The following is a 72,089-nucleotide window of genomic DNA, read 5'->3' as shown; positions in this document are numbered from 1 at the left end:
TCATATTTATATAAACTCTTTATTTATTTGTTTTTTTTTTTAAGGTTTATATCCTTTTGAGTTATATCTTAATTGTTCCCAATCTAAAATTACTTCCAGAAATTAATGATTGATTGACTAGTTGTATATTGTTTTACGTCCCATTCGAGAACTTTTCACTCATATGGAGACGTCACCATATACCGGTGAAGGGCTGCAAATTTAGACCTATACTCAGCACTCAGGGTCATTGAGCAAGGGGGGTTCTTTATGTTGCCAACGCCTACCGTGACACGGGACCTCGGATTTTAAGGACCCGTGGCTTTCACGTCTAGTGCTGGGCGCAAGGAGAAAGAACGGTCCGCAATACCTAAATACATCTTAGTCGCGGCGAACGAGAATCGAACCCAGAAATTTAAGATGAATATATGTAGACATCCTTTATGTGTCATTTGAAATATCTTGCTATCAGTCCAAAGTCAACCAACTCATTAAATACCCAGTCTGATTAAAACTAGATTCTTGTGATCCGCTTCTTCTTTTAGTGTTTTGTGCAACGTTAAAACTAAAAAAGAAGGAGCGGATCTACTTGTAGGATTGATTCTAATCAGATGATTTATGCCTTCCATGATATACAGGTACATGTAAATATAATTTAAATGCTTTATTCATTTTAAACCGAATTTATGAACTATAGCTCTGCAATAAATTATTATCATTTTATTTTGAATGTATGCACAATATTAAATATTTTCAGAGATAATCACGAGCTACTGACAAGTCCATAATTTATATTCTTAATATGCATGCACAAATGGTGTTGGGGCACTTCTCTCTAGCATCGTAAATATTCGTTCTTTATGAAAGCCAGAACCACAGAAAGCGGTTACAAGAAACAAACGAAGAGAACACAATTAATTTCATAAAATCTGCAATAAATTAACTGATTAATTAAAAAATAAATAAAATAGAATTTAAAAAAATTGATAATAATTTGAATCAAAATAGCATTTAAAAAGAAATAGAGGAATTGTTTTGTAGTTGGATATGGAATCAATATTTAATTCACGAATGAGAAAGAATGTCCAAACATATTTGATATTTTCACGAGTGCGAGTTAAAATGAATTAAAATATATATTATTTTTAAAAATCCTGCATATATGTCTCACGAGTGATTTTGACATACACGTGTTCAGGTTGTAAGCAAATTATTTTCACGGTGCGAAAATGTAAATTTTATTCAATGGATAAACTACAGTATCTCATTGTTGAAAACGTACTGAACTGTTTTATTTATACACAGCATAGTCGTAAAAAAAAAGGATGGAAACAATGAGGCCAATTTGATAATCTGTCAAAATAATACGAGGTTTTCTTCTATGTATGGTTTATTTTACACTGTAAAAATATTTTACACACATAACATTGATATTATGGCATAGGAGAGAAGATATTGTGAGCATTTGCGGAAATGACAAAAGTGGAAAAAGCTCTGCCTTCGGAAGAGAATGACCTGCAATTGCATTTCCGCATTTGCATAAACTAATAATCTGTATGAAAATTCTAAATCTCTGGTACTTCTTTATATTATCATAACAGAATGTAACAATGTGGTGTAACATGTAACAACTATCATAATTAGAAATGGATATTCCCAGCACAGCCCAATACTTTTTAGAATGTGATATTCAAGAATGTGAAAGAAACTGCGAGTTCTATTGCAACCCTTGTCATCAAAGATTGTGCAAACAATACAGAGATGAACATCTGAAAAGTCTAGAAACCCAAATTCATGAGGTTGTCCTTTACCAGCGACGTAGACGACAACTTCCTGTGGAGAAATGCAAGATCCACCCCACTAAAGATGTGGACATGTTCTGTGAAGAATGCCTAGTTCCATTATGTTCTAGATGTGCTACAAAGGGAAACCACCAATTTGTTGATCTTGAAACGGTCTAAACAGAAAAATATTTGCTCTACCTAGAAGAAACCTCGAAAATTGATGAGTATTATCTCCCCACCTCTCAATGATTTACAGGGAGGAATAAAAGAAGATCTCTTAAATATTAAAATCATTATGGAAAACATCAGAACATCCATGAAGACTGAAGGTGAGTCGAAAAGTCTGGTGTCGAATCTGAGAACTTGAATCGGCTAGACCAGACAGAGCATTCACTGTTAGAAGAACTAAACATCCAAAACAAGACAATGGATGATTCCATCACTTATCTTAATAACCTTGTCAAAGAGCTTCACAGATGCCTGTCCTCTACAGAACCTCAAAAATTATTGTCTGAGGAGAAGCCGAATATACAATGTATAACAGAGACAACAAAACCAGTCACACCAGGATTTACTGCTGGTCAATGCAGCAAAAGTGATATCACTCAGTTACTTTGTAAAATACATGTCCCCAACTCTAAGGCAGAGAAGAGAGAAATAAGGCCCATTGAAAATATCTACAATACAGTTAAGAAACCTGATATGAAACAAACAATGTCTTTATCTGTCTCTGTCACTAAGGTCAGGGAGTTCAATGTACCAGAAGTTGATTGTTTATTCCATGTATCATTACATCAACCAAACAAACTCTGGATAAGTTACAGTGATGGCAATCTTGTTCAAACAGATCTACAGGGGAATGAGGTACAGAAGATAAAAACCAATGGTGGATCTGAAGGTTACCACACAGTGACACAGGACTGGGATCTGATCTTTACAGACAGAAAGAAAAATGTCATCAATATGATAACACAGGATGACAATATCACTGAATTCATTAAAACCGGAGAATGGGAACCACTCAGCATACACTCATCCCACATCAACGGGGACTTACTGGTTGGGATGAATCGGAAGTTTGAAGAGGCTAAAGTCACCAGGTACAACAAGACAGGAAAAGAACTACAGTTCATACAGAGGAATAACAAGGGGCAGAAATTGTATGATATGCCACACCACATTACAGAAAACATCAATGGAGATATCTGTACATCAGACTTTAATAATACAGTAGTGGTGATGTATAAATCTGGACAATACAGGTTCGCATACACAGGCCAGAAATCAGGGTTCCGTCCCTCTGGAATCTGTACTGATGTCCTCGGTCACATCCTGGTGTGTGATAGTGACAGTGTTCATCTCCATGATCAGGACGGCCAGTTCTTGTCTCTATTACTCACACGACAACAAGGTGTAGACATTCCCTGTAGTGTGTGTGTGGATGATCAAAGTAATCTCTACGTACGTGGGAGAACTATTCATGAACACATTGAGAGTGTACAAGTATCTCCAGTGAAAATAGTGATTTTATGAAATTGCAGTGATCATGTACAGGAACTACAGATTTCAAACAACCACACTTATGAAATTATAAGCACTTCCTTGTTTTTACTTTACATCAAATCAATGTTATTATATCAGGAAATGAATTGTTAAGATTTTAGTGATTTCTGGAAAAGACGGTAATTTGAAATAAATTATTGTTAAATAAATTCATTAACAAATAATGATAACACATATTGAGAAGTTACTTTTTACACTTATGGAACATGTTTAGAAATTTCATCAAATGCATACAGGACTATTGGATTTACCTGCACTGTAAACGTATATAACTCAGCGCATTCAAAATTTATCGCCATTTCTCACTTCAACTGATTAGCATAATCATGAATAAGCGCATCGAAATATATTAGTTTAAATAATGAATTAGCTTGTACACGAATGGACAAGAAGTAGCGCAAAGGTGCCATATTAGGTACGTTTACAGTGTCAACATGTGTAGTTTAACCATATATCATAAGAGCAGAATTAATAAGTTTTAGAGGCAATTGGAAACACTTGAGTTCAGTACCTGTTATTTTCAAACTTTTAAATTATACATTAAAGGTCACTGATTACAAAATTGTTAACTGAAGTGTACCTATTAAATACATGTACATAACATATTGATTTATATTTATTATGATATAGGCATTTGCATCCATGTTGAGTTTCCTTTCTTCCTTTGTCAGAGCAGAGCAGCTGTGTAAAATAAATCATTAATTTCACCTTAAGCATATTTGAGATGAATATCATAAATTGATTCCATATATTATATTATTATTATATTTTTGTTTGATTAAATGCATTAAAAAGAGTTTCATTGACCGCAACGCTCACCTGAGTCACCATGGCCCCGCAGTTCTTCTGAAGAAAATATATAAATATAACTTGCACGACCTTGCTGTTCTGAAGATTTAACAAAATTCAAGCAAAAGTTAAAATCAAAGACCTTGGGAATGTTTGCATATCAATATGATTCAGTGTAGGCCTTCTATTTTTGAAAAGATTTGTTTAAATTTTCGCACAAATTATTGCTCATGTTAAATTTGAATACCTATTTTATTACCATCTAGTCCAATGGGTCAATGTTTGAATTTATGAACAAATTATGATTCCACCTACACTGCTGGAGCATACTTTATATATATATAGTAATATTAATATTACTAATCATGGCTCAGTGATTCTTGAGAAGAATTTTTTTAAAGGTTTTTTTAATTTATTCCCAAGCAAAAAATTTGGTTTCTACCAATGACCCCAACCTAGCTCACGGGACCATGATTCAAAGTAACTTAATTTTGCACTATCTGAGAATGCTAGCATATTTATATAAATTCATGGCCCCGTTTTTCTTAAAAAATTCCTATGTGAAACTTTGATCCCCTATTGTTGACTACCCTATCACTGGTGGCCATGATTAGAACAATTAAGAATGTATACTATGTCAGAAAGCGTTCTTATAAGTAACTTTTTTCTGACCCAGTGGTTTCTGAGAAGAAAAGATTTTCTTGCGCACTCCCATGTAAAAATTTGATTCACTGTTATGGTACTATCCTATCACTGAAGACTGTAATTTGAACGATCTGGAATATACACTAAGTCAGAAAACGCTCTTTTATGTTTTATTTCTTCTTACCTAGTGATTGGTTCTTAAGAAGATTTTTTTATTTATCCCCATGATTTGAACAACATTAAATCTACACCACAAATTATAATTTGACTAGTGAATGCCCTGATGATGTTCTTGAAAAGATTTTAAAAGTTTAAAAACCTCTTATGGTAAACTTTGATCCCTTGTTGTGGCCCCTGGGGGCATTTATTTTCACAAATTTGAATTTTCACTATCTGAGGACTTATCAGCAGTTTGTTTATACAGCTGAATTAATTGCAAAATAACATAATCTAGCTACATGAACGTGAATCATTTAGGATTTCATTATTTATTGTAGAAATCAATTTGAAAGAATATGACGAGATAAATAGAATAGCTCTGTTTCTGATTTCGTCAGTCTAATTTGCGCATATTACACGTTTTAAATAAGTACTTCCACATTAAAAAATGTTTCTAGAAGAAACCTTCCCATCTTTCAATATGCTTAATAGTATATATTCTATGAATATGAATTAAATGATAGATATAACATGTATAAAATGAATTATTATTAATGGTTCTTTGAATAAGCAAGTTATGAAGTAAATATGGGTTACCTTTATATTTCATGTTATATTAGAGTATATAAATATAATGACTATCAGATTATATTGCAGGTTTGTTGTTATACAGTATTTAAAAGCATGAGTGATTGTATTTTTTTTTAAAAAAAGATGCTTTTTCTAAAATACTGTGACGTTGTGCTTTTTGGGAACCCAAACCACTGATCACTAATGTATATTTATAAATTTTTTAAATGTTTAGCACGAGCATATAAATGTATGACCTACATGTACTTGAAATACCAAAGTTCAACTGTATGTTGGTCATCTGACAATGAAAGTAAATAAGACTCTCAAATATAATTACATTCTCAAAGCATTAAAGATACTACAGACTGTTTTAGTAAAAATCGTAAAGAGGGAGAATGAAAACACTGAATTCATGATTAAACATTGCATAATTTCAGATTTGATGCAGAGGAAATCAGTTTGACGGCCAGGAGGGGAAATCGTTATCAGGATAAAGAGGGAACTTTCCAATGATGTCACACAAACCTAAGTAAAGCATAGACAGTGGAGCTATGTCATGTGATATTTGAAATCCAGTGTTGTGTGAAACTATGTGAATGTATGTGTAGGATACATATGGAAACTCTTGTGTAGAAGAAGGTGTGAGAATAGATATTCTCAGGACCAAAAATATTAAACGAAACTTAGTTCACAACATGCAGATTCATTTACAGAAATTATTAAGAACTAGTAAATAAGTAATGATTTATATTAAAGAAAAGATTTTTGAATCTTGGGGATCATGTTATAAATTAATTTTTTTTTCCTGTGAGAAATATATGCCAATCTTGCAACGTGATTGATATCCATAAGTTAATTAACATGTAACAAGTAATTGTAGTTAAAATTCATTATGAAATTATTATCAATATGCTTGATTAATGGCTTTCAATTTGCAAGTTCTGTATGAAGTGAAAGAGGGTTGATATTTCATGTAATATGAGAAACTTTGACGGCCTATACACATGTATGTATAAATATTCTGATTGTCAGATCATAATGTGTTGATCAGAGATAACTCTTGTTAGAAATTAGGAACTCTCTAGTAGAGAGAAGATTATATTAAGTCACTAGCCAATGAAAATCAAGGATACTATTAAGGAAAGGTATAAAAGCGCTGTCTTCTCAGTGCAGAGACACACAGCCAGACAACAGGTTGTCGAGTAGAAAAGTTGAGCTGCTGAAGTAGACTTAAGAAAAGGTGAGACAGGGATTAGACGTAACTGAACAAGTCATTCTTTCCCTATCTTGCATTAAGTTAAACTTTTAATGATTAAAGTAAAACTTAGTATAAAAAAGTAAGCCAGCAGTGAGACATAATTGAGACAACTAAATAGGGCTAAATTGAGACTTTAATTTTAACCCCGTCTCAAAAGTCTTTGTACATAATTTCTCTTTGTTAGGTTCTCAGAAGTTATCTGCGCTTTCCACGAATCACTTTTTGAGCAAGTAGCTCAGTTTAAATTGAGGATAATATTTTTGTAAATATTTTTTATTATTTTTGTAACATCCGCACGGTTACACGTCACAATATTGCAGGTTTGTTGTATTTAAAGTCATGATTGATTGTATACTTTAAACAAAGATGTGTTAGCTAGTTACTGTGATATTGTAGTACATATGGGAAGACTAAAAAAGTTAGATGATATACTTGTCACTAATGTTTAGGGGTTTTAATCTATGTTTTAATCCTTGGGTCTCTTTATGAACTCTTTTTGTTCAGGGGTATATGAACTACCTAATTTTTGTCAGTGAATTCTCGTTCATTGTAAATTGTTTGTCTGAGATTTGGATGAAGGGTATTCCATGGAGTAAATATACTTATTTTCAAAATATCAAGACTGTGATGTGAAAAAAATTATATTTATCAATATGTAATGTACCTTTTCTGAAACAGTCTTGACATTGAGAAGAATACAGTCGTTTGACCAGTTGCGAATAGAACTGATTAGCCGGTACTACATGACGGCATTATTTCAAAATTTAATTTGTTTGTCAAAGTAGTTCAATGACTTGCGGAATCAAATGTTGTTTCATAAAAGTTCAGCCTTTCAAAAAGTTTTTTTTATTTTAGCAAGTTAACATGGGTACTCATTTTACTAGTTAAGAATAAGCCGACGAGTTCCGAATACCTTAGCGGTTCCCATGCAATCCGACCCTAAATTAAAAATATCCGTCCCGCACCTATCAATTGACATGCCTTGGAAAAGTTAAAATAAATGCTTACCAGTAAGTAAGTGGTATTTCAAAAGGATAAAGATAAATAACAGAGAAACGTATTATATAGTGTTTATAATGCGTATTCGGAACTAGTAAAATGACAACATGAAAATATTCCGATATCTTTACTTTTGATAGTTGAAATGTTGTTTATGTGAAAAATTGACGTCTTTACAGACGTTTTCCTGCAGACAATCGCGTCGCGGTGATTCAGATTTGTTGTACTGTAAAAGTATGTCGCCTGTTTCAAGTAAGATAGCGAACACAAACTGACGGCAAAAATCAAAACTTCACATAATTCTAACACTCATAGATAAGCCTTCATAATATATTTATGAATTCATGTTTACACTTTTGAATTATTAATAATCAGCTCTTAAATTATTAATATTCAGAACTGACCAAAATTCGGAACTGGTCAAACGACTGTACTGTTAACATGGAAATGATTAACACTAAATATGTGATAAGAAAAGTTTTGTGTAAATATTCCTCCACTTTAGTTTAAAAGTACATTGTATATAATCCATGTATCAACCGAAGGAATTATCCCCATGCATAATTTTTTCTGGTTTGGTTTGAACATATTTTATTGTCTATCAACTCGGATTGGGCAAAAGTTCTTAAAACTTAATACGCCCTCTCCCTACATACGAATTATACCAAACATATTTACATATATGGGTTTCAGCTTAAAATGAATAAAACACAGAAAAGCATAATAATAATTTTCTCTATACTTCTAATCCGTGTAATTAACAACACATATAGATTTCCAAATTTAATTAGTATAATTAACAACACACATAGATTTCCACATTCAATTAGTATAATTGACAGCGAACATAAATCTCCACATTTAATTTGCGTAATAAACAACACATATAAATATCCACATTTAATTCGCGTAATTAACAACACACATAAATATCCACAATTAATCCGTGTAATTAAAAGCACAGATAGATATCCATATTTAATTTGCGTAATCAACAACACACATAAATACACAAATTTAATTTGCATGATAAACAACACACATAAATATCCACATTTAATTCGCGTAATTAACAACATACATAATTATCCACATTTAATTAGTGTAATTAACAACACACATAAATCTTCACATTTACAGTTTACAGACTCTATCAATATATTTCACATATTTTTATACTGCCATTGACAATTTTTTTTAAGTTCAGTGCGGATGTGATGAATAAAAAATCTACAAAGTATTGATCTTTAAAAAGAGACCGCATGACAGATTTTTGAAATCCAGGAATTATTTGATAATTTTATACCTAAGAATGGTATGGTGACATAGTGCTGTGGATTAAAATATATTTATCATCAAGACTACTCTTGAATCTTATAAAGACTAAGTGTGTCATGTTTGATATGTGATATAATTTATTTTATAATCGAATTTTATTTCTTATTAAATATAATATTTATTTCATAAATAAATAGCCAAATTATAATATCTAATGATATATACTTATTTTCATTGACATAATTATTTTCTTGATAGAGACTGAAAGAGTTTATATCATTTTAGTTGTATTGGCAACATTTAACGAGGCCGAGTCTAATTATTTCTATCCTGGAGGTTTTGATAAATTTTCTTGAATTAATTTTTACTATTATATTATTGTTTTAAGATTGAAAAATCGAATGTTTATCGTCCCGATTTCTTAGGGGGCCATCTCAAATGTTGTCAAATTTTACTCTTGGACCCTATGGGAATTTGTTGGAAAACGCCAAATTATCACATTTTTTCCATATTTTTTGTATTTCTGCCCTAGAGATTTCTTTTTCAACAAGTACATGAAAGTTATTGTAAAAAGTAACCAAATTGTGAAATTTCAAAAAAGTTGACCATCTAGATTGGTGTTGGAATTTTACGAAGTTTATTTTTTCAATGCCCAAACCTCTAAAATTGCCAGATTGCGGTATATGTATATATCGGTGCAGATGAATTAATGACGCAGATGGATTATTTTGGTAAAAATAGCAATGTTTAGATTGTTAGTATATTTCTTTGATGTTCTGATCAACAGTTTTTAGTAAAGTATCCATGGACGTCTTGAATATACAAGCGAGTCATGCGACATTTTTCAGCGTCATGCATTGCTCACAAAATCGGAAAACAGTGAAGTTGTTAGAGCCATTTCAGCTGTTTTTTTTTCTAATTATTGTCGTAAATGCACAATATCAGACCCATAGGCGTTACAGATAATGTAAATTTTGTATTAAAATCACAATATTTGGGAAAGGTGTAATGGCGCACATATGACTGAATGAAATTAAAAAGCTGTGCAAAGTCATGCGCACTCGAATTAGGCTCGGCCTCGTTAAAGTTCTTCCAGTGTATTCCTATACAATGTTTGTCATAATTGTTCATTATAATTGTATCGATCGATCATCAAAATAGACATAGATGTAATCTTTCATGAGATACAAAGAACATTTATATACAAGACCCTGCAAGTTTCCACTTATGACAAAGCTGATCATCCTCCAAATTTCTTATTTCATTTCATTTTTTTTTTGACATTTGAAATTTGGAGCTTGTTTTCTTTTTTATTCAGAAAAAAAATATTATTTTTAACATTTTGTTGTAATGTTGCTATTGAGATTTGTTTGTGTTTTGTGGGTATTATTTTGTTCTTCTATTTTGATTGATATTGATACCAAGGAACACAAACTGTTATCAATATGTACATTGCATTAACTAGTATTTAAAAATAAATTATTTTTAAGAATTATCCTCTTGCTTGTTATAACTGAGTGCAAACTTGAATCAACATGTATGTATTTGTTGAAAGCAGATATAAAGCTTAAATGTAAAAGGTGTATGGCTTACATACAGAATGTACCATGGGGATAAATTAGGTGGGGTTAGCTAATTAATACCATCAAAACAACACTGGCATGGAAAGTTACATGTACAAACATTGAAAGCGACAATGTAACACAATCATATTAAAATTAGATCTTTGATCCGCTGGTAAATGTTTTAATGTTATTATACAGCTGTATAAATGCATTAAATCTAGTTTTGTCTCAAATGGTCTATATTCTGATCCTTTTTCCTGTACCATAGGTGTCAGGCAAGGGGAAAATCTATCTCAATGATCTTGATGACTTCATGTACTCAAATAATGTAAAAGGTTTATCATTTATATCTACTAAATTTGATAAAGAGTTTCATTTGTTTGTTTTGTTTTATGCTGATGACACAATTCTTTGGTTAGAAACACCAGAAGAACTACAACACCAATTGAATATTTTCAACAATTATTGTAAACGATGACATCTGAAAGTTAACACTAATAAAACTAAGGTTAAAATCTTTGGAAAAGGCAAAAAAAGAATTGGAAAACCATCTACATTAAATGGTAAAATATTAGAAATTATAGATAATTTTAAATATTTAGGTGTAAGTTTTTGTAAAAATGGTTTATTTAATACAAATATTAAAGAATTACTTCAAAAAGCAACAAAAGCTATGTATGATTTTATAGGAAAATGTAGAAAACACAACCTTACTGTAGAATGTACATTAGACATGTTTGACAGAATTGTAAAGCCTGTATTTTTATATGAATGTGAAGTATTGGGTTATAATCGGTCACCATCAGTTGAAAAATTGCATTTAAAATTTTGTAAATATATTTTACATGTAAAATGGAAAACATTTAATTTTATGGTATATGTGAATTAGGTAGATACCCTATTTCAATTAATATTAAGGTAAGAATGATAAGTTTTCTGTGTAAATTATCTTTTTTTTTCAAGGTGATAAATTATCATCAATCTTTTAAGTGTTTTAAAGAACTCCATGGTGTAACTTTATCAAATCTATACTGAATGAATGTAGGCTTTCTTATATCTGGCAAACTTGCCAACCAGCTAACTCTCTTGGCTGAAGAAAGTAGTTTTTAACACTCTGTATGATCAGTTTAAACAGTCATGGTACAGTAAAATGTTTAATTCATCTAAAGGCCTTAATTACAGAATATAAAAACTTCATTTTGTTTAGAAAAGTATTTAGTATCTTTGCCTTGTACGTACTGGAAATTATTATGTAGGTTTAAAACTTGTAATAATAAATTACCGATTGAAGAAGGGAGATAGCAAAATGTACCAAGAGAAAATAGAATTTATAAGTTATGTTCCAAAAACGAAATTGGTGATGAATATCATTACTTATTCAACTGTAATGATCCATTTATTTTGAAATCAAAATTATCATTAATATCAAAGTATTACTATTTATATCAATACGTGTATAAGTTTGATCAACTTTTGAATACAAAAAATACAGTTAAATTGTTAAAACTGTAAATTTATAAAAATTATCTTTGAGAGAGTTGGCTCTCCTGCTTAGTTCATTTTTAGTTTTTTGACTTTGTACTTTTTCTGTTTCACGCACGCATATATGTTTAACTATATTTGTAATCTATCTCTATACTGTACTTAATGTCAATTTATGAGAATAAATTCGTCGTCATTGTCATTGCTCCAAGTAGATCGCTACACAAAGTAGCAATCTAGTTGGAGCGGATCCAAGATCTAATTTTAATATTAATTAGATTGCAATGTAACACAGAAATCTTTCTCTAAACATTAGTTATTCTTGTTGTGAAAGAGCAAGTAAATTAGTTTATGTACTAAAATTTGTTTTACATTTCATTTTGTATAGAAAAATTTGAAATAATGTAAAAATGAAGGACCATGTTGATTTCATCATGGACTTGTTTTGTTCGGGATTCGTTCTTCATGCTGGAACTGAAGTATCGGACGGGTGTAGTCTTGCTCAGTGGTATTTCTTTTTGTATCAATTTGTTAATATTCTGTTCACATTTTGAAATATGAGAACATGCGCACAGCTAATCAAGGGTGAAGACAGTAGGCAATGCATCAACCCCCTCCCCCTGGATTTGCAGAATTGTGAAATGTATACATGTATACTGAAGCAAATAAAAATGCCAATGCGGATATAAAGATTCGATTGCTTATTCTTTAATATGTGTATAGAAGATTCTTTAATATAGAATATTTATTACACTGTAACAATGATTTTATGAGAAGTTTGTGCACGTCAGACATCATAACTTTTTCATTTCATATGTTGAATACTATCATTTAGTAAATTAAAAAAAAAAACAAAAAATAAAACGGGATCGTCCGGGATTTGAACCCGCGACCTCTCATTTGCTTAGCAAGAATCATACCCCTAGACCAAAGAGGCACTTCATTATACATTAAATTAAATGCAAACATTAGGTCACATATAATGTTTATATTCACGTTCGATATTGTCAAAATTTTAAACAATACATGGTGTCTAATTTAGCCTTACTAAACAGTTCTAATAGATGTAATTAGAATATAAAGTCCGCCGACAACCTGTATTATATGTAATAACTCTCCACATGCCCCTGTGCGAAAAATAGTACCAAGCGACTTTTAATTCAATACAAAAAACAAGAAACAAAAAACGGGCGGGGCACTTTGGGAGCACTTTGAGGGCACTAGGGAGTAACTGTTATGGTATAAAATTTCATTGCAAAAGCTCAAAAGCCTCTTGAGATATCGCCCGGAAACGAAAGTGTTACACACAGACATAATGTATGAATATAAGATTTTGAACTTTGACCTTTTGACCTAAATATCAATAGGCCTGCCTTAGGCCACAGGGAGTTGTATGTAAAATTTCATTGCAAAAGCTCAAAGGCTTCTCGAGATATCACCCGGAAACGAAAGTGTTAAAACAGACAGAATTTATGATTTTATGGCCTTAGCCTTTGACCTTTGAACCTCAAAATCAATAGGGTTCTTCTTTAGGCCATAGGGAGTTGCTATGTAAAATTTCATCGCAAAAACTCAAAGGGTTCTCGAGATATCGCGCGGAAACGAAAGTGTTACAGACAGACAGAAATACAGAGGTTATATGACTCACAGAATCCCTACCAAACTTCGCCTTTAAGGAGGTTCGATCCAGAGCCTTTGAGCAGATTTTGATCTGGACCTTTATTTCTAAAATTCTGCATCATTTTTAAGTTCTAACACTAAATCTGGATTCTACAATGCAAATTAAACTATATCCAATGAAAAAACCGCGATTAAATTCCATTCAAATAGGATTAAGCTAGGAACTATATTTTGTGGCGGAAGTTTTTTTTTTAGAAGAAAATGATCAAATTTTCCCTTTTGAAGTATATACAGTACTGTAAAGTTTAAATTCCTATTTTTCCATGCTGGTTGCACACAGAGCTGTTTTTTGCAGTGAAATGTTTTATTCTGGTTCTGAAATATCTATTAAGTTATTTCTCATGAATTCTTTCATTATATTGTGACAAATATAGTAAATATATTCTGAAAGTCCAGGAAAAAATTGAGCCAATTTTAACACAAAATTAACACTTTTTTAGTAATATCTAAAAATTTACATCATAGACCACCACTTTTGTTTTTCTTTTCTGAATATATAAAATAACTTTGATCAATCTGCTTAAATTCAGCAAAAGTTTAAGACTTTAAAATAATTTTTTTGCTTGTTAAATTTTTAATGCCAGAAAAATCACATTTTGTGAGTGCAGAAAGGTCAAATAATTGTTTATGCGAAGCAATTTGCAATTTTTTCTTAGTCACAATTTCAATGTGTCTTTTTTTTAAATAAACTAATAGTTTATTTTGTCCCATGCTTTATTTGGATAAAAACATTGGAGGGGAAAACGTCGAAGAGGTGATTTTTGATTAAGACACAAATTTCAGTGCAAAAAGGTAATATTAAATGTACTGTAGTGCCAAAAGAAGCATACTGACCCCCATTTTTTGTTTTGATTTTTAATTAAGCTATGTGTGTAGAAACTAAAAATATACTTGACAAAAAAAGTTTAAGACTTTAAATATCAGGATCCAACCTCGTTAACCGAGGCAAGACTCGTTTATTTAGGGGATTCTGTTACGTCATACCACTTCCGGGATCATATGAGACGTCAAAGAGATGCTTGAACACTGACTATGTGAATTCTAAAAATTCACAAGAAAATGAAAACAAGTATACTGAAACATTGACCATTTATTATGCATAAAACCTCAAGACATCATCACTAACTGTACACTAAATTTACTCTTTTTCTCATCAATTCAAATGTATATATGTACAACACTGTCTCTGATACTGAACATCAACAATGTCAAAACATACAAATAGCATCAATTATTCAATACAGCTTGTTGATATAATTCTACATCTTTCTTAATAGTTTTTTTTTCATAAAACTTAGCAAAAGTCTGTGCATTTGACCAACCTGCAACCTTTAAAATATTATCAACTGGTATACAACCTTCAGATGCCCTCCAAACTGAGGCTGATCTTACACTGTGTGATGCAAATTAAGTAATATCAATTCCTGATTTGAACATCACTAATTTAATTCACCTACTTATAGTGTCCCTAGTTACTGCTTTGTGGGGTTTTACATAGCTTATGAATAAATCTGTACACAAGCCTCTTAAATTTTTTGTGCGTTCTAAATATTCTTTCAACACCAAAACAACACAATACCTTCTTTCCGGCGGATAAGCAAAAAAAGTTCTACTTGTCCACACAAATAATCCGGTCTGTTTTGTTTTAATAAAGATTTAAAACACAATGATTTACTGCCCTTGCACATATCATTTATAGTTAACAGATGCAACGACTGTGTTCTAGTTGCATTTGTTAAAGCAATTAGCATATCTAATTTGAAAGCAAGTTCTTTAAGTAAAATAAATTTCACAGGAGACAATTTTCGCAAAAAAGTAAGCACTTTAGACACATTCCAAGTTTCACAGTATCTTGTTTTTCCCAGTCTTAAATTAAATACGCCTTTTAAAAATCGAATAAGTAGAGGGTTCCATCCAAGTGGCACTCCAGAATGCTGAATCCCATACGATAACGAAGATCTTGCAGTGTTAATTGAACTGTAAACAATACCACTTTCAAATAATTCTGTAAGAAAATTTAATATCTTTTTTATAGTTGGTTAAATCGAATTAATTTCCCTTTGACTACAGAAATATATCCATCTTCCGATGAATGTACCATATTGTTTCTTTGTTTAATATCTCCAGGAAGAAAGTAAAATTTTACTGCACTAAATGATGACACAAGTGATCCAATTAGACTTGTTTAACATCTAACTGATACAAACTCTCGCTCCATATTTTTTGACAATTCTCTTTTATTAAAATCTTTTTCTCTGATAGTAATGTCACTGTCATATCAGTAGTATCATTAATATTTCCAAGAAACACAATCACATGACTAGGTTCAAGAATTGATTTTTTTGTAATTAATGATAAACCCCGATTTCTCCATTAATGATACTGTCTCATTCACATTTGCTTTCTTTCTCTCTAATTCTAACAGAATAATATGCGAGTCTCAAATCAACTGATGCCATTAAAGAATTAGGATTAATCAATTTCAATGCTGCCTCAAAAGTTTCAATTTTAAAATGATGGTATGTAATAACTTTATTCAACTCTTTCAAATTTAGAATCATCCTTTGTTCAAGAGAATATTTTTGGGGACAGTAAAATTGTTGAAATAAATACACCATCATCATGTTCAACATTCAATTTAAATAAATTTTCTACTTCATTTACATACCTCTCTTGAACTGTATCAATTTTTTGTTGATAAGGTATTTTTGATTGAATAGGCATTTCACTAAACTCAATTGCACAATCTTTTATAATTTGCAAAATTCTCCTATCAGAAGTAATATTATTTTTTTGCCATTCAAAAACAAATTCACTCAATCTACCAACAAGAAATTCTTGAGCACCGGAATCATTCACCTGTTTCTGTATTGTAAGACATTCAGAAAAACTCACCTCAGATTCATTTAAGTGTTCTTTTTCTGACTGCTGAGGTTTTTCGTGGAGTTTTTTGAAGAACCATAATTTTGGTATGATGAGGTACTTGTTCCTCTAGGAATGAAACCACGTCCTCTACCCCTTTAAACAATATTTCCCCGTGACCTACCTCTAACTCTCATATAATGACCCCTATAATTTCCAGCAGAAGGAAATTGATGTCTTGAATTTCTTTGACACATTTTGGCACATCATCTCCATACAAAAAATTCTGTGAGGTATAGATGAAGAGCTCAAATGATGATATTCAAACTCAAGGCACTTCGATGATTTTCCTTTCGCTTCACATTTGTTAATTTGTTGTATTGAGCCAAAAGTCCGACTGAATCTAGACCCAGATCAATACATTTCTGAATATAATCTTTGTTCTCTTCAGTTCTTTTCAGTTCCTTTTTTTGTCTAAGGTGTCTAACATTTTTACAACACAACATGCTGTCTTGATCACAGCATTCTGATGTTGCTGTAAGCAACTGTCATAGGGCCTAGTTGTAGGGCTGAGTAGATCCCAGATAAGTTGCTTTCCTCAAGTTTTTGTTAATGCATCACAGTTTTCATGTCTATTAATGTTCTCCAGTATTTCCTGAAATTTTTCATCAGATATCCCCTCTCGAAATAGAGAATTCACCATTGTAGCCAACTCATCACCAACCTAATCATCTACTGTTTCATTCACTTTGAAATTCTTTGCTGCAGTAGCAAATACACTATCACATTGTGCTTTCTTATTTGGCGATTCCTCAGTGTCATTCAAATTTATAGCATCGGTATTATTGTTTTCATCTGTATCTTAAGCTTGAGTTTCCTCTACATCGTAAAGGTAATCATCGGAATAATCTTCCGTGTAATTGTACAACACATCTACAGAGTTACAAAGTGTTTTTACGTCTTCTCTCTGATTCTTTTGTTCCTGTTGAATACTAACAAGAATGTTTATAATATCGTCTATGCCTGGACGATTACCGGTCACATCGGTACCAACATTAGGCGACGATGAATATTCAACACTAGAACTTGTAGTGTGATTTCTTATGGCCAATAGCAATGTTATCACATTCTGTGGATGATCTAGATCTCTTACTGTTCCCACTAGATTTCTTACCCGCTGTTTTGCGCCCATCATCTTTGTCAGTCGCCTTACCTCGTTTGACCATTGAGTCTGCCATTGTTGCACGGGAAGTTACCGCTTATATCAATTGGCAGGGATTCCCAATTAGCAAACACTTTGTCGCTTATATCATGTGAAATACATATTCTTCAAATCTTCTTGTTGATACCTCGTAGCAATTACATGTACTTATCAGTATAATGTAGCGAATGGGACCACATCCACACACTGCCTTGGACAACAACACACTGATTTGGACATGCGCAACACGCATCTCATATAATCCCGGAAGTGGTATGACGAAACAGAATAAAAAAACATTAGGGTTCTCCAAGGTTCTTTAGAGTTCCCTAGGTTCTCTGTTTAGTAGGACCCATGTAAAACTTTGACGAAATTTAATAACTCACTCTGTGTTATGTATTTTGTACTTAAAAATGTATGGCGTCCATTACTCTAAAAATATGTTATTCCTCAGTTGGTAATATTCCTCATCGATATAAAATGCCGATGTTATCGTAAAACAAAAAGTAAAACAATCCAGATATAGAGAAGCATGTTTAAAAAAATGACACAATATAAAATTAAATTTAGTATATACCTGTATTTTTTTTTTAAAATTTCCTGTTGATATATAGGTAAAGACTCTATAGTAAAATCATCATTTGTTCATATGATGTATGTATGATGTATGAGTCCTGCAATTTCCGGGGAGAAAGAAGGGGTGTGTGTATATTTCTTGAGAAAAAAAATACTGTCAATTTAGCATGGACATTTTTATTCAAAGACACCGCCAATTTTTAGTTGCAGTTTGATAGATGCAGCAGACGTTATTTTACCTATTCGTGTGTTTGTGTGGAAACGAGAGTACATGTAAGAAGTTGCTAGGTGTTTTTTTTTTTTTTTTTTTTTTTTTTTTTTTTTTTTTTGATTTGTTTGTTTTTTGGAATAAATAAAAATTCAATTCGCAACTTTTCATGTGCTAATTTTTCACTCCCCATACAGCTGAGAAACGTTTCAAATATGATTAACATATTAAAGTTATCATATATATTACTGTTTTCGCAATTGTACACATGAACAAACTAAAGTGGGGCTAGTTTTAATTCAGGTCTTAACTTCTTGGGCTTTCAACAGAGCTCTGAAAAATTACATCATCGGATGTTAACACTTCATACAAACTGGAGTCGCTTCCTATTTATTATAATATTATACAGGCAGAGTTGATCATCTCTTCTGTAGTTAATGTCACGGTAGCTCAGTCAATGGAGCGCTCGCTCCGTGATCGGGAGGTCGTGAGATCGAATCTTGGCTGCGACTGACCTAAGTCGATAAAAAATGGGTGGCAACTGTTCCTTCGCCATGCGCTCGGCACTTTGAAGTGAAAGTTGCGGGTCCTTAGGATGAGACCTTAGAAACCGAGGCCCTGTGTCACGGCAGGCGTTGGCACTGCTCAATGGCCCAAAGTGCCGAGTAAAGGTCAAAATTTAAAGCCCTTCAACGGTATATGGTGACGTCTCTATATGAGTGAAAAATTCTCGAACGGGACGTTACACAACATACAATCAATCAATCAACCAATCTTCTGTAGTTTATTTTAGGTTATACCGTTTTATTATACCTCGTTATAATTTTCTTTATAACACTTCGATTGGTTCTAGACAATCACGCGACAGGGAAATAAAACTTCATATCTCCCTGTCTTTCTTTCTTTATTTTATTTGAATCATTATACATGATACCTATTACTCATGGCTATCATTTTAGTCATTATTCATCTGTTATGATAAAAAAAAAATTGTGTTAAAAAATTAAATATGAATTTTACTTGTTTATAATTCTTGTTCTATGTTGTAGAAAAAAAAACATTTTGATATTTTAGCCTGGTATTATTTAGTATAATAAACAATTATTGCATAAATGTTTGGGAGATATGAAGAATTCAAGAGGGCGTTGCCCTAAGGAATATGGTTTTTATTGTGTGAATAGATCTTCATATCTCCCTCACTATCATGCAATGAATGTATAACATCCAATGACGTTTAGTTTCAAACTCTACTAATAAGAAATATCTTTATATTTATTTCAATGATGTTGAAAAGGGGGGGGGGGGTGTTTTGGACACCACTTAACACATTCGAAGTTGTTTTCGTTTGTTGAAAACGTCCAAGAAATTGCGATTATTAGTTTTTCCGGACAAGGGGTCATTTGATTTTTATTTACATGTACTAAGTAAGCAGTAACAACCGATACGGCTTTTTACTTTCTTCTCCTGAAGTCGTCAAAAAAAAGTAAAATACTGCCGACTCAACGAACTTAAACGAGCAACAGTTCTTTTCTCTCACTGTGTTTGTCTTTTCTGAAACATGGGAGGCATGTTGAATCAAAAGGGAATCTTAATTATTTTAAAATAAGAAAGAGTATGCCGCCTTTTTATACCCACTGGAAATTACCTTTTTTTCTCATTTTCTGTATCTGAAGCCTATCTTGGCACATGTACTGGTGCAAGATATATGTAAGGAATGCTATACTGCAAATTAGTATAAATGACAATAAAATCAACTGATCAAAATATATTCATGACCACCAAAATAAAAAAGACTACGCATGTACATGTACCACTTTATATCAGTTTTTGAAACATTTTAACCATTAAATAGTTTATACATTTTGTCATGAATTTGATTTTATGCTCAAGATGAATTAAAATGCAATTAATGACACATAACTGGATAAGATAGACAACCCCTTGTTTACATTGTCATTATTTTGTGTGTGAAACGTGTTTCTGTATATTTTGAGTTATTTTACAAATTTTTCATCTTCGTTGTGACGATGTAGAATTATTATAAATTCTAGACTTTGGGTACTCTACAGTTCTATAATAATGGGTATGAACTTGAAGATGTTACAAATACTTTTAACATCATACAAAATATAAAGCAGAAGGAAGGCCTATTTGGGTGCAGATCATGAAATGTACTAACCTCCACGGATATTTGTAGTCATATGCGCATTAATTCAGACTTCGAAATTGTTTCTTGACTGGTTTAGATAACTTTTGTCTCTAGGTGAAAGTTTACTCGGCAAAATGTGCCATCATATTGTTTAAGTTTTATAAGGTAATTACACCGCCTATACCCGATTTCGCGGATTCAGCGATATCCGAATTTGAGGACTGTACGCCATTTCATGGATAATACCCAATTGCGATTGATTGATTGATTGTATTTGTTTTACATCCCGTTCGAGAATTTTTCACTCATATAGAGACGTCACCATATACCGGTGAAGGGCTTCCAATTTAGACCTTTACATGGCACTCAGGGCCATTAAGCAGTGAGGGTTCTTTATCGTGCCAACGCCTAACGTGACACGGGGCCTTGGCTTTTAAGGTCTCGTCCGAAAGACCCGCAACTTTCACTCCAAAGTGCCAAGCGCTTGGCGAAGGAACAGTTGCTTTCTATTTTTTAATGACTTAGGTCAGTCGCGGCAGTGATTCAAACATACGACCTTCCGATCACGGAGCGAGCGCTCTACCAACTGAGCTACCGTGACGGTTCCAATTTCAAGCATTCTTTCTATCCTGTTTAAGCCAAAATTAAATGGACAAAATATTACACATATAATGTAACAAAACTGAATACAAGAATATTGCGAACAAGGACAACTTAAACTTTATCGATATACTACAAAAGCCATTCGAACATTCTCGCCAACCGTCACACCTGAATGAGCAACAGGTAAATGGTGAGAGTTGGCCAAGTTCAGAAATAAAAATGAATATGTATTCGAAAATAAAACTGTCTTTAAACTATACACATTACAAATTATTAATAATGTCATAAGTAGATACTTACCACGGACCTGTCTCCGTGTCAAAGTCAAAATATCGCTTGCATGACCGCTATTTACATGTACTAGTGTTTCAAATACAGAAACGTGTCTGCAGCTACGCTTCTCTGCGGGAATGACCAGGTTGTTCTGGTCGACTAGGCTTTGTTGCAAGGGCTTATTGGTAGATAGGGAGAGGGGAAAACGCGGGAAATACAAATTAGAGATACAAGTATAATGGTGATTGTTACAACAGAGCTTAAACAGCCAACAGGACTTGAACCTGGAGCCATTGGGGCCCAAGCTGTCCACACTCTTTTGATAAATTTTATCCCTACAATTTTTGGTTTTTACATATTATGTACGTCTCACAGTGTCAAATTAAACATCATATAATGAATAGCATTTAGTAATAAAAATTAAAATACTTTCCTTCATATTTTCAAAACGGAAGCTCAACAAAATTTGAGGTCCAATGTTAACCTTCAAGAACAAAATAATCCAAGCAATAAATCTAACATTTTGACTACAATTTTTTTAGTATGCGGTTTAAGTTGAAAATATTTTATCTATTATAAAAAACCTAATTACAATAAAAATCAAATAAATTTTATGAATTTCAATTTGTTCCAAAACAATATTACCAAAAAAAAAAAAAAACACTAAAATTCATTTAAATTGATAATCATGTCATATAAGCTTGAATAACCTAATATCAGGACGAGGGCCAAAGTGTGGTATTCAGTACGTCAATATTTTGTTTGTAAATATTGACACACGTGATAGCTACATGAAGTTTATCTCCATCCGGGAAATAAATTACAGATCTAGTTTATGTGTCATCTGAGGTCTCATTCCCAAATTCCAAAGTCTGTTGGATAGAGACACAGGCCATTAACACATACAGTAAGTATCACTTTACACATACGACAATGAATTTATGTTATATAATACATGAAAGTGTACATACGGGTATGTGGAAACTTTTTTTAATTACTTACGGAGTGAACATTTATAAGCTATTAAATCAAATTGATCAAATTGTGCAAAATCTTATCAGTATTTGGGTAGGCAAAAACTCTCTCCAAAGCCCACACCCGATCAATTTTGTCACCACCCTTCACCACAATTTGCATATTTTTGGAAATAGATAGCACAAAGTTATGTAAAAACATCCGTTTGTAATTATAATATAAATTTGTACATGTACCATTTGTACACCTTTTTGAAAATTTCTAGACCCGCGCCTCACATTGGACTTACGTCATCCTACGAGTACTAGTTTTACCATTATCATTATTGGACTGATGGTATACACATCATTATATCAGTAGGAATTAATTCATTGTGTGTTTTAATTGGAATGTTTTTAATGAAGTTGACAGTACCTATGACAGGCGGTAATTACAAGTTTAGGTATAGAATGGCGTAAAATAATCTGAAATGCAATTGGTTAGGTTATAGTTTAAAAAAGGGTTAAAAATCATCGGATTCCACATGCAAATTATACATTGAAGCAAGTCCCTGTGGGTCATTTCCATTTCCTGGATATGGAAACAATTAAATAGCTTTAAATGAAATCGGAAACTCCAAAGTCGTCTTTGTATTATGAGAGATTAAATGGTATAAGGGGTCCTGACCCCAAGAGGTCTCCCTGGCCACCCCCTGTCCCTACATATTGTCGTCGGCGACAATATGTACCTACCCTCACGGCACATATTGTCGTCCATCGGTACACATTGTCGCCGGCTGAAAAGTTACACAAGTACATAGTGTCGCTGCCGACATTATGTGCCTCACCCTCACTGTACATATTGTCGCCCCACAGATATTGTTGCTTAAGATTTCTTTTGTTGTTTTTTGGTAGTTTTGTGAATGTAATTGGTGTGTGAATCAGACTGAGTGTCTCGTATGCTATTTCATGCAGCGTGATTGTGACGGTACATTTTGTCGTCCTGTTCATATTGTCGCCGGCGACAATGTGTACCTACCCTCATTGCGCATATTGTCGTCCATCAGAACATGTCACAAGACAATGCTCGGCAATACTCCATATAAATATGACTAATCATTGCTTTGCTGTTTTTGAGAAGATAATTTTTCAAGAATTTTCCCATATATTCCTATGTAAAACTTTGATCGCCCCTTGTGGCCCCACCCTATGCCTGGTTTGATTTGAAGATACTTGAATCTGCGCTACCTGAGGATCCTTCCATATAAACATCATTAATCACGGGCCTACTGCTGTTTCTCAGTGTTGGATCAGGAAATTTCAGAACGGAGGGGAAGGGGGAGGAAATGCGTTTCAGAATTTTTTTTGACAAGCAGAAAAAAAGGAATTGTCCGTAAAGGTGTGTTATATGTACTGTATATGTTAAGAAAATTATTTAATTCTGAAATTTTATCTGTGGACTAAATTGAGAGCATATACAAGTTAAACAAACAGAATTTACCAAAAGGCAAAAAAAGAACTCAAACCACTTGGCAGGACGGGGGGTTGAGGTTGCGCGGGGGGGGGGGGGGGGTTTCGAGAAGATTTTTAAAGATTTTCTGTATATATTCCTATGTAAAACTTTGAACACCCATTGTGGTCCCACCCTACCCCTGGGGTCATGATTTGAACAAAATTGATTTTGTTTTGTTTGTTTGTTTGTTGTTATAATGTCCATTTCGAGAATATTTCATTCGTATGTAGACGTCAACACTTGCCGGTAGAAGGCTGCAAATTTAGACCTATACTTGGCACTCAGGGTCATTGAGCAGTGAGGGATCTAATTCGTGCCAGCTAGCACATCAAAATTTAACATACGCTATGTAATGAAGCTTTCACATAAGTATCAACTCTTCTAACCCAGTAGTTCTTGAAAATAAAAATTGAAAGAATTTTTTCTAAATATTCTATGAAAAACTTTGATCACCTTTTGTAGCCACATCCTTCCACCGATGGACATGATCTGAATAAAACTGAATCTACACTTCATAATGAGGCTTTCACATAAGTTTCAACTTTTCTGACACAGTGGTACCTGAGAAGATTTCTAAAAGATGTCACTAAATTTTCAATAATTCTTATCTACTTCCCTTGAAAAAAGGCAAGGCCCTTCATTTGAACAAACTTGAATCCCCTTTATCCACGGATGTTTTGTGGCAAGTTTGGTTGAAATTGACCCAGTAGTGCTTGAGAAAAAGAAAGTGAAATTGTGAAAAGTTTACAGACAGAGGGTCGGTGAGACAAAATGTGATCAGAAAAGCTCACTTGAATTTCGAGTTCAGGTAATTTAAAAATGTCAACCACAACACTAATTATATTGGCACATGACTGTATATAAGAATATCGCAAAACATAATTTCCAAATAATGCCGACCTTGACGGTATATATTGTCGCTGACGACAATATATGCTAGTGCTTGACTGTACATTTTGTCGTCCATTATGCTGTACAAAAATAAGGTTCGTCTCGGTACATATTGTTGCCGGCGACAATATGTATCGATGGACGACAATACATGTATATGTATGTGCCGTGAGGGTAGGTACATATTGTCACCGAGGACAATATGTACAAAATGACAATATGTACCGTCACAAACGACAAATGATCATGTAACTCAAAAATGGTTGAAAACTTTTCCCCTTGATCATACGTAATTTTGTTTCTTGTGTCATTACGTATCTAATGGTATAAAGGTTATGAATCTCTGGAGGTCATCCCCACCCCCTTGAACTTGAAATGTTCACAAAATGACCTGCATCAAATTCAAAAGTGCATCAATGATAAGATTGCTTGACATTCCAATCATGAATTTGGGCCAGCACACCCTCTTAGAATTAGGAATGAAAATCATTCTGAAACACACTATTAAACTTTGTGCCCATATTTGTTTATATTCACAATTTCTTTTATGTCAAAACAAAGTATTGGTTTGCATACATAAACAAACTGGGGCTGGGAAGGGGGAAAGGGGGATGGAGTTATCTCTGCATGTTATAATTGTTGAAAACTCCTAAAAATTGTGAATATTAACACCACTTCTGACTTGTCATCATTATTTATTCTTCTCTCAACATACATGTATATGTTTATTAGTCAATAGAAATAGACTTTTGTTCATATCCCTAGTTCTCCCTGAATCTGCAATGATAATATTAATATTTTAAGAATAATTAAAAGTTGAACAGGTCTTGCATCTTAAAATTGATTAAAGGGTTTTTATCAGGTATCTAAATTTCTTTAAAATGAAACACTATTACATTCTTGAATCATATAATTATCGTTTAATTATGAAATAATTTTGAAAACGGTCGTAATTAGACGATAAAACTCCCGTAATATATAGGGTCCTCGAAGTAAAAATATTCACTAATTAGATAGGGGTCACATGGTACTGAAACGTCATAGGTGTCAATGGTCAATTATAACTCATAAAGTTCATCGTAAGAAAAAATATATTGAATAGATTTTTACCTTAAATAAATAGACAACACAATATGACCGGTTGAAATTTTGACATTGCCCATATTCCTTTGGTTATGGACGGTCAATATTTTATGTATGAACGTCTAACAGAGAGAAATAATCAGAAAATATATCGACAATTGGAGAGGTCAGCGAAGACGAAGCCGTTGACAACTCGGGACTTCTACTGAATAGAACGAATTACTCAAGTTTAACTTCGTAATTATTTATAAATATGGGAATATTCAATTCTCCTTCTTTCTTATTTCAATTATTTATATATAATATCGTCTATCTGTTCCAGCAGTGAATATCATATACTGGAAGTGACACTCCTTCAACTGTCCAATGGTGCCGTAACACCTATGACGTCAGAGCAATGGCGCGTAACATCGACGATCAAAATATGCGTATTGAGAAATTCAAACTTTGAATCGCTGAAACATTAAAAATATTAATTTTCTAGCAATGAATTTCAAATAAATGATTTAAATAACATGTAAACTTTGTCATATCAAAAAATTTTGAGACGTGATAAAAACCCTTTAAGTTCTGTGTTTGAATTAGCTATACCGATACCGGTATAGCTTGATTTTGCTATTTAAAACACCTTGATTATAGCTATTTATAATTATATTGTTTTCTCAAGTACGCAGTTTTTTCAACATGGATAAGTCTTACTATGGTGACATGGTATACATTTTAAGCTTTGATCGATTCTGAAAATAATATTAAGGCATGAAAAAATTACTTTTAAAATATTGTAGCTCTTTCCGAGCACTTGCTATCACAAGTTTTTTGTTTTGCGCAAGACTATGAACCAAGGTATTTTCTCTCTTTCCTTTTCTTTCTCTCTTTCTGACATCGATCTACTTGAACCAAAAATTAAAATGGAATGATATAAGCAAAGTTTTTTTTTTATTGAGGATTTTAACTGTGTAATTCATACTGCAGCTAGAATGATATCCCTCCCAGATATGTAAAAAAAAAAAAAAAGGTTACTCACGATCATGACTTTTATCTACATCTAATTACAAAAGGACACAGCCAGAAGTCCTTTTCATAATTTGTTACAAATGTAACATGGAACGCTTATTACTCAAGACATGTAAGTTCTTTTTTATAATTACTTGGAAAATACACGACTGTGTTTAAGTATGCAAAAATGAATTAAATTATGTTGAAAACAACTCACTGAAACCTCAACTGATTTAATTTGTTGAGACAGCCTGAGGAAAACATACCTCTCATGGTATAATTATCATACATGAGCCTCTACAAAAAGTGTCAACTTTTGTGAAACTTCATCAAATAGTGTTTATTCAAATTTAATTTGTCCAAATCCTGACCTCCATGGGAAGGGTAGGGCCACAATATCAAAGTTTTACATGGGAATGTATAGGAATAAATCTTCAAAAATCTTCTCAAGAACCATTGGGCAAGTAAAAATTAAACTTATAATGTGAAAACTTCATAACATAGTTCTAAACTCTACTCCTCCGACAGCTTTGACCCTGAATTTCATTAATACTTGCATAACAAGTACATGTACACCATACTAAGATACATAATTCTGTATATCAATTTTTGATTTCCTTGAACACAGTTGCCATGGTTAGTAAAAAAAAGATATATTTGTGAAATTCATTCAAACCGCTTTTCTTTCTAGAGTTTTGGTTCGATTTCAACGACTTTGTGTACAATCATCCTATAATAATGTACATACATGTGAAATAATGTTTATTAGTTTTTGATTTCCATGAGTGATGTTGCCATGGTTACTAAAAGTAGATTAAAAATGCAGAAAAAACCGCTACTCTTCCTAGAGTTTTGGTTCGATTTCAACGACTTTATGCACAATCAGCCTATAATAATGTACATAAATGTAATATAATGTTTATTAGATTTTGATTTCCATGAATTATGTTGCCGTGGTTACTAAAAGTAGATTATAAATGCAGAAAAACCCCTATTTAATCCCCAAGATGAAAATGAAAATTCCGAAACCTTATTGCATATCTACAGGACGCCATCAATCATCTTCCAAAAGATGATTAGGCTACTGCATAAAATGTAAGAGAGTTCTGGGAACCAGGGTCTTTTTTGCATAAAAAAGAAGGCATTTTTCGACACCCATTTGACTCCCCAGGGTGAAAATGAAAATTCCGAAACATTATTGCACATCTACAGGACACCACCAATCATTTTCAAATAAATGTAGATGATTAGGCTACTGCATAAAATATAAGAGAAGTTCTTGGAACCAAGGTCTTTTCGTACAAAACACGTAATTTTTCAACCCCCATTTGACTCCCAAAGTGAAAATAATAATTCCGAAATCTTATTGCACATCAACAGGACACCACCAATAATCTCTAAAAGATGATTTGGCTACTGCGTAAAATGTAATAGGAGTTCTGGTAACCAGGGTGTTTTGTATGAAAAACGTCATTTTCCGACCCCCATTTAACCCGAAGGTGAAAATGAAAATTCGGAAACCTTATTGAAAATCTTTAGGACACAACCAATCATCTTTCAAAAGATGATTAGGCTACTGCATAAAATGTAATAGGATATCTGGGAACCAGAGAGGTTTTGTATTTAAAAAAAACTCATTTTTCGACCCCCACATGACCCTTAGGGGGAAAATGAAAATTCCGAAACCTTACTGCACATCAACAGGACACCAGCAATCATCTTCCAAAAGCTGATTAGGCTACTGCGCAAAATATATGGGGAGGTCTGGGAACCAGGGCTTTTGGTCTTCAAACAATACAGTAAAAAAAATTATTACACATCCATGGGACACTTAAAAATAACTTATTACACATCTATAGGACACAAGCAATTATCTTTCAAAAGATGATTAGGCTCCTGCATAAAATGTTCAAAAGATGATAAGACTCCTGCATAAAATATAATAGAGTTCTGGGAAGCAGGTCATAGAAAAAATATCATTTTTGACTCCCAATTGAATCCCACGGTAAAAATGAAAATTCCGAAACTTTATTTCATATCTATAGGACACCACCAATTACCTCTTTCAAAAGATGATAAGGCTACTGCGTAATATGTAAGGGGAGTTCTTGGAAGCAGGTCATAGTATGAAAAACGTCAGTTTTAACCCCTAATTAACCCCAAGGTGAAAATGAAAATTCCGAAACCTTATTGCACATCTACAGGACACCACCAATCATCTTCCAAAAGATGATTAGGCTTCCGCATAAGATGTAAGAGGAGTTTTGGGAACCAGGTTTTTGTAGGAAAAACATCATTTTTGGGCCCCCGTTTTGCCCCTGAGGTAATATTTAGAATTCCAAAACTTTATTGCACATTTAAAGGACACCACCTATCATATTCCAAAAGATTAATTGGTTATTCTTAAGATAAAAGAGAAGTTTGAGGAAGATGATAGTGTGACAGACAGTCGGCCGGACGGACCAAGGTAACAACAATATGCCCGAACTTTCTTTAGATTGATTGATTGATTGTATGTTGTTTTACGTCCCGTTCGAGAATTTTTCACTCACATAGAGACGTCACCATATACTACTGAAGGGCTTCAAATTTAGACCTTTACTCGGCACACAGGGCCATTGAGCAGTGAGGGTTCTTTATCGTGCCAACGCCTACCGTGACACGGGGTCTCGACTTTTAAGGTCTTATCCAAAAGACCTGCACTTTCACTTCAAAGTGTCGAGCGCTTGGCGAAGGAATAGTTGCTATCTATTTTTTATGGACTTAGGTGAGTCGCAGCCATGATTCGAACACACGACCTTCCGATCACGGAGCGAGCGCTCTACCAACTGAGCTACTGTGACGGTAGAACTATCTTTAGAAAGTGCGGGTATAATCAGAGGAACATTGTACAGGGTTATTTTCGTTCCGTGTTTTTTTTCGCCCTTTCAAACTTGCAAACAATTTTTTTGCTCCGTTTTAAATTCGTCTAGTCACGGCTCTGTTTAAGAAATTATACTGTTTTCTGTTAATTCGCCCCGTCTTAAATTTGTCCTCTTGTGGTCTAGGGCTAAAAAGGCGAAAATAATACTGAGTCGAAAATTTCCGTGTATACAGTATATGCTAGTTGAAGCTTGATGACAATTTAACTACATTCCTTAAAATGAAATATGTGGAGGTAACGAACAGTATTTGAGCTCAAAAATCCATTAAACATTACAAAATAGGAGCAGAGCAAACACGGACCTTTAAGACATCAGAGGTGGGATCAGGTGCCATGGAGGAGAGAGCATCCACTGCCGACCGGTCACACCCGCCGTCTGCTCCTTGCCATGATCGGAAAATAACGAAAAACTCCGTCGACAATTCAGTGTGTAAATAATGGCCTAACAATTATTATGAAAAAAAAAAGTCAGTCAGCATTTGACTTGCTGATATATTGTATTTGCTGACAAGGTCATTGTATCGACCATAGAACTTACGAAATGATGACTCTAAGCGAGATTGCTGATATTCTTGTTTCATCAACTTGTTTGTCAGTAACTTACCTCGTTTTCGATATTGTTCATACGTATAGCATGCTCTGGTGTATCGAATCAACTGAGAGATATAAACCCCGTATGCAGGTGATAAGGGTATATTGCTGCATAAGTAAGGGAAGTAGACGATTGAAAAGTTAAAGTCATCACGTTTATCATAAAGCTTTGTTGCTAGATTACCATTAAACTCTTTTTCTAGTAAAATATCCAAATATCAAACAGATGTGTCAGACTCTATGGTATTTTTTATTTCAAGCTCAATTGGATATATCGTATCAACATAAGAATGGAAATAACCATTGTTAATTGACAATACGTCGTCAATATATCTAAATGTCGAGTTGAAGGCCACAGCAAGTGTTTTCTTCTTTTCATGTAACAGATTTTGAACAAATTCTGCTTCATATGAATACAAGAAAAGGTCTGCTAATAGTGGGGCGCAATTGGTACCCATGGAAATTCCAATAGATTGTTGGAAGACCTGGTCTCCAAAAAACCACATAGATATTTTCAATCAAAAACTCGAGCATCATTTTAATGTCAACTTCAGAGTACTTCTGTGTACAATCAGATTGTTTTTAACAAAGTAATTTTGCAAATGACCAATGAAAAAATAAGTAAATTTAAGAGTTCTATTTTTATTGAAAGAGGATGTAAGAAAGTCTGGACTTTAATTTATCGTGGGGAATAGTTGTATATAAAATTGAAAAAACGTAAGTTTTTTATGTTGTTGATTTTGGTAAAATTTTGCGATTTCAAATGTTCCAAAAGTTCCCTGGAATTTTTTAGTATTCACATCTGATTTACACCACGTCTTCGAATATATTGTTGTACAGTACTCTTGAAGTTTCTTCTTCACTACTGTTAATGTCTAAATGAGGAGTAAAGAAAGAAGCTTGGTAGAACATTTACTGGAACCCGCCAAGTATCTTTGTTTGTAAGGATTTTTATGAAGTTTCGGAATCCAGTATAGACATTGTAATTCGAATTCATTTTGGTTATTGTGAATATTAAAAATATTCAAAACTGAAATACGATTTTGAAGAATTTCCTCCTTAGAAAGGGAGGTATGGGTATAAGTTGGATTTTCACTTGTAGAATTAAATCCCGTCTTCTAAAATCAAGTGTTTTTGCAATACTTTTATTCATAAGTATATACATTATGAATATGTGAAGTGCCTACTACTCAGATTTTCTTTCAATATATGAACACTTCTTATTTTTCAGATGGCATTATCTACAACAGATATTCCTCAAAGAGCCCAACACTTTTTAGAGTGTGGTATTGAAGACTGTGAAAGGAACTGTGAGTTCTATTGCAACCCTTGTCATCAAAGATTGTGCAAACAATGCCGAGATGAACATTTGAAAAGTCCAGAAAACAGGAATCATGAGGTGGTTCTTTATCAGCAACGCAAACGACAACTTCCTGTGGAGAAATGCAAGATCCACCCCACTAAAAATATGGATATGCTCTGTGAAGAATGCCAAGTTCCATTATGTTCCAAATGTGCTACAAAGGGAGACCACCAAAGGCATACACTTATTAATCTAGAAACAATCTATGAAGAAAAGTTTGTGCTCTTTCAAGAGGAAGTCTCCAAAATTCATGAGTTTTTTCTACCAATATCAAGGGATTTCCAGAAAGAAATAAAACAAGATGCCGTTGAAATCAAACACACTATAGACAACATCAGAACATCCATGAAGACTGAAGGTGAGTCCCTGAAAAGTCTGGTGGATACAGTTATATCTGAGAACATGAGGCAGGTAGACCAGATAGAGCAATCACTGTTAGAAGATCTAAGTACCCAAGACAAGACATTGAATGATTACAACACATATCTTTATAGCCTAAGCAAAGAGCTCCACAAATGCCTGTTCTCAACAGAACCCTTGAAATTAGTGTGTGAGAAGAAGCCAAAGGTCCGATCAATACCAGAGACAATAAAACCAGTCACACCAGGATTTACTGCTGGTCAATACAGCAAAAGTGATGTCACCAAATTACTTGGCAAAATACATGTCCCTGACACAAAAGCAGAGAAGAGAGATATAAGGCCAATTGAAAGTGTCTACAATACAGCAATGAAACCTACACATAAACAGATTAAAGAAGACGGAAAGAAATTTGACATGAAACAAACAATGTCTCTATCTGCCTCTGTTACCAAGGTCAGGGAGTTCAATGTACCAGATGTTAGTGATGTATGGCATTTATCACTAGATCAATCAGACAGACTCTGGATCAGTGACTCTGATGGTACTCTTGTCCAAACAGATCTACATGGAAATGAGGTACAGATTATAAAAGAAAGCGGTGAATGGGAAGGTTACCAAACAGTGACACAGGACGGGGATCTGATCATTAAAGAGAAAAACAAGGTAGTCATCAGAAGAAAAACCCAGGATAATAATATCATTGAATTCTTTAAGGTAAGTTTGAAGTTTTATGCATCCGGTTTTAATTTAATACACCGAATCTAAACTTCAAGTTATCACTTTGCCTATCGAATTATCCAAAGACACATTACTGTTTAGATAATAAATAACAATACACGAATGCCGTGATAAAAGAAGCCATGATTCCTACGGATTTCATATACGGCTTCAAATACGAGTAAAAGTAAGGATAGCTTGCATCGAATTTAAGCACGACAAGTTCGGTCTCTGTAATTTCATGTAATGAAAAAAAGAGATGAATGTGCGTGCATCTAGCTGTGCAGACAGATACATGGATCATCGGAAAGGAACCAGTCTCCCCTGCATGTTTCATTTTCAGGGGACCTGAAATTGAGTTGAAGCAAAAAATAAAACGCACATACAAACACAATAAATAATCTAGGTAAAAAAATTAGGGCGGCAAGCTCATATACCCAGATTTCTTAGTGCTTTTAAGACCAAAGAACTTTATGCTATATATGCACATTTTTGCTCCCACAAAAGTCATATTTTGAAAATTTCTTGAAATGTGCTGAATTGTATATATTGTGTGAGAAATCTAAATTAACAAAAAATATTATAGTTTCGAAATAGATTATTGGCAACTTTTGTTTCTATGACGTCACAAACTATTCGGATTTTGTGAAAAAAGAAAGAATGGACAAAATCTGTTCAATTTTTACTATAAAATTTATAGAGCGCTGGCCTGCTCAAGAGCAATATTTACATATTTCATTGATATTATCATTCTACACATTATATCAAAAGATTGAGTTGGAGCAGACCTGCACTCGGCGACTTTTACTCAAACTATCGACGTAATATACACTTTCTCTGTATAAATCATGGAAATTTTGAATTTACGTCATCTTTCTGACATCATATCTAACATATGGCATCATGGCTTATGAAAATATTCAGTGCTTATTCCCCTGTTTTAGAACATAATTATATATTTCTCCGTCAAAGTTTTATTTTGGGGACAAATATTGGTCATTACCGAATACAGTCCTTTCTCTACTTTTTTTTTACACTAATTGCCCTGTGTAATATTTTTCTTAATTTAAAGACGGTACCTGATTTTTTTAAATTTATATTTGTCAAAGATTGCAAAGAACTGTAAAATTCTTTCACAAAAATGTTGGTAAATATATATGTTCACTAGATTGTTATGCGAAATCTATGTGATCAACCATGTTAAAAAATGCATTTTTGTTAACCTTAGACATAGTTATACATGTATATAGTTAACCTTGGGGTTGTCCCCAAAGTCCGTAAACTGATACCATCTCATCTGTACGGAGTCAACGCACTGGTCAAATCAAGGTTCGATAATGCTAACTATCTTCTGTTTGGAATCAACAGGACCACCTTGGACCGCCTAAAGAAGGTGCAGAATACCGTGGCAAGACGCAGAATAATATTTGCCGGATTCTGGTGGAACTACACTGACTTCCATTGCAGTATCGACCACAAATTAAGATATTGGTGCTTACCCAGTTTGGATATATCAATTTATCTACAAGAACTTATTGATGTTTATAAGCAAGCCCGATTACTAAGATCTGAAACATAAATTAGACTTGTGTCAAAAGTTCGCACTAAGACTTTTGGAGAACGGACTTTAGTTGGACTGCTGCCAGTTTGTGAAATGAACTTCCGACACATGTGATAGTTGTGCAAAATGTTGATGTTTTAAAAGACTGCAAAAACACAGCATTTTAAGATTGCATTTTCTGAGTTCTTAACCCGTATGATTTTTTTTTAATTTTCTCAAATAAATGTACTGTGATTTTATTTTATCAATATATTAAGCTTACTTGTTTGTAATTTTTTTCTTTAATGTTATTAATACTGGAACATTTTTTTGTAATGTTAATATTTCGATTTTACTATTTTTATTATATTTTTTCCTTGTTTTTCTTTTCAAGCATCTCTCTCTTTCAAAACCTTTAAATACCATCTTGAACATTTATATTAGAATAATCTTATTGTTAAGCGCCTTAAGGTAATGTTTATTATATAGGGCGCTTTAAAAAATATTAATGTTTTATTTATTAATATTATAAAGAAATTAACGTATCTTTATAATATTTTCTGGATTGATAAAATGTGTTGTTGCTTGATTAATTACAAAGTTTTAATATGAATACTGAAAATAATTCGAATAATTAGAATCGTAGTGTTATTGTTCCCTAACACCCGGAGCAATTTCTGACGTAAAAAAAGATAAGCGTCATCGATTAAGATTTTTGGGGAAAATAAAAGAATTACTAGAATCAAATTCTTTCATTATAACGATTCTGGAATTAAATTATAAAATAGTTTAATAATTATGATACAATTTAACATTAAATATAAGAACAAACTACATGTATCCAAAATTTTAAAAATCCTATTTTAGTACGAGTTTTTCATCTATCTTCTCTTTTGGAATTGAAGAATCACTCTTGCCCAATTCTTCGGCTGGTGTCTTTTTTATTTTCGATTTTTTGCATACTTTGAAAAACCGTCATTTTTGTATTTTAATAAGGACCAGAAAACATTTTCATGTGTATCATGCATTTATGACTTGTGCGTTTTGAGTGAATTCAAGATCAGAATATTTGATCACAGTCCAGGATGAAGCCTGTTCAATGCAGCCGCCATTTTTCAACAAGTCAGATTTCAAACCGGTGCATAAAAACATTATACATGTAAGGTGTAAATCAATTATAGCATATACAACAAAAGGTAGTTAAGAATACGAGAATAAGAATTTTTATTTCCTTTAATTTTCCCAAAATTTTGAATAGAAAATACTTTTTTGTAGGATTTTAAACATTATGTATCGATTTTCAATTGCATTTTTTGGATCCTCTGACCATTTCTTACCCAGACAACGAAATGTCATTAGATAAATAAGGTTCAAATGTGTAACTGCTTAATTCTTGTCCATGAATTTATTAGTTATAGTTTGTTTAATCTATGCATAGATTTTCAGTATTTTATGACACCTGGTTTCCTACAAACTTGTCTACGTTTTAGGACACCCCTCGTACTATTTACGATAAATATTTTTAGAGAAAAAAATTGATGGAATCAATTTAAATTTCAGAAATTTGTAGTTTATGTTATTTTGTGTTTCTTTTTCAGCAGGACGTGAGCAAATTTAACATGATTTTTTAAAAAAATATATTTTTCATTGAAAATCGTCATTGATTCTCTTGGCAAGCGAATATTTTCAATTTTCATAAATTACAAATCTGTTGTGATTTGTTCTAGAGTACAACTTCATAAAACGTGAAATCATTCTTTTCTGTATTTATATCTGGCTGTTTAATTTTGAGGGGTGTGTACGCCTTGACAAATTGCATGGAAATGTACGTCTTAGTTGTTGTTGTTTTTTTTTTGTGTTTTTTTTTGGTTAGCTTGTAAGTTGTTTAGCTATTTAAATGAGAAAAAAATATTTCATTGACAGAAATATTTGAAAGCCCGGACCTACCTTAAAACAGGAGACTGGGAACCAAAGAGCGTACACTCCTCCCGCATCAACGGGGACATATTGGTTGGAATGGAGAAGGATGGAGAGGCTAAAGTCACCAGGTACAACAAGACAGGAAAAGAGCTTCACAACATACAGAGGGATAGCAAAGGACAAAGACTGTATAGAAATCCATACTGCATCACAGAAAATATCAATGGAGATATCTGTACATCAGATCATGAGGCAATAGTGGTGGTGAATAAATCAGGACAACACAGGTTTTCCTACACAGGTCAGGAGTCAAAGTTCCATCCTTTTGGAATCTGTACTGATGTCCTCGGTCACATCCTGGTGTGTGATACGTACAGTAACACTGTTCACCTCCTTGATCAGGACGGTCAGTTCTTGTCTCTATTACTCACACAACAACAAGGGGTGTATACTCCTCTTAGTGTGTGTGTTGATAATGAGAACAATCTCTATGTGGGTCAATACAGCAACACACTGACAGTGTACAAGTATCTCCAGTGATTCCATTCTGTTATAAAACAGCATGAGTGAAGTATACAAAACTTATTATTTCTTTAATAAACTGTTGATGATCTATTACCCATCCTACATCTTTTTCAATTTGATAAATGCATTGTTTGGAATTAAAGTAATGAAGTGTATAAAATGTACAGAAAATGTTTAAATGTTATAAAACATTAATACATGCGTATAATAAAGCAAATTAGCCTACTGTCTACTATTTATATCATAATCATATCATTGATTAATACCTAACAATTTGTTGTATTTTAAGAAGTAAAAATATGCAATTTTTAAAAAAATAAAACCTTTTCTTGGTTTCCTTGTACGGGAATTTACATTGCGGCTTTGCAGGAAAAAAAACATAACCCGCATTGCAAAAAAAAATTACAAAACCTAGGTTTATCAATTTTTTTTTGCAATAGCTGCAACCTTTAATTCCCGCACAAAGAAAGAAAGAAAGACATTTTCTCTTTATACGTATATCTGTAAATAATCTTATAAAGTAGGTTTAAGAACGTTAAATACTGTATTATTGATATGTACATTGTATGTTTCATTGATTGAAAAGCACACTACATAATATTATATACGATTATATACAGGTGGCTTTGAAATCATCCTTAAAAGTCTTGACAAATAGAAGTGGTTTTCCTAAGAAATAAAGGAGAAAATATTCAGATATTAAAGATCAACATTAAAGGGGCTTGGACACAGATTTGAAGGTCATCTTTTCTAAAATTTTCAATATAATATGATGACTTATATGTTGCTCGAGCATTTTACACCGAAATATAATAAATGCCTGTTTAGAAAATGTTTAGTCTGTGTTTTATTAAAACTATGAATTTCGGGACGCGTTTGATTGACACAAAGCTTTCAACTTTCACGAAGTAAACTTTGTACTTCAGAAATGTAGAAATTCTGTTGTGTATTAATGACAAATTTGAAAACTATAATCCAGAAAATTCAGAGTTGAAATGCGTGAAATCAAAACCAACACACCAGTATTGTCAGTCCGTGCTCAGTGATGTGTGCAGACTAAACACATTGAACACACCCGGTAGAACGTAAACATTAACAATAACAGAGCTCGTACCGTGCCCTGTTTACAAACACAGATGTATGACGTATTATTGTGAAGAATGTCATTGTCATTGAATTCTTTGAATATTCATGTTATTTTAGATCATTATACGGAAGTTATTTTTAAATAAGAAATGGAAATTTAAATTGTATACAATGCAACTGTGTCCAGCCCACATTAGTTAAAGTAAATCATAAGTTCCATTGTTCACAATTTTGCCCACTCAGCTCTTTTTATCTGCTGGGTTATTAAAAGATATGTTTCAGATTTACTTATTAACTGTATAATCCATGAACTTCCCTGGGTATAGTATATTACTTCCATGACCTCATTTGCATTACCAAATGGTTATTGAAGCGTGTCACAATATTAAGATTAAAATACCTGGCCTCATAGATGAGATCTGTTTGCTTAAAATGTTGTATATCTCACTTCAGTCGTTACAGCAGCCGGTATATTATGTAAAATCCTATTTTTGCCCTTTCATGCTTGAAAACAATTTTGTCCAGTTTAAATTCGCCCTGGTACAGTTTGTTGAAGAGTTATATGCTGTCTCCTTTGAATTTGTCCCGTTTTGAATTGGCTCTCTCGAGATGATCGAGAGCAAAAAGGGTGGGAAAAAAACAGGGTGAAAAACTTCCTATATACAGTAATTCTTTCTCACTTAATGCTGTTGATTTTTAATTGCCATTTCATTTATAAGTAGATGCTGTCGTAAGACAGTAATACCCGCACTAAGGTGTTTGCGTCTAAATGCGCTCTCCTTCAAATTCTGGTAATCAGAGAAGAAGCACACATTAAATCAAGCATAAAATACTCAGGTAAACATGCAGTCCATGTGGGCCTCTTATGTAAATATTTCATTACCAGCCTATTACTACCTAATTTAATAATGTAAATTCTATTAAAGAGAATTTTTGAAAGATTTGTGTAAAAAAAAAAGGGGGGGTTAATTTTTGGCCCATAATTGGAACTTGTTGAATTTATTGTCAAAACAACAAACATTATTATTTTAATGCATAGTTTTTTTGATGAACTTAAAAAAATTAGATGCCAAAATGACAAGTTGTGCAAATTTTTATCAGTGTTTGGATAGGAAAACCCCTTTCCAAACCTATACCCGATCAACGATTCACCTGTTTTCCTGTCATATTTGGAATTGATAACACAAACTTATGTAAAAATAAAACATTGTAATTTCAAAATCATTTTGTTAAAAAGCATTCTGATTGTACACACAAGTACCCTGAAGTTGATATAAAAAAGATGCCTGAGTTTCTGATTGACACTATCTATGTAGTTTTTGGAGACCAGGTCTTCCAACAATCTACTGGAATTCCCACGGGTACCCCGTTATTAGCAGCCTTATTTTTGTATTCATATGAAGCAGAATTTATTCAGAAACTTCTACATGAGAAGAAGAAAGCACTTGCTGTGGCCATCAACTTAACATTAAGATATATCGACGACGTATTTTCAATTAACAATAGTTACTTCCATTCATATATCGACTCGATATATCCCATTGAGCTTGAAATAAAAGATACCACAGATTCTGACACATTTGTTTCATATTTAGATATTTTACTGGAAAAAGACGTAAATGGTACCTAACAACAAAGCTTTATGATAAACGTGATGACTTGAACTTTTCAATCGTCAACTTCCCTTAATTATGTAGCAATATAAAGTACATTATGAATATATTAATTTAAAAGTTTAGTATAGAACGGGGTAAAATAATCAGAAATGAAAATGGTTATGGGCCTATAGTTTGAAAAGGGTCAAAGAGGCAAGTCCCTTGGGTCATTCCCACTCTTTGGAAAAAGCCCCTAAGTCATCTTTGTGTTATGACACGCTGAATAGGATATATGGGGTCATGACCCCCGGAGGTCATGGATCATTCCCAACCCCTAAAAGTTCAATGGTCATATATCTTGAAAATGGTTGAAAACTTCTCCCCTTAATCATATACATATTATACCATCGTCTTCAACTTCCCTCAATATAATTTATTTTCTCCATCCATGAGTCTACTCTGCTCTGTTTTTTGCAAATATAACAACAAATTATTTGTCGTAAATGGGCATTTATTAGAATGCCAAACAAATTAACCAAATATGTACAAAAATTACACATGCCTATATTTGAATATATCCCTTATAAGGATATTAATATACATAACGAAAAAATACAAATATGACTATAAGAATTGGCAAAAAAGATGGGAGAAAATCATATATAATACCTCTTATTGTCCCTTGAGTCATTATGCATTAAATGGTATACCTTGAAGTCATCCTCGTCCTGAAACTGGAAATGATCACAGCATGACCTGCTTCAACAGTGTGTCACTTATAACGTGCTTGAAATTTTATTCATGACCCCCTGGGGTCAGCCACCCTCCTAGAATTAAAAAATGAAAATCATTCAGAGATTGATAAACGACCCGGGGCTGGGAAGGGGAAAAAGGGAAGAAGTTGTGTCTGCTTGGTCTGAAATGTTGAAAACTCCTAAAAGTTTGTGAATATTAACCCGGCCATTTCCTACTTGTCATCATTATTTACTGATATTCTCACAACATACATGTTTATTAAATGCAGCACAGTTAAGGCTACAAAAAGCAGACGGGGCCTAATTTATACAGGTGTAATGGTTTGGGCCGTGGATATCGGCCTGGGTAGCTCAGTCGGTAGAGCACCTGACTAGTGATGCAAGGGTCCCGGGTTCGATTCCCGGTCCAGCCATACATTTTCTCCTTTCCTGTTACAGATTTGGTGCCGTTGACCACCCCTGGACTTGCAGATGAAAGTCCTGCCAGGGGCTAATAAGAACTTGGGTTGTGTCTTCGAGGACGAAGACAATTTAAGGAGGGAGGAATGTAATGGTTTGGGCCGTGGATATCGGCCTGGGTAGCTCAGTCGGTAGAGCACCTGACTAGTGATGCAGGAGTCCCGGGTTCGATTCCCGGTCCAGCCATACATTTTCTCCTTTCCTGTTACAAAGGAAATATTTACTATGACATCACACAAAAATATCAGTTACTCAAATTACCACAAAATGAAATGATTTACTATTTAAAACTATTGGATAGCTTTTAACTACACCAATACTTACTATTGCATGCATTTTGTCGTTGGTTAAATCCCATACAGCAAAATATAAACAATTCACTGATCGCAATGCACTTAACAATGTGACGTCATATAGTATATCCGTATGCAATGAGAGGCGGATCAAGTTATATTTGATACAATGAAAAATGTATTTTGTAATCAAATAAAATATTATTTGCAGATATATAAGAGGCCATTTGATTTAGCAATTTAATTATACTTTTTTTAATGTACATTTTTATCAATATAGATATAAGTCCCGAACAAAAAATCCTTTAGTTCACCATAGTTAACTAAAAGTAAACTAAAGAAAATCAAAGTTTCAAAGTTATCACTTAAGTAAATCAAAGTTTTCAAAGTTATCACTATAGTGTCAATGTTATCACTATAGTATTTCAAAGTTTTCATAGTGTCAAAGTTATCACTATAGTAAATCAAAGTTTTCATAGTGATCACTATAGTGAATCAAAGTTTTCATAATGTCAAAGTTATTACTATAGTAAATCAAAGTTTTCATATTGATCACTATAGTAAATCAAAGTTTTCATAGTGTCAAAGTTATTACTATAGTAAATCAAAGTTTTCATATTGATCACTATAGTAAATCAAAGTTTTCATAGTGAGCACTATAGTAAATCAAAGTGACAACGTTGACACTAGGGTAAATCAAAGTTTCAAAGTCAGCATTAAGGTTTTAGATATGAAGCCTCTAGAAATTAAAAATTAAAAATTTATTACTACAGTATATAATTCTCTTTGATACGTGTAGAAGTTATTTGATTTCACAACATTGGTATTATCCAGTTTTCAGATTATCTCAATTCACAAAAGATTTCTATTGATGTCTTCTATTTCAAATAATCCCATGCAATTTGGATGCAATTCATTTTTTTGCACTCAATTTTATTTTTAATTTTATACTTAAAAAAACCCTATGGTTTTCAAAGATTTCTACTGGATAACATTTTTAAAATGAATATTGTTTGGCTTTTATTTCAATTGACCTTTTTATATTATTTAGTAAATAACATAATTTAATGTTATTTAAGACATAGACAAGACATATACAGTAACCATCTTAAATACAATGATATTAAGTATATTTGAGTATAGCTAATAAATCAAAGTTTTCATAGTGAACACTATAGTATTTCAAAGTTTTCATAGAGTTTTACTCCTGATATCTCGAATCCTTACATATATCAAAATATTTTCTTGTTCGAATGAAGTTTGAAATAACGAGGTTTGACTGTATATATCAGATAACTAATTGTTGATCTCCTCAAGAAAATGCACACACATCACCTGATAACATCTTTCATTGTGTACATATACTTAGTACGTTGCCCAAAGAGAGGATAAAAATGTCACAGTGTACTGCATGCGCATGCTCTTGTGCATACAGGTATTAGATGTATGTTCCCTGTTTATATTTTGAGCATCTAAGCATTTCCTTAAAAAAAATAAAAAGAAAGAAAATTAAAGCGAGTTGAATTCCATAAATATTTTTTTCAATCACGTGCATTAACATGAATGCAGCAATAGATGTTTTCTGCAAACCATTTTTCATCTACATTAACCAATACCGGTATGTAGATTGTAAACTAAACTACATGTACTTATTTTTTTGCATCACAATCAGTCATTAAACAAATCTAGAGACAATCTTAATAATTGAATTGAACTCTGAACCATGACAAAAGGCCTCTTAAACAAATATTCATCATTCTTAAAATAAAGTCTACAGGTTACAAAATTATAAGTTGCTCAACAATGATCACATCAATAATATCTAAAAGAGTATATCATCATTAACTCTTGGGGTGAAGGGGGGGGGGAGGGGGGGCTCTCTCAGTAAAATTTAGAATATCCCTATTTTGTGTCAACCTTGGTTAAAATTAGTGGTTCTTGAGAAGAATTGAAAATGTGAAAAGCTTACAGATGGATAGACAGTTTGATGGACTAAAGACAAAACAAAAGGTGATCAGAAAAGTTCACTTGAGATTTTAGCTCGGATGAACTAAAATCCTCACTGGATGGTGTATATTATGCGAGATATCAACCAGACAGAAAATTTTATAGAGAAATGAAAAAAGACTCTAAGCCATACTATTACATAACCTGTTGTAGTTTGCAGGTAGTTCAGCATTCAAATTAAATTTGGAATGAAGTTCTTTTCTTGTCATGCAATTTTCATACATGCCTATTTATGATTGAATTAATTACCACTTACCACATGATCACATCTTGATTCATCATACATCTTACTGGTTCTCCTTTAATGTCAGTTTTCTTCTCTCTGAAAGAATATATTATGTACAGTTACTATTGCATTCTGATTTCATCTATAAGGCCAACAATAAACAAGAGGCCCAGGGGCCACATTGCTCACCTGGGCAAAAATCAGTTCAGAAAAGTTTAAATATAAAAGTGGTTCAGGGGAGCGTGGTTATGATTTGAACTAACTTAAATCTACACTTTCCAAGGATGTTTTTTGAAATAATATGACACATAATATCTTTGCTGTTCTTAAGAAGAAAATTTTTATTGATATATCCTTTTTATTCCTTTGTATAACTACGATTCCCTGTTATGGCCCCTCTATTCTCCTGGGGGTCATGTTTTGAATAAATTGAATCTACATTACCTGAGGATGCTTTTAGATTATTATCACCAATTATGACGATGTTGTTCTTAAGAAGAATTTTAAAGATTTTTCCTATGTATCAGTATTGCTATGTAAAACTTTGATCGCCATTGTGGCCCCACCCTACCCCTGGGGGGTCAGGATTTGAACAAACTTGAATCTACACTACCTGAAGATGCTTCCATATAAATATGACCAATCATGGCTTTTCTGTTCTTGAGTAGAAGATTTTCTAAGATTTCTCCTATGTATTCCTATGTAAAAATTTAATTGTTCATTGTGGCCCCGCCCTACACCCGGGGGTTATGATTTGAGCAAACTTAAATTTACACTACTTGAGGATGTTTCAACATAAGTTTCATCTTTCCTGATACAGTGGTTCTAGTGAAGAAGATTTTTAAAGATTTTTTCCTATGTATTCCTATGTAAAACTTGATCGTCCATTGTGGCCCCACCCTACCTATGGGGGTCATGATTTGAACGAAATTGAATCTACACTACCTAAGGATGCTTCCATATAGGTTTCATCTTCCCTGGCCCAGTGGTTCCAGAAAAGATTTTTAAAAGATGCCATTAATTTTTCATTAATTTGTAATGATCTCCCCTTGGGAGAAGGCATGGCCCTTCATTTGAACAAACTTGAATCCCCTTTAGCCAAGAATACTTTGTGGCAAGTTTGGTTAAATTTGGCCCAGTGGTTCTTGAGAAGAAAATGAAAATGTGAAAAGTTTACAACAACGACAGACAAGGGACAAATTTCGATCAGAAAAGCTCACTTGAGCCTTCTGCTCAGGCGAACTAAGAATGATTTGTTTGATGTACTCCGACCGACCCATCTGAATCACCCCTACCCAATCATTTTTTTAAATATTTTAATAAAACTAAAGTATTTTTAATAATGGCCTAAACTTCAACAACTACTACGGAGGGGAAAAAATTAACAAAAATTTCAAACAAATGAGGATTAACTTATTTTTACCATTCTACTTCTACCATGTTGCGACCACCATCAAAAACTGATGATTCTAACTGATAGAGCTGTCACAGTTACAAAATTTTTCGGGTCGGTTCGGTTCCGAAAATTTTCGGTTCTGTTTCGGGTTTTTCGGTTCGGTTGTTTTCATTTATTTTATACCTTAATTTCATGAATTAAACTTGATAAATCTTTATTTGTTACATTAAATTCACCTTCAAAACAAGTCTTAAACATGTTAACGTCTTGACATCTGTGTTAAGGGTACTAGGCTGACTATTATCTACAACTCTTGTTCATTTTGATAATTATCCCATCTTTTCGTGACAAGTGTTTTGTCATGGATGAAGTAGATTTCAGTTGTGATGTTTATTTATAACCGTTATCGTCATCTTTTTTTTTAATCTGGATACCATTTCTTGTATAAAACAGATTCTAATACATAAACCAGACCCGAATCGAAATCCAAAAAATAGAACCGAGACCGAACCGAACAACTTGGTTATTTCGGGTAGCCATGACAGCCCTACTAACTGATGATTCATTTGCATTACTTGAAATACTATCAATATTTGTACATCATGTAGGCTTATTTTTTTCAACATTTTCAGTAAATCTCTCAGCAGGTCACACATAAGAAATTTTGTCTTTTGAACAGTAAACTATTTCAATTTACAAACTATCACTTGTTTGTTAAACAGTTGTTATATTATTATTAATAACAATTTCTAAAACGAGGCAAGCTATTGACAAACAAGTTGATAATACAAGGATATCAACAGTCTCGTTTTATTAAAAAAAATCAGAAATTTTATGGCCTTGTTAACATATACAGTCTGTCGCGATCGTTGGGTCGAATGTTGACTGACGTTTTTCATACAAATTTTTAAGCCATTAGTTTAACACTGAATTGTATACGGATTTTCCGTTTGCCCAATCATGCCAGTGAGCAACAGCGGGTGTTATCGGTCGACAGGGGATGCTTACTCCTCCATGGCACCTGATCCCACCTCTGATGATTTTTTAAAGGTCCGTGTTTGCTCTCCTTTATAATGTTCCGATGGACATTTGAGCTTGATTACTGGTCGTTATCTTCAGATAATTTTTTTATATACCTTTTGAGTTTTCAGCATACAATAAAAATCGCACAATAGGTACGTCACAGTGCCTATTGGATAAAACTGTTATCTTAATTTTTCTTTTTCATCTGTTTCATATGTTGATATTTTACGGATATAAACGTTTATTGCCAACTAACAACAAAACCACTGGTATTGAAAAACTTCTTACATGTATTTATGCAGAAAAATTCTACAATCACCAGCATATGGTGTGTAAGTCTCTAAATTATTCAGTACGCTAGACCATGTACTGTATACGATCTACTTTTAAATAGGCAGGGTACTGACAAATAAGATGATGTATCAGGGCTTTCAACAGTCTCAATCAAAGTCAGCATTTCGAAAATTTCTGCGTCATTATAATGACCTTGTAAGCAAATACATTTATTTTTCCTATTTATTTTAATTTTGCAAGGTTATAGACTTTATTATTTTAAATTATTAATAACTTTAACAAATTTATAAAAATCCATGAAGGCCATAACTTTTATAAATACGGAATATAATTCAATACTATGGTGCCGTTGAAGTCCAGAAAAAAATATCTCATTGTTTGGGAAAATAAAGACAAATAAGGTAATGGTTCTGACAAGTTTGTTTTTCCTTTGGACGAACAAGATATTTGGGTGGACAAATAAGTTCTTCCTTCGTACGAATTAAATACACTTAGATTGATTGATTGTGTCTTGTTTAACGTCCCGTTCGAAAATTTTTCACTCATATGGAGACGTCACCATATACCGGTGAAGGGCTTCAAATTAAGACCTTTGCTCGGCACTCAGGGCCATTGAGCAGTGAGGGTTCTTTATCGTGCCAACGCCTACTGTGACAAGGGGCGACGATTTTTAAGGTCTCATCCGAAAGACCCGCAACTTGTACTCCAAAGTGCCGAGCGCTTGGCGAAGGAACAGTTGCTACTTATTTTTATCGACTTAAGTCAGTCGGGCCGTGATTGGAACACACGACCTTCCGATCACGGAGCTAGAGCTCTACCGACTGAGTTACCGAGACAGTAAATACACTTAGAAGAAGGTAGATTCAATTGTTTTTGAATTGTTCAGACGAACTGGGTATTTGCTTGGACAACTTAGCGAAGTATATATTTGTTCGAACAGATTTGATGTTTCTTCTTAATACAAGATTCATCATTCCTCTGATAAAGGAGAGTAGGCATGAATATCAGGATGGTTCATGTATAAAGGAAATGGATTACTTACACTTTGGGGACGAAATATGGTCAAGTCTTTTATTGACACCATTCCTTTGCGGTTTTGGGGGTTTTATGGAAGTTTTACATTCAGTTCAGGTTAAAATTGCTTGTATCTCCACTTTTGTTTGCTATATACAATGGATAATTAATTAATGTTTTTTTGTTTTTTTTTCGGTTTGAATGAAAATGTACCAAAAGTATCTAAAACTTCCCACAATTCCTCTTATTCAAATTGTAAGATACTTTTGCTATATGTCCCAAAATTACATGTTAGTACACTGTAAATATCACTGACTTCAAAATACATACGCTCAAATGCAACTTGATCAACAGATAAGTCTTTCACTAATTAAAAATTTTCAATTGCCAATGAGTACATGATTAATTCCAACTGCAAGTCAGAAGGATAAGAAGCGCCTTGGGCGAAGACAGCAACAGAATTGAGATATCACTTAATTAGTCTTGTACTCACTGGCAATTTAAAATTGTTAATCAGTAAAAGACAATAGATAAACATTTTAAACCAGTTTTCTCTCTCTCTCTTTCTCTCTGAAATATATATTTGTTAAATCTTCTTAAAAACAATAATGCAAATTGTCAAATTAAAATGAAAGCATTTCCACATAGTGTAAATTGAAGTCGATTAATGTTGTCAATTTATCATTAAAGACAGATCATTTTATTCGAAAGATTTAATGAGACCAACATATCATCCCTGTATCTTCATTTTACGTATTACCGTCACGGTAGCTCATTCGGTAGAGCGCTCGCTCCGTGATCGGGAGGTTGTGTATTCCATCCCCTGCCGCGACTTACCTAAGTCGATAAAAAAAATAGGTAGCAACTGTCCCTTCGCCAAGCGCTCGACACTTTGAAGTGAACGTTGCGGGTCCTTCGGATGAGACCTTAAAAACGGAGGCCCTGTGTCACGACAGGCGTTGGCACGATAAAGATTCCTTACTCCTCAATGGCCCTGAGTGCCGAGTAAAGATTAAATTTTGAAGCCCTTCGTCGGTATATGGTGACGTCTCTATATCAGTGAAAAATTCTCGAACGGGACATTCAATCAACGAATCATTTTACGTATACCTCAGGTGAGCATTTTGGCCCACGGGCCTTTTGATTTATAACTAAGGTCTTTCGTCTTCACGGAAGACATTATAGTGATTCTAATGTTTCTTCTTCTTCTTATTTTTTTGACCAAATTGTGTGCACGCGTTTTCTCAAAAACTATTCAGTGTTCTTCAGTGAAACTTTCAGAAAAAAATTAGTCATTATATGAACTTTGTACATCACAAAGAAAATTTGGAAATTTCCTTTATGGTTCCAAGTTATTGGCAATTTCCTGATTTTTAAATGGAATGTTGTCCGCGGCAGGTCTAAAGAACGGCTAAAGATATAAAACTGGAGACTTATTGGAGAGCATAGAACATGACTTCTAAATTTGAATCGCCTTTTTGTGCGTCGTAAGTACTTCCGGTCGCTACCGGAAGCGAATGAAAAAAGTCGAATTTTTCAACTTTTTGGTTTTTCAATATATTTCAATGATATTTATAGTGTTAATAGTAACTCTTTTAAGAATGCATAATATATAATTTGTTTGAAAATTGATAATAAATATTATGATTATTATTGATTTTTTTTAGACAAATATTGTACACGCGATATCTCGAGAACTATTCAGTGGTTTTTCATCAAACTTTCAGGGATGATTCGTTTTAAAAAGCCATTATTACATTTGAAAGAATTTTGGAAAAATTCACTTCCTGTTCCATGTTACGGGCAATTTCCTGATTTTTAAATGGAATTTTTTCCGCCGCAGATCTAAAGAACGGCTAAAAATATGAACTTGAGACTTATTAGAGATGATAGAACATCACTTCTAAATTTGCGGAATCGCCTTTTTGTGCGTCGTCAATAGTTCCGGTCGCTACCGGAAGCGAATTGAAAAAGTCGAATTTTTAAACTTTTTTGTCTCTCAATATTTTTTAATGATTTTACTAGGGATAATAAAGAGGCTCTTATAAGAAACGGTCCCGCTAGCGTAATGGTTAGCGTGTTCAGTTTTCACGCGGGCGACCTGGACTCAATCCCCAGAATGTCTGGGATTTTTTGGGTACTTTTTTCAGCTGAAATATAAGACTGTATCTTTGAAATGATATCCTGTATTTTTTTTATTATTTTACGGGGGTAATTTTTTTTTACCTTCACATAAGATATGCAGATTTTAGGGTAATGCCACTTTTTCTATAGATAAAAGGGTCATTTTTGACGTCGAATAATGGCCGGGGGTTATTTTACGTCATTATTCTATGGGGGTCATTATTCGTCTTTACACCGGAAGTGAAGGTCTTATGGGTAAGCTGTAATTCTAGCTGGCAATGATTGGCGATTGTGAAGTTCTATCTATTAGCTGGTGGTCTGACATAAAGACTGGTGATCTGATGATGATGTAATTTCTAAATATAAAGATATAAACAAAACTGCTTCTCGCCCTATTTCATGATTTGCGCAATGGTAATGCAGCATGCGGGTATCGAAATACACTTATACATGACTGGCAGATAATGAATACATCATCCAAGGCGTGAATAAGAATTTACAGAATAAAGAAATCGTACTGAAGATTTATTCTACCTACTCGGCATATTTTTTGGTTTTTTGGTTAAAAGTGATATTTTTCAATCTGATTCATTAAAATAATATCTTATATAATCATTAAAATCTTATTAAAAAGCCCCAAAAATGCAAAGGATGAAAAATCACCTCAGCATAATGAATTACACATAGCATATAATGAAAAAAAACCTCATTATAATGGAGTACCCACAGCATATAATGAAAAGCCACCTCATCATAATGAAATACCCACAGATGATAACTAAAATTCACCTCATCATAATGAAATAACCACAGCATATAATGAAAAACCGTCTCATCATAATATAGAAACCACATCATATAATGTAAAAGCTCATCATAATAAAGTAATTTTCTTTTCAGTTAATCTCCATTTTTATTATTTTTAACACAACCTGTTTGAAAAAAAAAAACGTTATGTATTATTAAAAATCTGTCCATGTTTAAATCGATTTATATAAGAAATTATTTATGAAAATAAATAAAAGAAATGATATAATTACCTAGATATTTAATGTTATCTCGAGAATTCTAATTTATAAATATTAAGTACATGAGTAAAGGTAAATCTAAATTGTACACAAACACGCATTGCTTATACTGCACATGTACCGTGTTTTTGATTTACAGCTAAATGCAAACTGGCATACTTATTGATTGACACGCTGATTGGTCAACGTGTAATCCTGACTGACAGCTCTGTTTCGTAAAAGCAAACCCGTCGTCCGCTTTCTGGGACCGCTTCTAACATCTGAATTCGCTCTGGGTCTTCCCGAGAAGCGCTTTGGTTCTCTCTGGGTTCGGAGAGAGTCCGCTGGGTCAGCTCTAGGGGATCTAGTTTATGCGCGTTCTGGGTTCGCTCGGGGTCAGCTCTAGCGGACCCCAGGCAAACCCAGAAAGCGAACCTGGGGTTCGGATGAGGGGTCGCTTTCTGGTAGGTTGTGTGTAGTTGGCACTGTATATAATAAAGAGATCTTCTAAGTCCACTGACTTAGTAACAGTCTTCATTTTATGTTTTAATTTTTATCCCAAATTGACTTCTTCCAACAATTTGATGTTTTTTTAAAGAATTGACATCTACAGCATGTAATCAGAAAAAATATAATGTAATTCTGAGATGTGCTTTGAAAATTTTTTCACCATATTTCAAGATGAAGTCCACACCTTGTATTTCTTTCAAATATACATCGACTTTTGCTTCCAAACTTTCAGTTAAAAGAAAAATCTACAGGGCCTAGATATTGAACATCTGAAACATAATCCTCCAACGTGTTCATGTTCTTCTTCACCCTACAACTATAGTCCTGCTGGACACGTCATTACTGGTGACGTTAATATAGTTAATAATGAAGATCTTAAGGGGAAGAATGACCTTCAGCAGAAAAAATTCTTGTCATTCAATTTTTTTCATATTTTGTATATTTCTAATTAAGTATGTCCCACATATCTTAAAGCAGTTATATCGTTAGGTTTCTAACCTTATTTTAGAGATATTGATTGACAAATACTATGCCCTACAGTATCTAAGTGGAGTTTTAGTTCTACATGTTTCCGGGCCCTTTACTCTGTCCATGGGCTTTTTTAAGCATAGATAAAAAATATGTAAGTGGACATGCATCTTTTAAAATATTTCAGAGTATGAATAGGGTTTAAAATTCAAAAAATCAAGATTCTTCTATCACACTGCATCTTGATAGGGAAAATTACCTACTTTTTTAGACAACTTAAACAACAAAAAACTTAATTTGCAAAAAATTCTATCATTCAATATTTTTTGATTTACATTGAAATGCAAGCGCTTCATATTATTGATTAACTGTAAAAATTTCGAATGGTGAAGCTGACCTCAATATTGCACAGGACATCGTTAAAGAAGGCATCAGCATGACAAAAACGTGTCATGTTTACATTTCTCGAGTACGGGAAAAACCAATTATGATGTCACACGTAAGCTAAATAAGCAAAATAAGATATACCTACATCAGCCATGCAAAAATAATTTTTGTGTTCCCCGTTTCTCAAAATATTTCATCATATACTGATTATGACCTGTTTTACATTATAATACCGCCCCTGTATTCACCGAGTATGATCTTGCTGTACTAACAGATCGTGTATGACGTCACCGACTAGCTAGACGAGCAGTTTAGGGAAACAGAGGGGTGGATCAATGTATTTCATAATTTGTTAATGTTGACAAGAATGATTAAACTTTTTATTTTATTTTTTTACATAAGATGTTAATAAAAGTAAATCAAATTGTCAATGTCAAAAATTATACAAGAACTGATGGTTTACACGTTTTGCACTTATATAAAAGGAGACTATGACGTAGTTGAACAGAGTCATGTGACCATGTGTCCTTCATCCCCTTAAATCACTTATTTTAAAAGGGCCAAAATTAAGGGAACCCCGATCTTTCAACTGGCGTCATAATTTCATAAATATGATGAATTCTGCGGAAGATTACACCAGGCGATTGGCCAAACATGAAAAAGAGGACCTTGACACTTTGTCAGAATGGATTAAAAGTATCAGATTGATGTTAAAATCTCGCATTAAGCGATTGAGGGGCAATAGGAAAACCATCTATTCTTCTGTGTTCAATAACTGAAAAAAAAAAATTAGATAGATGGTCCCAGCTGACAAAGCGGGTAACAACATTGCCTTTGTTTGTAAGGCTCATTATTTTAATTCTATTTTAGAGGAACTTAGATTTAATTCTGCAAGTGGTAATTTATACCCATAGCTCCCTTTCTAAGGTGGAAATTCTTCAAATTTATATGTCAGTTTTAATTATTCTTAATATTCCTAACAATCGAAATGAATTTGAATTATCATACCTACACCTAATTCCTAAACATCATAAAAATCCTTACAAACAAAGATATATAGCGGGTTCCAGTAATGCTTTACCTAGCCTCCTTGTTTACTCCTCACTAATATATTAACGGCAGTGAAGGAGAAACTTCAGGAGTACTTTACAACAATATATTCGAGAAGTGGTGTAAATCTGGTGTGGATACTCAAAAATTCCAAAGAATTTAAAAAAAAAAATTGAAATCAGAAAATTTTACCAAAATCAATAACATCGAAATTTAACGGCTTTTCAAAACCTTATACAACCATTCCCCACGATAAATTAAAGTCCAGGCTTTTTGACATCATTGACAGCTGCTTCTTCAATAAAATTGGGACTCGTAAATAGACTAACATTGTCACTGATCATTTGCAAACATATATTTTGTTAAAAACACTCTGATTGTACACACAAATACTCTGAATTTATTATTAAAAAGATGCTTGAGTTTCTGATTGACAATATCTATGTAGTTTTTGAAGACCGGGTCCTTCAAAAATCTGTCGGAATCCTCATGGGTACCAATTGCGCCCGTTATTAGCAGACCTATTTTTGTATTCATATAAAGCAGAATTTATTCAAAATCTTATACACGAGAAGAAGAAAACACTTGCTGTAGCCTTCAAGTTGACATTTAGATATATTGACAACGTATTATGAATTAACAATAGTTACTTCCATTCATATGTCCACTCGATATATCCCAATGAGCTTGAAATAAAAGATACCAGATAGTTTGACACATCTGTTTCAAAACGAGGCAAGCAAATGGCAAACAAGTTCATGAAACATATATCAGTCTTGTTTAATGTCATCATTTCGCAAGTTCTATGGTCGTTATAATGACCTTGTCAGCAAATACAAACTATCATTAAGTCCAATGCTGACTGACTTTTTTCACACTAAATGTTAAGCCATTATTTTCACACTGAATTGTCTACGGAAAATTACCTTTTTTTCCCAATCATGACATGCTCACTCCTCCATGGCACGTGATCCTACCTATGATGTTTTAGAAGTCCATATTTGCTCTGCTCCTAATTTGTATTGTTTGAAAGGACTTGTATACTGTTCATTATCTCCATATTTCATGGGACCGATTTTTGCCCTTAAAGCCTCTAAGTCATTTTTATTTGAGTTAATAAAGGGATGATGAACCTTAATCATTTGTCGATCTTTTTGTTTTTGTTTTGCTTAAGTTCGTTGTATATTTCTGAAATGCAAAGTACATTCATTTTCTTTTAATGCATTTTCAGATGGCATGAAAGAAACTGTGAGTTCTACTGCAATCCTTGTCAGCAAAGATTTTGCAAACGATGCAGAGATGAACATTTGAAAAGCCCAGAAAACAAAATCCATGAGGTGGTCCATTATGAGCAACGCAAACGACAACTTCCTGTGGAGAAATGCAAGATCCACCCCACTAAAGATGTAGACATGCACAGTGAAGAATGCCAAGTTCCAGTGTGTTCCAAATGTGCCACAAAGGGAGATTATTGGGGACATATATTTACTGATCTAGAGATAATTTATGCAGAAAAATATGCACGCAGCTATGTTAAGGCTTCCCGAAGCTTTAAAATGCGCTCAACGCATAATATTGCATTGCGAGGTTGGTTTCGGTTTTAATTTATAAGTATTGTTCTTTAGTACTTCCAATTTATACAAATTTGTGGGTATTTCCCGCACAATATCGTTATCTTTATCTGTATTTAAACAAAGCCATCACAATTTTCCCAAGCAAGATTCAGTTAGAGAACAACCTCTTCTTACAGATTTCCACAAGAAAACTCAGATTAATCCTCATTAATCACCTGCGCCAGACTCATTTATACACAAAAAATAAATTCTGCCTCCAACCACGGGTACAAAACAGAGTACATCTCAGAAGTATATTTTTCGTTAGCATTCATTTTGAACATGCTGAATTTGAATCAAGGGTGCGTAAGCGATGTATTTTTTAAATTTTTGGACATATAAGACTTAAAAAACCTTTAACGACCCGTGAATTTTGCAATAGGTATCTAGCATTTTACATGCAGTTTGAAATAAAGTGTAAAGTTCATGACATTCTCCCCGTCATAACAACTCAAGTTGGCAGTGAGTTAACGTCATTTTCCATTATGACGTCATATTTTGGTAGTTTAGAGAAGTGAAGGCACAGAGTGCACTGTGATATTCTATGAGAAGCCTTAACCTACCTGCGCATTTTTTCAAGAAGGAATTTCCAAAATCCATAAATACTTTTTTCCTACATCACAAGATTTAAAGAGAGAAATTAAAAAAGATTCCTCGGAAATCAAACGCATCATAGACAACATCAGAACATCCATAAAGACTGAAGGCGAATCCCGGAAAAATCTGGTGGACACAGTCGTATCTGAGAACATGAAACAGTTAGACCAGATAGAGCATTCTCTGTTAGAAGATCTAAACACCCAAGACAAGACCATGGATGTTTACATCACTTATCTTAATAACCCTGTCAAAGAGCTCCACAGATCCCTGTCTCCTACAGAGCCCCAGAAATTGATGTCTGAGAAGAAGTCAAAGATCAGATCCATACCAAAGACAAAAAAACCAGTCACACCAGGATTCACTGCAGGCCAATACAGCAAAAGTGATGTCACCAAGCTACTTGGTAAAATACATGTCCCCAACACTAAAGCAAAGAAGAGAGAAATAAGGCCCATTGAAAGTGTCTACAATACAATAATGAAAGCTACACATAAACAGATGAAAGGATACAAAAGAAAATCAGACAAGAAACAAACAATGTCCCTGTCTTCCTCTGTCACCATGCAAGGTTAGGAAGTTCAATGTACTAAGTGTTGATGGTGTATTCGAAATATATCACTTGAGTAATCAGACAGACTCTGGATCAGTAGTAAAGGTATTCTTGTCCAGACAGATCTACAGGGGAATGAAATACAGACGATAGAAGCCAGAGGAAGAAGTGGAGGTTCACACACAGTCACAAAGGATGGGGATCTGATCTTTACAGACATAAATCTCATTATTAAAATAACAAAGGATAACAATATCACTGAAGTCGTCGACACTGGAGTCTGGGAACCATGGAGCATACATTCTTCTCACATCAACAGGGACATATTGAGGGGGGGGGGGGGATGGTGAAGGATAGAGATGCAAAAGTCGCCAGGTACAACAAGACTGGAAAAGAACTACAATACACACAGAAGGTTAAGACAGGACAGTTATGGAGTGGTTTTCCACCCTATATTACTGAAAATATCAATGGAGATATCTGTATATCATACTCCAGTAAGAGATTAGTGGTAATGAGTAAATCAGGACAACACAGGTTCTCCTACACAGGGCAGATGTCAATGTTTGATCCCCATGGAATCTGCACCGATGTCCTCGGTCACATCCTAGTGTGTGATCATTATTGTAGTGCCAGAGTTCACCTCCTTGATTAAGACGGTCAGCTCTTGTCTCTATTACTCACACAACAACAAGGGTTAGATCGTCCTCGTAGTGTGTGTGTAGATAATGAAAATAATCTTTATGTGGGAGAAGAAAAGTCCAACACACTGAGAGTTTACAAGTATCTCCAGTTATTCTTTTTCTCTTATAAACACACACTGGTCAGCATGTGGGAAATATATCAAGCATGTCATTTATGATTATTTAAAAAAATAGTTTTGATCAATTGACCTATAGCAAAATTTATTTTTATGAAATATGAAGATATAATGAACAATTTTCAGCTATCATGTCAATAGTCCAATGAAACAGGATGAATTATAAGGAGAGCCAACATGGACCTCTGAGAACATTAAAGGTGGGTTCAGGTGCCAAGGAGGAGTAAACATCCCCTGTCAAACGGTAACAACTGCCGTTTATTCTTTATCATGAATTGATAAACAATCTGTAGTCAATTCAGCATGAAAATAATGGCCTGAAAATTGTTAGAAATTAGTTAATATTTGACCTGACGTCAGATTGAATTTGCAAGCAAGGTCATAGTATTATCCATAGAATTTGCAAAAATATGAACTTCATATCCTTGTGTCATCAACTTGTTTGTCAGTAGTCTGCTTCGTTGTAAAAATTGTTCGTTCAACGAACATGCGCTTGGTTATCGAGTCAACTTTGAGAAATAAAATCCATATGCAGAAGATACTTGTATAATGCTACATAAATAAGTGAAGTTGACGATAAAAAAGTTCAGGTAATCACATTTATATAAGGTTCAGTTGTTTATTTGTCATCAATGACTATCTCTAATAAAAATATCTTAATCTGAAGCAGTTGTGTCAGACTCACTTACGTCTTTTATTTTAGTTCTTTGGAATATATCGATCAACGTTTGAATGAAAATTATTATTGTTAATTGGTAAAACGTCATCGATTTTTCTGAATGTCGAATTGAAGGCCATAGGAAGAGACTTCTTCTTTTCATGTAGAAGTTTTAAAATAAATTATGCTTCCTAAGAATACAAAAACACGAAGAGGTTTACTTATAATGGGGTACAATTGGTACACATGAGATTCCAAAAGATTGTTGGAAAACCTGGTCCCCATAGACATCATAGATATTGTCAATGAGAAATTCGATCATCTTTTTTTATCAACCTCAATGTACTTTTGTGTAGAATCAAAATGGTTTTTAAAAAGATTATAGCCTGCAGATGACCAATGACAAGATATAAAAATTCGCGAAATCCATTATTTATATAAAAAAAAGTTATCAATGATGCCAAAACGCCCGGTCTTTAATGTTTCGGGGAGAATGGTTTTATAAAGTGTTAAAAAGTCATTCGTTTTCATGCTATCCACTTAGGTAAAATTCTGTGATTTCAATTTTGTAAAGATCTTTGGAGTTTTTAATTATCTAAATTTGATTAACACCACTTTTTGAATATGTTGTACCGCTGATATTTTTAAAAATTGTTTATTTATTTATTTTTGTTATTAAAAATTTAGGTTGTATGTTTAAATCTGTGATCTACCAATTAAATAATTCACAAGATACCACCGCTATCAAAAAATATCCCCGTAATTGATTAATTTTATAACACTGCAGTAAAACTATCAAGGTACCATCATGCAAAAAAAAAAAAAAATCCTTTTTTGTTCTAATTCTTGCGTTAAAAAACAACTATTTTTCTATCAACAATGTTTTACAGGATAATTGTTTTCGTTTTATTTATCACTACTAAACTTCATCCGACCAAATGCCACTGCAGCCATCGATAGCTTGGCAATAGTTAAAGAGGAAGCAGGATAAGAATACAAAAACCCAGGACAAAAGAATATTTACACATCCTCATTCTTTTTTTAATATGACGATCCCTTTAGTAGTGGTGTGATAATTATAGCAACTTTCAATTGAGAAATCAAGCAGAACTGTGTAGTAAGAAAACGGAAATAGCAAATTTTTGGATATAGCGAATAAATATTGTATCCTGTAGAGGTTTTAAAAAATGAAATATCTTTTATAACGAATATTTGAAAATAACACAGTTTAAAATATTGAGCCGACATCATATTTAGTTAATATATTTATATTTGAAATTTAATTCACCAGAAAAAAATAGTCCACAAAGAAAGGTTTAAATTGCTTTTGAATACTTCCCTGATCATATTCATTTTATACATGTGTTTTTCGAATTCGCTCTAAATACTTTACGAATGTGCTATACGGATATAGCAACTTACGAAGATAGTGAAGTAAATTCACAGGTCCACAGGACCTCTCAATAATCAAGTTTTACCGTATTTACCTATTCCTTGTGCTATTTTTTAAAATGTTGTGAAATCGCAAGTCATTATTAGTGTTTGATAGAATTGTTTTTTAAACAATGGAGAAGCGAATGCAAATATAATGTTGGTGAAAGTGTAATCTGACTCCGATACCAATTAGCTTCAAATAAAAGTGTATGATTGTATTTCTTTCTACTTTGTTTAAAAAGTAAAGAATTTGATTACCATCGTTAGGCAGACTTTAAAAATTGGTTTGTAAGAATATACACTGAATAAATTTTCTACCAACCTACTACCTTTACTCCTTACTGTTATGAAAAAGAAAGTTAAAAAGTGCGTGCAGTAGCATATTCAAAAAAAATAAATAAATCTTATATAGAAATTCAAATTCTCCAAAGAAACTTAATTTAAGAAATGCTTTGTGGTATCAAAAGCAACTGCTTCTTCAAAAAAAAAATAAATAAATAAATAAAAAAAAAAAAAATAGAGGTAAAAAATATTCATCTCATATGATTGGTCATTTACAATTATTTGAATTATCCTGATTCTACTACCAGATCTTCCAATCTGTCGGAATTCCAAGGGGAAGTAATTGTGCTCTTTTATTAGCTGACCTGTTTTTAGATTCTTAAGAATAAGAGTTTTTAAATGAAAACCTTATACATGAGGAGAATAAAACTCTTGATGTGGACTCTAAATTGACTCTCAGTTTGACATTTAAGTAAATAAATAACGTTGCATTAGCTAACAAGAATTCTTTTCAATCATTTTTCGACTCAGTTTAATCCAGTGAACTAAAAATTTAAGAAACTAACGAGTCTGTCAACTTTATTCAATATTTTGGTGATTATATGCATTGATGTCTGACTAACAACTCAACTATACACGGTTTTAATTTACAGATCTGTGCCAAAAGTGAAGATAATTTTATTTTTTATCTACATATTTTATTGAAAACCACATAGTTAAATCGCTGGCAAATGGTAAATTTTTGTCCAATTTCATTATTTATTTCAGTACTTAAACCAGAAAATGTGTAGTTATCTTTTTCTAAAAGATCATTACATATTCAGTTTTTAGAAAAAGATAGTTCATCAATTACATCAGTTCTAAAATTCAAGAGCAATGTTGACTATATAATTCAGTGTGTGTATATGACTTAAATTTTCATGTCGCACTTAAATTACAATATTTTTATCGATGCTGATCAGATAAAAACTATGAAATGAAATTTATAGTGAAAAAAAAAATTATCTTCACTTCTGGCACACATCTGTACTCATGAAATGTAATTTGATCACCATTTTTTCAATTTTTGTTAAATATTTACATACTAAAAACATCCTTTTCTGGTTCTCAGTTAGAGAATAACACTACTGGCCATAAAAATTACTGATAGTGCCACTTTTTACTGATAATTTCTGATATTTACTGATATTATACTGTTGGTACTGAGAATTTCTGATATTTGCTGATTTTTTTACTGTTGTTACTGATAATTGCTGTTGGTTCTGATAATTACGGATATTTACTGTCGTTTTTACTGTGGGTTCTGATAATTACTGATATTTGCTGAGAGTTACTGTTGGTACTGAGACTTGCTGATAATTACTGAGATTATTTTCTAAGTTCATGAGATGTAGAATTTAAGAGAGACTGGGGATGGATGGATTAAATAAATTAAAGAAATTAATTTAATTTTATAATTTATTCTTTATATCTTTTTTTACCCGTAGTTATTTAGAATTTGTGACTTGAGTGACAGCAAGGCAAGCATAGTATACATTTTGTCATAAAAATTATTTTTAAAGTAATTATATATATGAAAAAAACTTTAATTTCTCTTTCTGTAAGAAGATTCAACCTGCCACCCCCCCCCCCCCCCCCATTCATCCTGTTCCTTAGTTCCTAAGGACTTACGTGTATTATTTCAATTGATGACTAGTAGGTCTTAAAAGGACTTAAAAAATCAGTTTCTTATTATAAAACCAATTTTTAAAAAAAATAATTATATTCATATTTAATCCATACATATAGTGCGGTGATGTTGGACGTGGAGATCGGTCCTTCGGATGGGACTGTATAAACCGCGGTCTTCTGTCAAAGTAGGTGCTAGCACAAAAAAGATTCCTCGGTGATCAAATAGTGCAGAGTCACGAAAAAGATCCCTCTCTGCTCTTTGTTTATAAGTGCAGAGTACAGATCGAAAGATTTCTCATAAGTAAAAATAAATGCCGTCGAGTATACATGTCAAAAGTTGAACACGGAAGGTCCTGCCACTGATTTATGGACATACACATGCACATGTAAGTACAGCGTACAGGTCGAAATTCGCAGCTTTTAATAGGTAAATAATAGCGTCCCAATATGAGTGATATGTTATCTAAAGAACACATGAAAAAAAAAATTAAACCGTTCATTTTTAATGCCATATAAAGTACTGTTACAGTAGTTATTTGTTTCAGAAAATTCTTGATCCGCCGCTCCTAAGTATTATAAGAGATTGGATCAAAGTAAGTCAAGATCAATACACCACCAACCCGTTCACACATTGTAATGTTTTGAACATTCTCTACAGCATTTCAGATTTTCATCGGAAACATGTAACAAGTAGTTCAAAACCTTGACTTGTTAAAACACATACCGTATAATAATGTTTCTCGAATAGATTGATCATGATTCCATTTGTGTCGTCAAAAATATTTTTTTAAAAACAGAGATTTTTCATGTACTGTCAGTAAAAACAATCAATGGGGAAAAAATAAATGTTTGATACACATAAAACCTCAGCGTAATTATTTCATATCCTTAGATAAATTAACACAATTCATATATAATTTTTACTGAACATGTCCAAAGACGTGTTGTCCTTAAAATAAATAAAATTAATCTTAATGCTAATATTTTGTATGTTTTAATTGTTGGATATCTTAAAACGGGCTAATTACACGAAGAAACTTAACCTTAAGTTTGTAGCAAATAAGTTTTGAAGGGGGGGGGGGGGGGCAGGGGGCACACGCGTTCTACATGTATAATCATCCTGAAAATGACATATTAGAACTTTTTCCAACAGAATTTGTTTCTGCAAATAGCGCTTCCTTAATCAATAATGTGTCTTATTTAGGACTGAGTCTCTTCAGTGGAAAAATATTTCGAAGATTTTTGCAGAAAGGTAGACATTTACATGTGAAAATGAGGACATACTGTACAAGTAGAATGCACACGGAAGTTACACTGTGTATAGTTGATTTGTAAAGGAAAACAACAGATCTGAAATATTTTTATACAAAGTTTAGTGTCCTGTTGGAGTTAATTGAAACAAGCCAAAGATTATGCAAGGATTTGGCATCAAATAAAGTTTATTCATTAAATGTGAAAATGAAATCGTATTTTCACAATGTCATGTAACAGAGAATCAGGATGTTTTATATCAGTATGAATTATTTCTAACTTAATTCACAATCTATCCCTCATTAACAGTTACTGTGACTTATTTTCCTGTTGCACTTAGCTCATTAAATTCATCAGAAAATTAAAATAGGATTTGGTTTACATGAAAAAAGTTCAAAATGCTGTTCATTTACCACAAAAATATTATTATTCATCCCACATGTTACAAGTATATTTTATCTGATTACTGTTGAACACAGTGACGGGGTCCTAGGACTTCTATGGGTATTGTACACAAACGGAAGCGCTGTGATGTACACTGTACGGTAGCGAGAAAATAACAATAGGTGTCCCTGCTGTATATATACATGTATGACACGTGCGGCGAGTGAGAGAGAAGGGCACTCAGCGGCCGGGACTCACCGGATATATCACAAACAGTCAGTTACGCAACAATGAAGTGACAGGTGGATTAAAAATGTATCTCTCTCTGTTATACATGTATATCTCACATTTCGTTCATTTGCGTAAAAAGAACAGAAAGACAACACTTACTGTACATGAAAAATAAAGAATTTAAATGTATCAAAATATGATGCTACATGTTTCAACACGAATACTTGTAAATCAAAACGTTTAAGCTAAAATTGTGGGGTGGGGGAGGGATTACTTCTATTTTTATATTTCCGGCTAAGATTGATGAGTGATGATTAAAACTCATAATTAAGAATGCCTCTTTCCAAAAGAAATAAATTCATTACATATAAAAAGATAAATGAATGAAAAAAAAATGTTTATCCGTGTAACAGTCTACTTCGTGGTATAGGGGAAATAATTTAATTTTAACCAAACAAGGGCCCGGTATGTATAAAATAAAATGCAGTGTCAAACATCATATTTCAGCAGTTCTAATCCTTTTAATTTCTTCGAGGTTGGGTACATGTTATTGTGCATTCTACATTTAAGGCAGAAAAAAGGGGGGGATAAAATAAGCAGATTCTTAACATGAATATTATTATAGGGTGACATTTTTTTGGTTTTAAAATACTTATCAAATGATATAATTTAACATTACATCTGAGAAATGTTCTATTATTTAGATATATTTACTTAAAATCAAGGTATAGACTCAATGAAGACGTAGTTTAAGAATAATGCTGGGACCAGCACACATCTGTTGCATGTTAATGGACTACATGTAATTGCAAGGAAATTTTAGAATTCTGTTTTGAAAACAGTTTACATCAGGCACCGTTGTGATTAGTGAAAATAAATACTGATCATTTGTATATATTAATTTTCTAAGTTTTGCAAGTAGTCTTGAAAATTTTCAAAATGAAAAAAAAATAGATCGGGATATTGTCTTTTTCTCTAAATTAATTCTGTTATCATAGTTCTTTCAATAGTAAGCTTTAGATATAAATAACATCATCTGTTCTTTGTTGTTTGAATTTAAATTAAAAAATTGTTTAACACGTCCGTGGGAAGCGAGAAAGAGGGAGTGACGTCCAAATAATTTTACTGCAATACTTCCGTCAGGTTCATTTATACAGTAATGTGTGTGTCTCAAAAAAGTCCAGTTTTTTTTTTCATTTTGTATTTATTGTTTTGCATTTTTTTTTTTAAAATTAAGTAATCCTTTATTTATTTATTTCATTTTGTGTGTGTGTGTGGGGGGGGGGGGTCTCAAGAAATTCTGAAACCGCTTTCAACAGAACTTTTTTTTATGTACAACAACTACTGTCAGTATTGAAAAAAATATGAGTAAAAGCTTTAAAGGATTAGTTTTTAATTACATGTATAACCATTATTGAAATAGCTTGAGTTTAAAAAAGTCTTTATAAAGTTTCATATACCAGTTTTTTTTTTTTTTTTTTCTAAAATCATGTTTTAAAATAAGAACGATTCCTAACGATTTTTTACGGATTTTCTTTCCTCATTCTTCCTTTCAACAACCCCCCCCCCTTTCCAGTCAGTGTTAGGCTTGTTTTTACATCTTCTGGGTTCAGAAAAATATTCTCAGTAATTATCAGCGATTCTCAGTACCAACAGTAACTCTCAGCAAATATCAGTAATTATCAGAACCCACAGTAAAAACGACAGTAAATATCAGTAATTATCAGAACCAACAGCAATTATCAGTAACAACAGTAAAAATATCAGCAAATATAAGAAATTCTCAGTACCAACAGTATAATATCAGTAAATATCAGAAATTATCAGTAAAAAGTGGCACTATCAGTAATTTTTATGGCCAGTAGTGTAAATGATTTCCATGCCCAAAATACATGCTAGTTTTGTTTCATTCAATCAATATATGTAGGAAATATCTTATACATGTGACAAACGTTATGTCTTTATCTTTTCCATCATCGACTTCCCCTATTTGTGCAATAGTTATTCCAATATCACCTGAATGTGGGGTTTGTATCTCCCAACTAATTCTGCAAATACAGTAGGGCATTTTCTGAGTACGATAAAATTTTAAATCAAAAGGTTTGTAAATACAACATGTCGCTGGTTCATCTTTCAGTGACATGTTTCATATCTATTGTTACGTCTTTGCTCTATATTCATTTCCATATCGGATTTCTCCGACTACCTGATAATTACAGAGGGCTCACGGTGGGTGTGACAAATCGACAGTCCATGCTTTCTCCTCCTAGATACATGTACCTGCTCCCACCTCTGGTGTTTCCAGGGGTCTCGCTTTTGTCTTGTTCACGACCTGTAGAGTAACATGAATAATGACATTGGTCGCTGTTTGTTATCTTTATCTTTCTCATATTTACCATGTATATTGCATGTATATATAAACCATCATTCCGATGTCACGTATTTGATCTTTAAACTACATGTATATACTAACGTCTAGCTCTATCTGTAACAATAGGTTATCACTGTCATAATCAGCGTTTGATATTTTGTACTAGTATGTGACTGAATCTTTTATGTAATAGTTTATCAGAGTTATTTGAGTTTCCTTAAAAATAAATGATTTTGACGTAGAAAAAAATCAGGTTGGGTATCTTTTCTGTTTACATGTATTAAGTATAATAAAAAGTACAAGTATATTAAAATCTTTACAGTGCCTTCCTACCTTGTAACCTTAAGAGTCTTCTTTCGCCTACTAAATTAAGGTAGAAAAGGTGCTCCAGGAGACATTGAAAAAAAACTCAGTCATTGAAGTAATTCAACTTAATTCTTTCCCCCTTTTTTCTTGGTGAATGTTAAAGATTGTACTTTTAACATTAGTTCCTAATGTTCCTAATATATGTCATTTATTAGACCAGTCTTAGAATATGGTGATGTTGTTTGGGATAATTGTAATGAAATGGAATCATCTTTATTGGAAGAAGTTCAAATTACTGCTGCAAGAATTATTACAGGAATGAGAGTGAACTCATCAAGAACACTATTGTATGATGAACTGGGGTGGAATACATTATCTGACAGAAGGAAAGTACATAAATTAATATTATTTTACAAGATAATGTATGGGATAGCACCACAATACCTTCAAGATTTACTAAAACCTTGTATTCCACCCCACACCCCAGATCCTTTAAGAAACAATGATGGTCTTACTTTTCTTATTCCTCAAACTAGGACCACATCATATATGAATAGTTATTTCCCATCTAAAATTAAACTATGGAATAATTTACCATATCATTTTAGAAATTTACCAACTCTATCTTCATTCACTAATGCCATTAAAAAGGCTCATTACAGAACTCCCAATAAGCTTTTTAATCATGGAAATCGTAGTAAAAATATTATTCATTGTCAATTAAGAAATAATGCTAGTAGTTTAAATGCTGATTTACAGAAGGATTATATAAATGGAAGTTCCAAATGTGGAAACTGTGGTTTTCATACTGAAATGCATATTATTTTTTCTTAGAGTGTCCATGTTATGTCGAGCAAAGAAATACTCTTTTTAATTGTTTATCTAGTATAGACCTGCAACATCCTGTATCTCTAAATGTTTTGTTATTTGGTGATAGTAATATTTCTTATGCAAAAAATATGAAATTGTTTTATTGTGTTCATAAATATATTTCACAAACCAAGAGGTTTCATAAATGATGTGAAATTATGAAATAATTGTTTCTTGTTTAAATCAAATATACATTCATTGTGTTTTATATAAATTGCTGTAATTCCCATTTTTCAGTTCTTTCTCTCGTTTTCCCATTAACCGTTTGATTTTTTTTTCCCACTCTTATTCTTTCTTTTTTTTTTTACTTTTTATTTTCACCTAAATTCCATTCAAATTTGTGTTACTCAACTATAACTTATTGGTGATATGAACCTGCATTTATATGTAGTAATATGTATATTTTAATTAACCTTGTACCTGTGGAGGGGGCTTATATAGGCTATGCCTGCTGCTCAGTCCAGTTATGTATTTATTACATAATAAAATATGTTCAAAACAAGGACTTCTTGACCTGCTAAATCAGGATGCCATCAATAGTTATCGAGGAGATAGATCAGATAATTTCCAATAGTTTACCCTTAAGACTGACGCAACATTCAGAGATTTTGGACATGTAAGAACATTAAAATTGAAATTAATAAATAAGTCGGGAAACTTCATTTTATCAGGTTGTACGATATTTGTAGAGCTGTTATAAGTAAGCTTTCCATTTAAATCCTCACTTTTTCAATGATTTGGAATAAAAAAGGAGATGAAAACGAAAAATGATGGATCTATAAAAAAAAAAATACAAACAATACAAACTAGTAAACAGAGCTTAAAACACAGACCCTGGAAATTACAGAGGTGGGATCAGGTGCCTAGGAGGAGAAATTATCCCCTGTTGACCGGTCATACCTAACATGAGCTCTTTGTATTGATCAGGTAGACGGGATATTCCATCGTCAAATTTTGTTTAATTACAAAGGTCTTATATTTGGAATGAAAATAGAGGGTTATATCGTCTTCAGTTACTTCAGCCCCCACTACAAGGTGTACATCTACCTTTTGGGATGTTCCACTGAGTAGATGAATAACCTAATAATATCAGGACCAGACCTCCAGACAGGTTTACGCCCCACTTCCTGTCTTCCATCTACAGTGCTACCTGATTAACGAAAAACCACAGAAAAAAACACAGTAGAATAATATATATTTATAAATTCTGTTAATTGATAATAATAAAAAAAAGTATCACTGACTAACATTGTCATTTACTTTTAATTTCTAGTATGTATTACATATGTTAAAGACTTTAACAAATATATTTCAAATTACTGTTTTCAAAGTAATCAAAGTTTTAAACAAATCGATTACTAGTATATTACTCAAAATGATTTATTTCCAGCTACATTATCTTTGATACACAAGACTCAATATTATACAGTTATTGCTGTTTTTTGAAGTCCAGACGATATTTAGCAACCTTAAGGAGTACAATATTCACCAACCCTAAGGGTGAGATGAATATTGTAATTTAAAGGAAGCTAATTCATCATAATGACTAAAAAGACAGCAGTAATTGATTTTATTATATGATTTATTATGATTAAATGATACAAACCCGTTAAGCGGGTATGCCATCTTACGTTTTAAATTTGCTGAAGTCCTAACCAGATGCAATTAAAGAAACTGGGTTAAAGTAATAACCAGTTGTATTTATTTGGAATTCTTAAATTTATTTAAGTTGTGATGTAGAAAAATAAATGTCAGGCACGTATATAAGATCGATTTTTAAAAAAGGGATGGGGGCATTATAATGAAAAAAAAAAGCTTGACAATTAACCTGAAAAAAAATATTTGACTAATCCCCCAAAAGAGGAGAATTCTCCAAACTTCAAGTTTTTTTTTTTTTTGGGGGGGGGGGGGTGTTAGTGTGTTAAGGACTATTAAGTTGGGGGCACCAGCTCTTCAATGAACATTTTATACATTGAATGTAAAAATTACGTTCAGAAAAAAGTGTGGGGAGGGGGACTGGTCAGGTGAACATACAGGTGAACACAATGTAGTACTTTTTCAACATTGTTGGATTTCAGCAAATAAGAGAGATAGAAATTGTTCAATTATATAATAAGTATGATTGTTTAAGTTTGAAATATGTAATGACTGTACTGAAAAAAAGAATGACTGGAATTTTTTTCTCACTGGAGATACTTATAAACTGTTAGTGTATTGGTGTAATCTTGTCCCACATAGATGTTGTTCTCATCATCCTCGCACACACTACGGGGACGGCGTACCCACTGTTTTTGTGTGAGTAATAGAGACAATAACTGGCCGTTCTGATCAAGAAGATGGACACTGAAACCATCACACACCAGAATTTGACCAAGGACATCAGTACAGATTCCCCAGGGAGTGAACTTTGACTCTTGACCTTTATAAGAAAACCTATATTGTCCTGTTTTATTCACCGACACTACTCCATTATAAAAGTCTGATGTACAGATATCTCCATTGATGTTTTCTGTGATATAGTGTGGTAGTTTATACAGTCTCTGTCCTTTGTTATCCCACTGTATGTTCTGTAGTTCTTTTCCTGTCTTGTTGTACCTAGTGACTTTAGCCTCTTCAGTCTTCTTCATCCCCACCAGTAAGTCCCCGTTGATGTGAGAGGAGTGTATGCTGAGTGGTACCCAGTTTCCAGTTTTAATGGATTCAGTGATATTATTATCCTTTGTTATCCTGTTGATGACTTTCTTGTCCTGGTCTGTAAAGATCAGATCCCCGTCCTGTGTCACTGTGTGGTAACCACGTTCACTACAGGTTTTTATCCTCTGTATCTCTTTCCCCTGTAGATCTGTTTGGACAAGATTACCATAACTGTAACTGATCCAGAGTCTGTCTGATTGCTCTAGTGATATATGGTATACACTATAAACACCTGGTACATACAACTCCTTGACCTTGGTGACAGAGGTAGAAAGAGACAATGTTTGTTTCTTGGCAGATTTCTTTCTGTATTTTTTCAATTGTTCGAGTGAATGTTTCGTTGCTGTATTGTAGACACTTTCAATGGGCCTTATTTCTCTCTTTTTTGTCTTTATTTCGGGGATATGTATTTTACCAAGTAATTTTGTGACATCGCTTTTGCTGTACTGGCCAGCAGTAAATACTGGTATGACTGGTTTTGTTGTCTGTGGTATGGATCGGATCTTCGGCTTCTCAGATATTAATTTCATAGGCATTGTAGAGGACAGGCATCTGTGGAGCTCTTTGACAAGGTTATTAAGATAAGTGGTGTAATCATCCATGGTCCTGCCTTGGGAGTTGAGATCTTCTAACAGTGAATGCTCTATCTGGTCTATCTGCTTCATGTTCTCAGATATGACTGTGTCTAACAGACATTTCAGGAATTCAACTTCAGTTTTCATGGATATCCTGATGTTGTCCATGATGTTTTTGATTTTAACGGCATCTTTTTTAAATTCTTTCTGTAAATCTTGTGATATTGGGAGAAAATACTCAAGAATTTTGGAGATTTCTTCTTGGCAATTCACTAATTTTTCTTCATAGATTATTTCTAGATCAACAAATGTATGTCTTTGGTGGCCCCCCTTTGAAGCACACTTGGAACACAGTGGGACTTGGCACTCTTTACAGAACATGTCTATATCTTTAGTGGGATGGATCTTGCATTTTTCCACAGGAAGTTGTCGTTTGCGTTGTTGGTAAAGGACCACCTCATGGTTTTGGATTTCTAGACTTTTCATATGTTCATCTCTGCATTGTTTGCACAATCTTTGATGACAAGGGTTGCAATAGAACTCACAGTTTCTTTCACATTCTTCAGTACCACACACTAAAAAATGTTGGGCTGTGCGAGGAATACCCGTTTTAGAAAATGCCATCTAAAAATTGTAAAGTTTCCACGTATTGAAAGAAAACGAGAGCACTGGGCACTTAAGATATACACAATTTATATACATATAAAAAGAAAAAAAACACATTTTTTTTAGAGTAGTTTAATTGTCGAACATCAACTAACTTAGTATAATGCTAAAAATTTATTACTGCTGTAGAATTTAAATACAATGAATTTTTAGTTTGTATTATTTGATTTATTGAATATTCTATAATAATGAAAAAGAGGATTAAACAGCTGGTTTTAACTGTAGCCTACATATAATTTCTCCGTAATCAATTACAAAATGAAAAGTTTACATACGAGGATTGTCTCAAAATTCCGTAGACAAGCGTGGTTTTGTAGGAACCCGATGTCATACATTAATGAAACTTTGTATATAAATAATATTAATAATAACTTACACATTTATTGACATATATTGAGCAATTACATATTTGGACCCTATTTAAATACAATTTTTAGTGCCTGGTGTAAGAAGAGGGTCCAGTGCCCATAAATTTCTATTAAAATCGATAAATAATATTTAAAATTTTACGAAAAGGTATTCAATACTCCGAATTTTGAAAACAGAAATAAAAATTCTTGATATTACATTGTTATCTACCTTTCCTTCAATTTTTCGGCATCCGACTTGATTAATATGAATTTTATAACGTTTTATATGCACCAGTTGGAAATCTGACTTGTCGAAAAATGGCGATTGCGTTGACAAAGGCGATGGACTGTGATCAAATGTTCTACGTGTAAATTGAATTCGCTCCTACAGAAACGCAGAAGTTATAAATGTCTGGTACGCCTGTATATGTATTCCGGTCCTTACTATATCAATTTTTTGAATTCGTGAAAAAACGAAACTAAATAAGAGACAAGCCGAAGAGAGGGGCAAGAAATCGTTGTCAAAGTGACATTTTGCAACGGAGGAAAAAAAAACCCTTAAAGACATGGGGTTTTTAAAGTAATTATTATTTGATACATATACATGTGCATACTTTTTTTGTATTTTCTCATGTTATATCAAAACCTAGCAATAAAGATAATTTTCATTTAATTCTATGATCTTTATCCATGTTTATGATGAATTAAAGAATTTGTTTCTAGTAATATGTGCATCTACCCCAATCAAAATTGGTGACGTTAAGTGTATCTTTTTTGACGTCAGAGATTGCTCCGGATGTTAAGGAACGGTAATTCTGAAATTGTTTTTACTCGAATTGTTTTCAAACAATCATGTTATTAATAAAACTTCGTGATTAACCAACCAATAACATACTTCATCCACCAAGAAAATTTTACAGAGATACGTTCACTTTTGTAAAAGATATGGGCTCAGTCTACGGAATTTTGGGACAGCCCTCAATGTAAATTTTTAAGTATTATATAAATTCATTGAATATGTAAAAAAAAAATTTAACTTATCCTTAATACTTACAATATCTGAAAATGATCTATAAATCCCTCTACCCTACAAACTCGGTTAGAGACTTCAGAGGACACGTAAAGAAGGTCTGTATTTTGATAACTTCCTGGATGGAGATGAATACAGATTTAAATATTATCATGTGTGTCAATGTTTATAAATAAAATGTTGCCGTTCTGAATACCCCACTTCAACCCTCGTCCTGATACGAGGCCACTAAACCTGATATGACATTTGAAATCAAATGGAGTTTAGTGTATTTTTTAAATAATCTCTTGGGACATGTTGTAATTAATAAAATATATTTGATTTTATTGATGTCAGATTGTTTAATATAAGGTAAAATATTTTCAACTTAAATCACATGCAACAAAAATTAGTCAAAAATGTCAAATTTGTGGACAATATTGCTGAGTGTTATTCAGTATTTTGTTTCTGAAGGTTAGCTTTGGACGTCCAATTTTTCTTAATTTCTTCGTGAAATGTGAAGGAAAGTATTTTTTAGAAAAATTATTACTACATGCTATTCATGTTTGTTTGTTTTTTTTTTATTTTCAACTTAAATCACATGCAACAAAAATTAGTCAAAAATGTCAAATTTGTGGACAATATTGCTGAGTGTTATTCAATATTTTGTTTCTGAAGGTTAGCTTTGGACGTCCAATTTTTCTTAATTTCTTCGTGAAATGTGAAGGAAAGTATTTTTTAGAAAAATTATTACTACATGCTATTCATGTTTGTTTGTTTTTTTTTTTTGTTTTTGTTTTTTTTTTTTGTTTTGTTTTGTTTTGTTTTGTTTTGTTTTTTTGTTGTTGTTTTTTTTGTTTTTTTTTTTTGACATTGTGAGAAATAATGCCACAAATTAGACAGACTTCATCGAAATAACATTAAATTTCAGTTAAATATAACGTGCCTTTAAAAGTGTTCTCTCTCTGGAAAATCATTTTCTTAAGTATTGTGGCTAGATCATAAGCATATTTGCCATTGTTTTTCTCCATGTCTTCATCAGGTTTGCCTGAATGA

The 72,089-nt window shown here is 33.0% G+C and overlaps 4 protein-coding genes and 1 pseudogene across 4 annotated transcripts; 4 read left to right on the top strand and 1 right to left on the bottom strand.

The window, feature by feature from the left end:
* The first annotated feature begins 1,625 nt into the window (after positions 1-1,625).
* On the top strand, positions 1,626-1,940 carry LOC133177610 (E3 ubiquitin-protein ligase TRIM45-like). Its single transcript, XM_061312576.1, has one exon. The coding sequence runs from the start codon at positions 1,626-1,628 to the stop codon at positions 1,938-1,940; it is 315 nt and encodes a 104-aa protein (XP_061168560.1).
* Positions 1,941-2,189: 249 nt separating this feature from the next.
* On the top strand, positions 2,190-3,296 carry LOC133177609 (uncharacterized). The gene has a single exon (XM_061312575.1). It carries the CDS (start codon positions 2,190-2,192, stop codon positions 3,294-3,296), a length of 1,107 nt encoding a protein of 368 aa, XP_061168559.1.
* A 28,511-nt stretch (positions 3,297-31,807) lies between these two features.
* Positions 31,808-37,019, top strand: LOC133177604 (uncharacterized). The gene is made up of 2 exons (XM_061312572.1): positions 31,808-33,006; positions 36,503-37,019. The coding sequence occupies exons 1-2, from the start codon at positions 31,808-31,810 to the stop codon at positions 37,017-37,019; spliced, it is 1,716 nt and encodes a 571-aa protein (XP_061168556.1).
* A 12,535-nt stretch (positions 37,020-49,554) lies between these two features.
* On the top strand, positions 49,555-56,323 carry LOC133177608 (uncharacterized; annotated as a pseudogene).
* Positions 56,324-67,922: 11,599 nt separating this feature from the next.
* On the bottom strand, positions 67,923-69,632 carry LOC133177605 (protein PML-like). Its single transcript, XM_061312573.1, has one exon. It carries the CDS (start codon positions 69,630-69,632, stop codon positions 67,923-67,925), a length of 1,710 nt encoding a protein of 569 aa, XP_061168557.1.
* Between the last annotated feature and the right edge of the window lie 2,457 nt (positions 69,633-72,089).

The sequence above is a fragment of the Saccostrea echinata genome, unplaced genomic scaffold (genome assembly GCF_033153115.1).
Source record: "Saccostrea echinata isolate AGI-Se365-2 ecotype Australia unplaced genomic scaffold, CSIRO_AGI_Sech_v1 ptg000176c, whole genome shotgun sequence".
Lineage (NCBI taxonomy): Eukaryota > Metazoa > Mollusca > Bivalvia > Ostreida > Ostreidae > Saccostrea > Saccostrea echinata.
This window is presented reverse-complemented; position numbering and strand designations above follow the sequence as displayed.

What these genes read in the sequence shown, in the direction of transcription:
- LOC133177609 (XM_061312575.1), top strand. Translation starts at nt 2,190, where the DNA reads ATGGATGATTCCATCACTTATCTTAATAACCTTGTCAAAGAGCTTCAC.
- LOC133177610 (XM_061312576.1), top strand. Translation starts at nt 1,626, where the DNA reads ATGGATATTCCCAGCACAGCCCAATACTTTTTAGAATGTGATATTCAA.
- LOC133177605 (XM_061312573.1), bottom strand. Translation starts at nt 69,632, where the DNA reads ATGGCATTTTCTAAAACGGGTATTCCTCGCACAGCCCAACATTTTTTA.
- LOC133177604 (XM_061312572.1), top strand. Translation starts at nt 31,808, where the DNA reads ATGGCATTATCTACAACAGATATTCCTCAAAGAGCCCAACACTTTTTA. An exon ending in CAGGATAATAATATCATTGA is followed by an intron (nt 33,007 to 36,502) that starts ATTCTTTAAGGT and finishes GAAAGCCCGGAC; the next exon opens with CTACCTTAAAACAGGAGACT.